This window comes from Corvus hawaiiensis, chromosome 1 (assembly GCF_020740725.1).
Source record: "Corvus hawaiiensis isolate bCorHaw1 chromosome 1, bCorHaw1.pri.cur, whole genome shotgun sequence".
Lineage (NCBI taxonomy): Eukaryota > Metazoa > Chordata > Aves > Passeriformes > Corvidae > Corvus > Corvus hawaiiensis.
In genome coordinates, this window is record NC_063213.1 from 69,368,071 (window position 1) to 69,439,837 (window position 71,767).

General features: G+C 43.4%; 1 protein-coding gene across 1 annotated transcript; it reads left to right on the forward strand.

Moving 5' to 3' along the window:
* The first annotated feature begins 15,649 nt into the window (after positions 1 to 15,649).
* PXDC1 (PX domain containing 1) lies at positions 15,650 to 41,181 on the forward strand. Its single transcript, XM_048310056.1, has 5 exons — positions 15,650 to 16,295; positions 29,074 to 29,165; positions 29,457 to 29,574; positions 33,307 to 33,418; positions 39,547 to 41,181. The coding sequence occupies exons 1-5, from the start codon at positions 16,040 to 16,042 to the stop codon at positions 39,662 to 39,664; spliced, it is 696 nt and encodes a 231-aa protein (XP_048166013.1). The 5' UTR covers positions 15,650 to 16,039; the 3' UTR covers positions 39,665 to 41,181.
* Positions 41,182 to 71,767: the final 30,586 nt, after the last annotated feature.

The window sequence follows — 71,767 nt, forward strand, 5'->3', positions numbered from 1 at the left end:
TTGCTCTGAAGTAAAAAGTTAAATTATCCTTCTGTTTTACAAGGAAAAGCTTTGTAAACCTCTTGTAATTACAGGCTGCTAAATATTATCTAGCATTGAAATTTATTCTACTTGAACACACAAAAAATTATTTTCTCTTTATTGAAAATTCCTGAATTATTTACTTAACTAAAGACTTGAATGCTTCTTTAAGTATGAGTGAAACAAAGGAAAAGAAGACTTTTTCACCCAGAGATTTTCCTTTTAAATGTGGGAATTGTGTATAATTGCACACCAACATTAAAACGAAGCCTACACTAGAATAAAGCCAGGTTCAAGCCCATGGAGTAGAATTTTAAGTGTGAAACCTTGTGGTAGAGCCCTTGACAAATTTAGCAAAGCTTAGATCTTATCCTAAGGCTTCACCATCTTCTTCATGGTCATGACCATTTCAACTTTAAAACTCATAGGAGCTTGAGCTTTTTATTCCCCCTTATTTTGAATGCTGGAGCATAATTACAGTCCCTGTGCTCCACATTCAATTTTTTCTATTTTGCAAAAGTGCTAAGACTTCAAAGCAGAGAAGACTCATGGGCAGGGCTTTCTACCACAGAACTGCTGAAGAAAATGCCATTTTTTGAATGGCTGGTTTCTGAGAAGGCATTATAATACTTTAATATTTTATTCTTTGTGTTGTAGTTAAAGCTCTAATCGTCCTACAAATTCCCCAAGGCATTTTTCTTGCAGGGTGGAGGGGGTTCATTTTGGAATGCTTTCTAAAATACAGATGTGTATGAAGGAGTATTTAAACTTGCATGACCCAAGCAGGAATGGGAGTTACTTTGAAAACAGAGTGTAGCATTTCAAAGCATGGAATGAGGTAAGTTTTCAGCACTGAGCTTGCTCATCAACCCTGTAAGTTGCCATATAGATGGTCTTTCCAAATCCAAAACCTTTCAGTACACCCAGGATCTAGCTAAAAACGCCTCTTATGTGGAAACTGATCCTGCACATCTTTCTTGAGTTGGTCATCAGCAATCTAGGCCATTATGAAGAATAAAGCCAGGCCCGTGGGTTTGGATGTTGAAGGAGCTAATGGAACAGCGTGAGCTGCAAGTGGTTTCTGACTCTGTTCGTTTAGGTGAGAAGGCAGTACCATATCTGGCTCTTTGAAGGGACATGCAATAAGCACTCCAGACATCTAATGCACATCCCCATACAGCTGAGAGGACTTCACAAGTCCTTGTGCAGATGGTGGAGAGCAGCCTTCCCTGCTCAGGTTTCAAAGCCCCCTTTGGTCACCTTATGGGACACATAAATTTAGGAGCTGAGAGTGTTACGAAGCTTCCTACCTATGCCAACAAAGAGTGATACGCACTACCTGTTTTCTTTTGATGCCTTTTCATTCTTTGTCAGCCATACCTAAGTTGATTGCTTGTTTTCCCCGTACAGTTGTTTACACTGCAATTCAGCTGGGCACGCATTTCTCAATCCTTACAGTGTAGATTCAGAGGAATTTCTTTCTTGGGGAGTTGTTCAAACTTGGGCCAGTGTAAACAAGGTTAAGAATCTCCCTGGATGACACTAGTGGATTTAGTCTGGTTTATGTTTGTAGAGCAGATATTTTCTTGGAAGAAACCGGCAGAAGTTCTATTTCAAAAGCTTCAACAGCAGTTAAGCTTTGATAATACACTCCCTTCTTTGTTTTGCTATGAATACTGGCTGGAAGAAAGGAAAGGGTTTCTTTCTTCTAAATCCCAAGTACATTAATCTCTGAAGTGACTGGTCAGGACAAAGTTGTAGTGTCAGATAATGACATCTGAAGTAGATTTTAGTGTAATTGCTCAATATTGCATGTCGTTGGGGAAGATGGGGGAGGGTTGGTTTTGTTTTTATACATTGCATATGAAAAATCCTGCTTCCTAAAACTTTTCAGTTCTTCTGTGGCAAGGGGTGGTCTGGGGTTTTTTAAATTTTTTGGGTACACGTCTTGCAAATTTTATTGCTTATTAATTCGTTGCAAAGCGATTTAGGTTAGAAGGGGCCTCAGAAGGTCTGTAGTTCAACCTCCTGCCCAAAGCAGGTTTAGCAATGAGATCAAACCAAGTTGCTCAGGGCTTTATGCAGCCAGGTCCTGAAATCCCCCAAGGGCTGAGATTGCACAACTTCTTGGCAACTGAGCCGCTGCCTGACTGTCCCAGTGGGGGATTTCCCCCTTCTATCCCTGTTTCAATTAGTGGCCATTGTCTCTTTGCTGTGTACCTCCCTTCTTATCTCTTCTCAAAAGTGCAGGATGTCTACTCTCAGATACCCAAAGCCACCCCTTCTCAAGCCTGAACAAGCCACAGTCCACCAATGTCTCCTCACAGACCTGTGTGACAACTCCTAGCCCTTCTGGACTTGTGTTCTCACCCTGGGGCCAGAACTGGGTGCCATGCTCTAGGTGCAGTCTCATGAATGCCAAGTAGAAGGAAAAAATTGCTGATCTGTTGCCCATGATGCTGCTGGCCACCTTGGCTACCAGGCAGGCTGTGGCTGGTGCCCAGGTCACTGTTCACCACCACCCTGAGGTCCTTCTCAGCAGCACTGCTCCTCAGCCAGCACTGAAATCAGAGATTTTTACTCAGACTATTCCTCCCTGGTGCAGAAGCAAGCCCTTGAGCTTTCTGAAGCCTATTTCTTTATGAGTCAAAAGCTCAGGGACCCTTTCTGAGCACAAGAAACCTGTGACCTAATAACTGTGATGAATTCCTTCCCGTGGTCTTTCCTCTCCTTGGGAGCAGAAAGTTGGTGATGATGCTTCTGTTAAACACATGCACTCCAGTATTGATCTCTGTGGGAGACCGATATGCACAACAAGGGTTTCTACTCCACACTATGTTTCTTGAATCCTGTTAGGGAAAGCAAAGCAAAGCACTACTTCTATTTCTAAAATTGTAATTAGTTGTTAAAGCCACTGTCACTTTTCAGAAATACCATGGTGCTATTAACAGGGCAAAATGTTCGGCAAAAAATGCCCTTTAATTAGTTATGCAGAGATGAACTCTTGATTCTGTAACTGCTGTCTGTGCTTTATTTTGAAGGAGCAGGAAGGCTGCCTGAGAAGGAATAAAGAAGAAAGAAAGTCTGAATTCTGAGCTCAGTTATGCCAGCTAGTATGCAGGGCAACTTGGAGCCAAATCTGTTTTAGGAAGGACTTTAAGATTTAGCTTGTTAAATCTGTACAAAATGAATTACTGCAACAAAGGAAGAAAGCAAGCCTTGTGGTGATAGGACAAAAAGGGTTTTATTCCTGTTTCTTCACAGAATTTCCTTGGTGATCTTGACATTTTTAGGCTGTGTGACTTGGTCAAGCTTGAGCGCCTGTGGGTAGGCACCAGACATGCATGTGCAGGGATGCTTCCAGTAAGCAGCCTGATTTTTTAGAGGGTTTGATCATCAAACCTTGCAGTTCTCAACAAGATAGAGGATGTGCTCTGCTTAGCTTCCCAATTTATCTGATGTGCTGTGGTCTGACTGGATGTCCCCAAATAAGCAGCTGATGCTTACACAACCACATCTGTTCTTCATGCTTTCTTGCAGGAAAGAAGGACTGATTCAATGCATGGTTCTGCCTTAAATCCAGGATTCGGGCCTCCAGTCCTGTTCGCTGTTTTCCGAATTGGTTTTTCCAGTTTCTGCATCAGTGGACACAGCTGATAATTTGGATTATCCAAGTCCTGAGTGGGAGAATCAACTGAGTGTCAGCAATCTGAGAGAAAAATAAAAGATGACACTTTATATTTTCAAAGAGGTCAGCCTCAAATCTACTGATTTTTTTTTATGTCCCTTGGCATCAGAGGAAATTGAGCATGATTTGAAGAGGAAGACATTTATAGGGAAGGTCTTATCACATGAATCGGAGCAATCTGGAAAGCATTACGTATTTTTAATAGTTTTATACTGACAATGGTGGGAAGTAAACTGGAGGCAACGGCATCTTTGTATGTTTTATGTATTCTGATATTTATTTCCCTCAGTCATGTGCCTTCAGTCTCTTGTCTGGTAGTGGCAATCATGTGCAGGGGTAGCTACTCAGGCTCAGTCTTTCATGCTGGACAACTTTTTCATTGCTCCAGTAGGCAAAGAGGGGATGCTTTTTCTGGGAAAATTAAGCCAACTCATTTGAGTACCGAATGGCTTTGGAAAACTACTGTGGGATAGGTAGCTTTTGGGCTTACACTGGAAGAAACTGCTTATCAGTTTTGAAGGTTGTGATATAGCATTGAGAGGGCTGTTAAGAATAATTACTCTAGGGCCAGCCAGTTTTGCCCTCTTGGGTGTTACGGCATCACCAATCCTTGGAACTAAAAGGAGGATGAAAAAATACATTGTTGGAGAAAAATGAGCTCTTCTATTTTAAAACACACTGTTCTTGAGCTGTACTGTGGTAAATTTCTTTGCAGACCTTCCACCCATCTGGTTTTCTTTTAAAGGGAGATAAATCTTGCTAGCAATTGTCAGAGAAGCTAGAAGATAAATTAGTGTGTGATTTTCGGCACTTAGCATTACGAATACTTCTCTGCTGTAACTGTTATGTGTGGCTGTTACATACTGGCACCTCTCAGCAGAAGACAGCAATGCAAACTCGTATTTTAACAAGTCTCTGCTGCAGCACCATTGATTGTAGCCAGCTATTGTCCTCCTGAATCCTGCCTCAGACAGGGAGAGAGAAGTTGCCTGGGATTTTAGGCCCAGACCTTTTTGACGGGAAGCCGGGGATAAATTAGGAGGCATTGAATCTCTTCCCCCCCACACATACACTTTTTTAAAATTGTAAACTGTGGAGATGGGGAAGTCAAAAGAGTTTCCCTTGTTTTACTCTGCTGCTGTGCAAGGGGCTGGCCATATATACCATAGTTATGTTCTGAAATGCTTTGTAGACAGGGGTTTTTTTGGCATGGGGTGGTATCAAGCCACTCTAAAGGGAGAAGTTGCTCAACTTCTCACTCAAAAGAAGGTGACATTTGTGAGCTGTGGCAAGGCAGGAACAAAAGCTTGCTGATGCCTCACCTGCCATGACAGGCTTGCATCCGTCTGTCACCTATCGGAAACCACAGGACTGGCAGCTCCCCACAAGCAGATGGCTGATACTTACGCTGTTTTGCCTTTGTGCTCTTTCCTTCCTGTCAGGACTGGTGCATACAAGGCCCTAATATTGATTTTTCTGTGCAGCTAAAAAGACATGAAAGCTGCTGTGCTTTTGAGGGCTTAGACTGTCAGTTTTCTTATTCCCTGTAGGTCTTCCCAAGGTCTCTCATCTCTTTTTCATCTCTGCAGATGCCTCTGTCTTCTCTAGATCCTTCCTGGTGACTCCTTTTAGGGAGGACTAGAAAGCTGAAATTCTGGTCCCATTAAAACATTTTGCTATAAAGCTCCAATTCTGCGCTTAATTCTGCATGGGCTTAATTGGCATCTGTGTTTAATTGTGCTGACACATAGTTATACATGGGAGTGATCACAGCTCCCCAGTGATTTGCACCAATGAATCTGTGCTTATGGAGCTACATCACTCCAAAATATTCAGAAAAACGTTCAAGTTCATGGGGAATATCTTTGGGGATGAGTGAGAAGGTGTCCCCCATTGTCTTTAGTCCTCACAAAGACTGTTACCCCTCTATTCCCATCCAGCCCCCCAAGCTGAATTGTAAGAAATTTCTTGGACCAACTAATGAATCTTGCTTTGCATTTGGGACCCTGTCAACAGCCAGTATCCTTATAATATTAATATTGCCTTTAATTCCAGATGTTTTTGTTCATTGCACAAGCAGCATTTTGAGGTTTTGATCACAAATGTTAAGAGAAAGCAACTTAAAAGCAAAAAAAAACCCAAAACAAATCCTCACAAAGCCACCACCTGTTTTATTTTTTAATAAACAGAACATGCACTGGCAATATACACTGGCAAATGAGTTTCCAAAAGTAAATATGATTCAAAGAAAACCTCACGTAATAGTGGTATTTAACTAACTGTATATACCTCTCATTTAATCTGAACTTATTTTTAGTGGCTCAAGCTGCAGTAGTTACTATGAGATGACATAGGACTGGGATTTAGGTCTGGACCTTTTTTGACAGGAAGCATAGGATCCCCATAACATAGGAAGTTCACCAAAGATTAGGCAAAAAAGAAAAAATAATACTAGTTTAGCAGCTACAAGTAACCATTCTAGGCAGTTTTTGTCACCTCAGCTTGAGTTAGAGTAATAGGAAATAAGAAAACTGAGAAACCTAAGTGGTAGGAGTGGAAAAACAAGCCTTAATATTTGGCAGGCAACAACAGAAGAGAAGCAGCTCGATCAACAAGCTAGCCCATAGATGCATTTTTTACCATACGTTTAAGATAAGATTGTATTATCCTATCTCTTTGACTTATATAATTAAATCATTTGATGTTAGTGATGGCACTGTTAGGTCTGGCATAAAAGAAGAATTTGGCACCAAGATGGTGTTCCCACAAAGAACTCGTTGTTCATGCAGAGGTTCCCATCTGCAGAATTTGTGAAAATGTCTGATAATTAGGCCCTGAATTGAAGTAAAGTAAGGTTTTCAACCCTCATTGGTAAATTCCCTACTGAAGTTCTTCAGAACCCTTTTTCTTTTATATTTAGATTCTTAAGATTTCTTCTTCTGGTAATTTTTTCTTCCAGTCAGACAATATGCATTTTCCATCAGAAGTCTGTATTTCATAATTTGTTGCTTACTCATTGTATTGAATCTATTTTATTTAAGTCAAATTGTTTTTAACTACTCCCATTAAAACCTAGTTCCTCTCTGGGAGGGCTCCTTGAACTCTCTTAATGGCCACTTGTTTTCTGGGGTCACTGATTGTATGTACAGCTGCCAACTTCTAATGCTATTAATTTCTATTTGTTGTAGTTCCACTGAAGCAGCAGAAGAGATGGCCTTGGACTAAGGACTGTGTTGGATCATATAGTGATGACAAGGGGTAAATCTTTGCTGGGCAGGCCTAAAGAAAACATGCATTGCATTTACAGTAATCCTGTGGTAGGATATTGCAGCAATTCCTTTTGCATAGCCTTCGCTTTCAGCAGAAATTGAGGATTTGTACTTCTGACATTGACTGTAAAGACCCTCCCTCTTTCACAAGATGAGTTGGATTGGTGCCCCATGTTGCAGTGTTTGTTGGCTCTGACCCATGGGATATGACAGCATTGTGTGCTGAAAACTGGAGTCCTCTGTAGATTTTTTTAGCTGGTCTAATTTGGACCTCACTGAACTTGAAAATTAAGGTGGTGTCCAGGGAGATTAGCACTGGAATACAATCAGCTTTCACCTGCATGGTATGGAAACAAGAACAGACACTGGCTTTGCATCCCATCTTCTCCCAAATAAAACAAACAATAAATCATTAATGCTGAACCTAATAGGTTTTTGTACTTGAAGCATCTGTGCAATGTCCAGAGGATTTTTAACATGGGTAGAGGTTGTTTTTCCAACAATTTACACTACAACCTCTGTATGTCTTTTGCTTCATTCTTCATGATTATCTGAGGCTTCACAGTGTTTTCAGTTGAGAGTCCTTGGTTGATGTTCCAGAAAAACCATCATGTTTGTCCTATGCAAACACAAAAATTTAGTAGGTTTTTTTATTAACCTCATTACATTGAAAGTGACAAGAGTTGTCCATCAGGACTTGTCTTTATAAGGAGAAGGTGCTGTGCTACCTTTTGTGACCTTTTTCAGTGCGTGTTAAGTGTACGTGAACCCAAACCACATGAATGTTTAAGGTCTCTGGCCTCTATAATGTGACAAATCATAATAAGGACTTTAGGGAAAATACTTATCATATGTCTGCTTGGAAGGGAAAAAACCCCATAAGGCCAACACAGTAATTGACTTAGAATGTTATAAAGGGAAGTATCTTTTCTCATAGAGAAAAAAGGCCTCGATTCACACATGAGCTGTGCCAAGTAGAACTGATGAATGTAGCACGATAATCTTAACAGATTCACTACAGACCTCGTCCTGAATAACGAGAAAAAGAAACAAAGATGAAGGAGGCAGGGAAATGGTTACCTTCTTGCTCTTGGGAAGAGTTAAAAAAATAGAATGCTAAGCAATATAGGGAAAAAAGGAAAAATAGTCACATATTATTCATGCTTCACTTGTGTTTGCTACATTCACACAGGCATATTAAGCATGAAAAGAACTCTGAAATGTAAATAGAGACATTCATTGTGTGGTTTTACTTTATTTTTTAAGGAGGAAGGGAATAGAACGAATGGACTCCCCACTCTGCTCTTTATCAAAAGAAATCTCTTCTGAAGCCATTCTGATGAAAGCATAATTAACCTTGTTTTCATTAATGGGTCTTTCCTTTGTGGAAAGAATGGGGGAGAGCATGGGCCACCCTTGGCGATCAAGGAAACATCATAAACATTTAGGATGAGGTTGTTGCACACAAACTGAACTATCAAAGGTATGATGGGCTTGAATTCAATTCCCGCAATTATACTAATGATGCAGAACGTAGCCAGGCCAAAATAACTCAGGTAATTACTTAGCATATTGCTCTAGTTTCTGCAGTGGCAGTCATTGTTTACATCTCTAATTATGCCGTGTAGACACATCAAATCACTCACGCTTGTTTTGACTTGAAGCATTTGAAGCAGCAAACACCGATGAGCTGTATCTCAGGGATGCTGCTATGTGAATGAATGCAGTTGTTATCAGGCTCAGGGTCCAACTCTGCGTGTCTGTCATACTCAGAATTCTTGTTGCTGTCACTCCCTTATGTATTTCATTGAGAACTTCTCCTTGCCTTAAGCAGATGTTGAAGGGCTCCTTATTCACATAGCTGAGCACTTTGTGTGCCCTTAATTTTAAGAGCATGAATAGACCTACTGCAGGTCAGCAGGACTGCTCAAATGTTTTATGGAAGAGTTACTGCTGGTTAGGATACTCTCAGAGTTTCAAGCATCTAAAATAAGAGCAATTTCTTCTCCTGGGGTAGTGGAGCAAGAGCAAAGGAAGAACTCATTTCAATTAACTAACAACAGCAGAAAAAAATACCCCGTTTGAGTTTGTTACCCACCACCTACCACTTTTAAACCGAGTGATTTTTCTCCACAGGAATGAGGGGGGGGCGGGGGGGAAATGGGAGAACATTAGAACAGTTTACCCTTAAAAAACAAAGGAAAAAGATTTGTTAGTGTGTGCACATGGCTCTGGTTGGGCATTTACACCTCTAGTGGTTATGCAATGTCACTGGTTTCTTTCCCCTGGAAAACAGTATGTTCTCTAAGGGTTGTATACAAGTTCTCATGCCAAATGCTACAAATACTTCTAACTTTAGGATGACCTGTTTCTGCACTCTTAAGCAAGCTGCCTTCTCTGCTCTGTGTCTCAGTCTCCCCTTCTGCAGACACGGAATAATAATGCTCATCTATTTTAACACTTTAGGACTTCCTATTTCAAAATGCAATGCAAATTTGCAGTCTTAGACCACTCAAAGGATCATTACACACCGTACTGAAGGCCAGCATTGTGGACATTTTTATTGCCCAGATGGCTGATTGCACTAGGCTAAGAGTCCAAAAACACAGTTAAATTTTGTCTTGCTTATTTTTATGCAAATGGTTTTCTTAGCAACCTGTAGGTATATTTACTTTATTTTGCTCTGCTGGAAACATAGTGAAGATATACCTTCTAAGTTGTCTCCGAGAAAAAGGCTCATAAAGGGTAAATTGTTCTACTAGAAATACTCTCCTATTAGATGAAGTTAGTTTACCCTTTGGCAGGAATATACCTAGCTTTCAACTGCAGTTACAGCTCCTTGAGCATTTATAATACACATTTTAATGGAAGGAATTTCAGGCTCTTCTATTAAATGCAATTTAATGTCAACTCTGAGGGAGAAGAAGGGGTCTTTCAAGCATTTTTTTACCCAGAAAGCATGTTACAGATTCTAAAAATAGTCTGTGCATACATTAATGGCTGTATTATGAGGTAGCCAAAACTGGAAAGATGTTGAGCACTTTTTAAACTCCCATTGGCTCCAGGAGGGCTCAGTACTTCACAGAATCTGCCTGAGGGAGAGGGAAGGAGAACAAAGTGAGAATACACAGTCCCAGCAGTGCTCTGGCTATGCATGCAAACCTTTTGCAGTCAAAATGCCCCACAGGAGCATGAAAGGATGTTTCAGTCTGTAGCTCATTTAATCAAGGACTCCCCCTAACCAGAGGTGTTCAGAAGGAATGGATCTTGTCATGTGAACTAAAGGCTAAAACAGGAGAGGCTGCTTTGACTTTGGATTGTACATTGAAAAAAACCTTTTAGCAGAATAGTGCATGTTGGGGGAGAACAGAAAAAACCCCCATGCCCACCCCATGTTGTTTGCAGGTATTACAGAGGAGAGGGCTGCTTTTAAAGCCCATTATTTCCTTCCACTTCTTGAGTAAGTGTACAAAGCTTCAATCCCTCTTGCTTTACAAATTATTTTGTTGAGCAACAGACGAAGATTTTAGTTACTCCAACACTGCACTGGTAACAGAGCCAAACGAGCTAACTGAGCTTCTTTGCAAAGACTCTGGTCTCCTGTGTTTCCAAATCTGGTAGCTGAGGATGGAAACGTTACCCTGTTCTTCAGCGGAGTGTCTGGGACATCCATGTTCTCATGGCAGGAAGATTTTAAAAAGCACCAGACAAGAGCTGATGGATGACTCCAGTTGTGGTGGCCTTTTGACTTAAGTGACTTTGGGTGTTGAATAGTAAGGACCAATTTTTAATGAAGCCAGGTACCTTGGACACAACTTTTTCTTCCTTGTGCAAAGGAAGCCTTGCACAACCAGAGAGCCTCTTAGCCCATGGCAGGCATTGTCACCCTCCTGCCCCTCCTGGACATTTTCCAGGGGGATGCACCAAAGCTATTCAGACTGATTTTTAAGATCAGTTTTTTCCAACTCTTGAGTTTTGGTGGCAGTATCAGGTAAGGGAAGTACTCCTCTGTCTGCTCCTGTCTGGTTATTCTTACTCTGTACCTCAGTACTGTGGTTTTAAGCCTGATCACATGGCAGGGGTAATCACTGTGGTGCAGAAAATATCACTCTGACAGTGCTGCCAAAGCCAGGCTGCCTGCAGATCATAGCCTGCCTCCATCCTTGAGTTTCAACTTGGCTCTTCCATGAGAAGCCTCACCTTTAGGTGTCCCTGCCCCAGAGACACTCACCATAGTTTCAGGTGGAAATGCATGTTGGCTGGCTAGTGGCTGCTACTGTTTCAACAATCTATTTCCTTTAAAGAGGTCAAAGACCTAAACTGAAGTAGTGAAACCTGCCAGCTTCACTGGTCATGCTCAAAAAATATACGTTTCATTTATTCCTTATGGTGAAAATTTCCTTTATCCCCTGTTTGCAGTGGTGGATACTCCTTATTACTCAGCATAAAGCCTACTGCCAAAAATGAGGACTTAAATTATGAAAATAGTAGAAAAGCCTCTTCCTCTCTTGAGAAGTAAATAGTTCCTGGATGTGGACAGAAAGTGGGTGAATCATCCTGCCTCTGTGCTAAGGGTGTTGAAGCCACAATGGTTAAAAGGAGCCCAAAATTACTTTGAAACCATGACAGGGAGAGATCTTCTTAGATATTTAGATGACATTCCTCCTAAATGTAGATACAGTCTGGGAGACAGTAATTCTTGGGGACTGTAACTGGTGACGGCAGAAGAAAATGCTGCAGTGGACTGTAGGCTGTAGGATGTGGAGAAAAATGTAGGTAGTACAGAAATAGCCTTTAGAATTCTTCATAGCCTACTTCTATATGACAGAATGCAAGTATCCCTATAACTTCCACTACACTGATGAAGAAACCTGAAAAAGCAGGGCTGACATGTCACAGCACAAGGTTAGAGCTACAAGCTCATTTGACTTCATTTGTGTTTCTAGCCATGGTTCATACCACAAATATAAGAGCCAAGAGTTACCTGCCCTTGAGCTTCTTAAGCACCGTGATTTGGCCCTGGCCTCTTTTCAAATCCAGGCAATTTTGCTGCATCACCTCGATTGTGTTTGCATCGGTTGAAGACCTGAGGATTTTCTTTGGCCAGAGCAACCTTTACAGGGCCTGAGTCCTTTCAGCAAGCTTATTAACAGTATGTGGTAGGTACCCTGCATGTATTTTAAATGAATGAAATAGTTTACAAGTTTGTGAAAGTAAAATGCAAGACCATAAAATTGATAGGTTAAAATCAATCTAATAAATGGCCAAGCAAATACATGCATTCCCATAACCTTTTATGACTCCAGTGAGACAGTAAGATGACAAAAATGCAAGTGGATAAAACATAGGCTGTTGGCATCTTTATTCTCTAAAGTGCAATTGCCAGTAATGACTCTCAAAACTTAAATATGGAAAATAGTAAAACTGCATGTCATGCAAGAAGGAATAAAATGTGTTTTAATAAAGCACATCTTTCTACTTTATTTAAAGTCAAATACATGTTCCTATTTTCTGCTGAAGAGCAATCGTGGCACAGTGCCTGCATACACGTAAAAAAACTTGTCAAGTGTAAAGGCCCAGCCTCTCAGTATTTTTAAAAGTGCACCAGAGATACAATTTATGCTCTGACAATAAAAAGAACTAATAATAAAAGATATTTTCACCTGGAAGATGTCTATGTCCTTTGGGACTATCTGGCCTTCCTGCACATCCATTTTACATTCCATGAAGCAGATAAGCTTGTGAATTCCACCATCCTCCTCAGCACACCACTAGTCTAATGTGAACTCTTTTTTCCTGTGTGTAAGCATTTTCCAGGAAAATTTTTCTGGAGCCACACAGTAACAGATGTTTATTACTAACCCAACTTTAATGAATAGCAATTGTGCCCAGATTTAATGTCTGGTCAACATTACACTGCTGTAATAGGGGCACTCCTGACCCAGGAGGGGAGAGGACATGTATATGCATGTCCTGCCACCTGAGCTGAGAATGAGATTAGATTGTGGGGGGCTACCAACTTGGCCCCAGGCAATGAGTGCCAGAAGTGCTCAGTGGCAGGATTTAGAGCTGTGTACAGTTCTACTTTTCGCTGCAAAAGGGGATGTTGTACTTTTGGACTTACTGGATTAAGGGTTTTCTGAAACAGGATCATACTCACAGGGGAATAACAAACTGACCCTGCATGTTCAGCATTACGCATAGGAGTACTTCTACCTTTCATACTCATAAAATTCAGCAGGATCTGGCATCAGGATGACATTTTCAAGCCCTTTAGGTATAGAATTTCCAGCTTGGGCTCAATTCCCATGAGCATGAAGTGACAAGCACACAGGGGTGTGCATGATTTGAATATTTTAAGTAAGTTGGAAGCATGGTACCTGTCAGACTAAAAGAGAAAAATAGGACTAAATATTTAATGCTTAAACCTACAGGATGGCACATGCCAACTTTGGCCTAAGTTGAGAACCCCCAGGCAAGGCCTTGCAGAGTCCAGCTGAGGCCAGTCCTACACAGTGCTGGGAGCCTCAGAGGTTTATTGAGTGACACACAGGTCGTGGGAAGGCCAACAACAACAACGATCATTCTATTGCAAAGGCAGAAAATACCAGTCAGAATGAGCAGAAGTCAAGTTCTTTCATTGCTTAAACAGAAGCAGTGCAAGGCTGACATCTTTGAAAAAGGGGGGGTTACTCTCGCGGTTCTCTTCCTAGAAGTTTCACTTCCTTAGGGTATGTGGTTATTTCGAGTCAGCACAGCAAGTGCCAGAAGAGAACGCATTTTGTTTTCTTGTTTTATTTTTATATTGAAGATCAGGCAAGACCACCATGTACTGGAACAAAAGGAGGGATTACAGAAGCCAACCCTGAGAAAAAGGAGCTGTGTGGGTATCTTCCAACAGTACAAAGTTTCACGGTAATTCCTTTCCTGTGAAGCCACACTGGGCTCTCTGAACAGCTAATATGTGGTACCTGGGACATGTCTAGCCCAGCAGTGATGTGAAAACTCTTTTTGTGGTAATCCAAGGGGAAGTGTGTGGGCCTCTGCCACATGCTTTGCTCTGTGAAGGGCTACACACCTCTGTATGGGAAGTGAGTACCTTCAGGTTGTTTGCCTTGTCTGTTTTGTATCACTATGTGCCTGGCACTGTTCTCTATGAAGTCGGTTTGGTAGGAATAGGATCTGCTCTGTCATCTTGAGTATCACCCACCTGTTTTCAAAACCACAGATTTCTCAAAAGAAATGTCTGCAGGTGTTATAGAACAAGGCTGCAGCACACAGGCACATGCCTTTCTGTTGGGAGAGATGGGGCTCAGTTGTTTGCATTCTTTATACATGGCTGTGCTTCAGAGAAAGCTAAACACAGTTTTGTTATGTAGAAGCAAAACAGAGAAAATATACAATTGGGACATCATTGCATTTGTTGGAGTTGCTTTAACATAGAGGCTGCTGGCACTGAATGATGTAGGCAGCTACTTGTAATGTTATCTATTGAAAAGAGCATGATTTAGTTATTTAATTACGCATTTTAGAGAAAAGTATTACATATCTTTCACCTTTGTGCCACCCCATCATGCTTATTTGTGCTACCCTAAGCTGATCCAGCTGTGATGCTCCCCAAGCACTGGTTTTTGGCTGATCCTTGTAACAGTGGTCTTGCCTGTGGGCTCTGCTGGTTTTTCTGAAAGGTTAAACAGCACCTGAATTGTTACCATGGGAATTCCTGGCCTCCTGAGCCACAGATGTCACTCTGGCAGAAACTAGCTTAAATTTTACAATACATAGTGTGAATGTAATGACGTCTGACCTCCCCAAATTATACAAACAGGAAGGGTCTCCTGCCCCGGGCCATGGCATGACCCAGGGAAGTCACTCACCACCTGCCTTGGCCCTGCTGAGCCACCCTGCCTTAGAAAGCCTGGTGCCGGAGGCCACTGCCTTCCAGCAGGATCTAGTCCTGGATGATGCATCCTACATCACAGCACTGTCATTTGCTTCACCTTCAGTGTCTACATCTTACCCCTGCAGCTTGAAGGCATTTGCAGGTATCCAGGCATCTCCCACACACTTCCTTGCTCTACAGTGCAGCTCCGGTTTTGCCAGATGCCTGCTGCGGCCCCCACCAGCTCTCCCCGTGCCCCGCTCTCTGGGCGTTCGGGCAGTGCATGGCGTGGGGTCCCGGTGGGAATGAGGGACTGTATTTGCAGCACAGACCTCTCCATCTCTCTCCGGTATGGGATGCTGCTGGAGGCTCCTTCAGGGATGCCATCCGGCCCGACTATTATCAAAATGCCGAAGGAGTTCCAGGCACCAGCTATGTACTCCCTTCCTCCTGTTTTTCCTCTCTGTGCTGGCCGCCCTCCCCGCCGGAGGTGCAGGCTCGGTTGCCGGGGGCTCCATCGAAGTTTCCCGGGGCACAACAGGGGCTCTGGTCCGCCCTGTGCACTGCTGGCTGCTGACAGCCTGGCAGTCTCCCTCTTCCTCCCTCAGCTGGCCGGGACGGAGGCTTAAAGAAAAAAAATAAAAACAGAAAAAAACCTTCGGGGTTACTGGGAGGGGAAAAAAATTCCTCGTCATGTCTGCGGTGTCTACGAAAACGTCCCGAGAAGGAAGAGGAGGATCCCGCCCCCCAGGCTTCGGCGGAGGGGGTGGGCGCTGGCTCCGGGGCCGGGACCGGGAGTATCCCCCCGCCTTGGACGGGAGGGACCCTGCCTTCCTTCTGCGAGGAAGAAGGGGCCGAGCCACCCTGCTCCCCGCCCCGGAGGGGGTGAGAGCCGTCCTGCTCGGCGCCGGGGGCTCGGCGGGGCAGGGTGCCCGGGCCGTTCCCTCGCTGCGGCCGCCGTCTATGGGGCACTAGTGAGCCGCCCTCCAGCGCCGGGAGACGACGCAGCCCCGGCGGGCAGGGCTGGGCCGGGGGGGCCGTGCGGCGGGTGGCACCCCCCTTCTCTCTTCCTCCTCCTCCTCCTCTTCTTCCTCCTCCTCCTCTTAACTTGGCCACGGCGGCGCGGGGCGGTGCGCTTCGCCCTGCGCCGGCGGCGGGGGATGTGCGGGCGGCGCCGGGATGGCTTCGGCCGTGTTTGAGGGCACCTCGCTGGTAAACATGTACGTGCGGGGCTGCTGGGTGAACGGCATCCGGCGGCTCATCATCAGCCGGCAGGGCGACGAGGAGGAGTTCTACGAGATCCGCACCGAGTGGTCGGACCGCAACATCCTCTACCTGCACCGCAGCTACTCCGACCTCGGCCGCCTCTTCAAGCGACTCCTCGACTCCTTCCCTGAGGACCGGCCCGAGCTGTCCCGCTCCCCCTTGCTCCAAGGTTTGAGCAGCCTCCGCGGGCCTGGCACTCGCTGCTCCGCGGGCGGGCGGGTTTCGGCCGCCGCCGCTTCCCCGGGGTGGCGATGGCAGGGGAGGACGGGCGGGCGAGCGGTCCCTCTCGGCAGAGGGAAGCGGGGTGAGGAGCTGGAGCCGCTGAGAACCGGACGGGGTGGGGGGGCCGAAAAACTGCGGGGGCGTTTTGCGGTCGGAAACTCCTCCCGGGATGTTGAGTTGTGTTTCTCCTTTTTTTTTTTTTTTTTTGACTGTACGGCTGGAGCCGAGGGCTCCCGCAGGAAGGAGACTTCAGTATCGCTGCTGCTGTCTCCGGCTGCGCGGCTCCGGGTTAGGTTGGGCTCGGGGAGCAGAGGGGTCCCCGTTCGCGCTGCTCCTCTGCGGTGCCTCTGGGCTCCCCGAGGAAGGGCTGGGGGGTGGTTGTCAGGAAAAAGGGTGTAGCTGAAAAATCTCCGCATGTTGGTATGTTGTTTGCCACAAGGAGAGGGCAAAAAAAAAAAAAAAAAGGGCTGCGGCGCTTGCCAGGGGAAGGAGCAACTCTGGGAGCTGGCATAATTCCTCGCATAACTTCTGTGAAACGGGAATTGCACCAGCGGTTGTAGAGACCGTTCTCTTTCAGTTTCTGAAGCGGATTAACCAACTCAAGGGATGTTGCCCATGCTCAGGCCTTGCTGTGCAGAAGCAGGATGTACCCAAGCTGTCTTGGGGGTTTGGTTTAATTTGTTTAATGTTTGGGATATTTTTTAGATAGAGTTACATGTTCTACTCTGAGGTATTTCAAGTATGTAGAGTGGTGAGGAGCATCCAGTCATCTGAAAATGGGTGTATGCCTGGCACTTCCAGTCTTCCCACTTGTTTGAGTTACCACGTAAATGGTTTGATTGAACAGGAGCGGGGGAAAGCCGATATTCTGTGCCTGGTTTTTTTCTGTGAGAGGATGGGGAAGTTTTCCCCAGCTCTCACTTAGCCTCTCACCTTGCTAGTGGGACCCCCCTGCAGAGGGTCTGCTTTTTGCTGTTCTCGGAACTGGGTCTGCACCGCTCATACTGGTGTAAACCCACCGAACTTCATTCCTGGGCCGTCCCTGGGTGACAGTGGGCTCTGTTCCCTGCCGGTGGCGATCTCTCCCGGGCTCACTCCCCAAGGATGTTTTCTGACAGGTGTTTATAGCGAGGCAGGTCTTTTTCCATGGTCCTGCCAGATCCCTAACCTCTGGTGATGGGCTAGGTCTGGGTTTTTTATATGCCTCACATGAAAAAGCTCGTACCTTTCCCTCTCCCACGCTTCCTTGTGTCGCGGGAGCCGCAGTCCGCTCCTGGCCTGTGTCGCCCGGCGCTGGGCTTTCCCGTCCCCGCCGCCGGGAGGTGGCAGCTCGGCCCCGCCGGCCCCGGGAGCTCCGCAGCCACTCGCAGGCCCCGAGTGCCCTCTGCAGACGGCGGGGATGGGCGCAAGGGAGCCGGGGCGGCCGCAGCCCCGCAGCCCCTGCTCGCCCCGGGGTGCGAGCGGGAGATGCTTGCAGGGCTGGGTGCCGGAGGGGGGCTGTCTCCTCCCGCTTGGGTGCAGGCTGGGAATGGGGCTGTTCCTGAGGATGCCGGACTCCACCTCTCAGCCCTGGTGTGTGCCGGCACAAACAGTGCCTCATGAATTTCTGTTGCTGACCAGGGATCTAAAGTACTGCAAAAGCTTGTTACCCACCGAGTGTGTCCAACCCAAAGTACTGCAAGTGTGACTTTTAGTAGTGCTGAGTGGCAGTAAATTCTAAGCAACATGGCCTTCAAGTGTATGTGGCACCTGGGCCACGGCTTTTGAGGGTATTTGGGTAGGTTTGGAGCGAGCCTGCCTGTAGTGTGCAGGGCACAGCACCTGCCAGAGTCACCGTGACTTAAAATTGACCTCCCAGGGTGCCGGTAGTCCTTCTTGTTGGCTTTATTGGGCTCTGAAGAGTAGCTTGGCAGCTGGTCTGGGGTGTGTGCTGTGTCTGGCTGCAAACAGACTCGATCCTTGGCCTCCTGCCCCTCCCAGTGCTCCTTCCCCACGTACAGGAGCCACTCCTTATCCTAAAGCCCATCTCATTCCTCAGCGCCTCTCTCAAACAAGCATGGTTCCTCTCCTGTCTCAAGGTCTGCCAGAGCTTTTGCGAAGTGTTAAACTCTTTTCACTTCTCTGCAAAGCATTATTTGTGCAGTTTGAGCCAGATGGGATTATAGTCCCTTGCACTGGCTTTACTTGACAGTCCCAGGTAGATACACCATTCATGCATGAACAACTGAAAAAGATTAACCATCCTCAGCCTGTGCAGCTCAATCCCTGCCTAAAACCTAGACCCAGCAACCTTGACTTACCTTTATCTCAGGAACAGGTGCACTGACTTCAGTAGAATTGGGAATGAGCAAAGCATCAGTCCAGGATTTGAAAAATCAAAAGCTAATATAAGCAGATTATGATCTGTTTAGCTTGTTGAGGGGGTGGGGGTTAACTTTGCAACAGAGACAGAATAAAAATCAGGAGTAGTTTCTAAGCAATTACAGCGTGCGTCACAATTTCAGCAATACACTATTTAAAATTATGCTGCTCCCGCTCTAAAGAAAATTACTTTGCAGAGTATGCTTCTCTGCCTAGAGAGCACTTCATCATATCAACGTTTTAAATTGGCTGGCCACAGCCTCTGATAACTTGACAAAGTCGAGTTTAACTAAGTGACACTGATGCAAAGCTTTGTATCACAGATTTGTATTTGCAAGAAAAGATTGCATGGGGCATGTCCAATCTTTACAAAATTCATGGGGTAAGCATGGTTAATGTCCTGTTTAAAGGCAGATGTCCTGCTGCTTACAGTGAAGCTCAATATATGGAACCCAACAAAAACAACTGACAAAAGCCCTTTTTTGTGTGTGTTAGCATTTAGTCATATACATTTGTGTGTATTTTTATGTATATACAAAGATATATGCATATGTATGTGAGTTTGTATATATGTGTGTGTTTCTTTTGGTCTTTATGAAAGAAGGTGAACATCAGCTGTGCCTTTTATCTGGAGGAAGTGATAAAGTGTTGCAAACCAAATTTGCATTGCATTGAAGGACTCCAAAGTCCCTACAGATTAGCCTAAGGAGCATTAAAAGGTCTAGCATTATCCTACAGCTCAGTCAAGCTGCAGTGTGTTACATTTAAGGGACACGGTGAGAGTGGAAGCTTGAGCTATTTGATGTTGTTAACTTTTTAAACGAAGGCTGGGTTTTTTTTATTTTAAAAAGTCAGCAATTTCAGAAAGAGTTGGTTGTTACCTTTATTGCTGGCTTCAGCACAGTTCATGCTGAGCAGGAGTGTGCTCCTTTTCTTGCTCAGCACGAGGAAACCATCCTCTACATTCCTTTCTTGACGCCTCATCCTCCCGGACTGGCTTCCACAATGCTCTCCCCTTCCTTATTTGTTGGAACTGCTGAGTGCTTTGAGATTGCAGAGGAGAGGATGGGACGTGTAGCTGTCTGCAGTGGCTGTTCATCTTAGACTTTCTTTGATGTGAGAGGAGGGGAGGTCCCAGGAGGGAGTATGGCATTCACATAGTCTGGTCTTGTCTTTGATAACTAATAAGAGCACGTGGTAGAGTGCACTCTCTGCATCTGGAGTGTACAATGATGCTAAAGGCCAAGGACATTCAGCAACACAAGGCATCTCACTAGGAAGCTGGTAAACAAAGTTAGATACGTGCATATCTGCAGGGTGACTAAGGATAATTCACTGTGATGTTACCAGTAACTTGCTAGTATTTTATTTGTCTTTGAAATGTGCCTGTCCCTTGCTCTAGGCAAATGTACAAAACAGGATCACAAGAAAACACAGGCTCATTCACTCCTGCAGTGAACACAGCCTAATGTTACTAAACTGTCTGTTTCTCTATGCAAAGTCTACCTTTGAATTTAAATCAGTTTTCATGAGAAAGGCAGAGTTATGGACTTAGAAGCTGACTTAAAATTGATGGAAATAGAAATAGTTGCAACAGACCAAATAGACAGCAAAAGTGAGGTATAAATCTGGAAAAGGACTCTTTCTCTTTTTTCCCCCTCCTATTTTCTCTAAATACTACTTGTGAGGAGATCTCATCTAAGATTTATCCTAGAACTTGAGCCAGCTTCTATGCAGTCAGCAGTCACACACCTCACTCACCTCTGACTTCAGTGTGGGCAGAATCAACCCCTTAAGGAAGCCAAAAGAGCAAATTAGCAGCCTTTCAAAGTTGGGATTTGTTTTGCCCTTGGAGTGGCAGGGTGGATTTTGACAATCCTCTGCACTTGTTTGTTGCCTGTTATCAGAACAGAGGCTCAGATGCTCTTCCAATGTAACTGTTCATATTGTACCTATGTGTAGTGCCTGGTCCTGCTCTGATACTCTGAGCTGCCAAATCAGAAACTCTCTGACAGATTTCTTTTATTACTAGATGGGTCTCTCTTCCCAAAGTTCTCATTTTCCTCCTTTCTGTGCCTCTTCTGACTCATTCTACTCTGTCATGGCCATTTTTCCCCTTGATGTTCTTTCTGTTATTTCCTCTCTGCTTCTCCACGTTGCTTTCCCTGAGCTGCTTGCTGTTCCTTTTCTTTGCCTCCAGGTTCCCCTCAGCGGTGTGCTACCATCCATGGTTATCTATGGCTCTGCAGGACTCCTCTGTTCCCTTCCACCTTGCTGTTGCTCAACCTCTGTCCATCCACAGAAGTTTTCCAGTAGTGGTGGAGATTTCCTATAGAAACCTTGCACCTACTCGTAGCATAGAGGCAGTCACTTCATCTGCAGCAGACCTGAGCAGCCCCTCACAGAGGATCATTTTCAGCTCTAGCTCCAAGCCTTGTGCCTGCCTCTGGGGTGGCTTCTTCCTGCGGGAAGCAGGTGATCATCTGTTTTTCATGTCCCAGTGGGAAGCTCCTCCAGGGTTGCCATTGGAAGGACATGCACAACACAGAAGGCAGTTCCCAAAGAGCCAGCCCAGGAACATTGTTTGCTTGCAAATGTTGCATTCATAACTTAGTTTTCTATATGCTGCATTACAGAGTTGTTGTTGTTTACAAGGCCATCTGGGAGTGTGATTTATGAGAAGAGGGAGCTCTGCAGAAGCAGCATCGTGGTTTCTACAGACAGCAGCTGTTTCTCGGTGCTGTGACAATACAGATAAATACACTGCATCTATTGTGCTCTTTTCATTGTTGACATTGTCAACAGTTCATTAGTGGAGCTTGCTCAGAGCTTCTGTCTGGCAGACAAAGGATGCAGCTCTTGGTTATCAGGCTCTAGCAGAACTGTATAACCAAAATTAAGTTTGTGGCTTCTGGGTTTGTTTTTTTATCAGCTGAATTTCATGGTTCATTTGTAATGATGGAGATAAATGAAGCTGGCTGTGTTGTTATAAAGCTAGACACAAGTTGCCTTTTTGTGGTGAACAAATGTGTCAGGGAAGTTTTTGGTGGAAAGGAATGGAAACAAGGTGTGTTTTTCATGACATTTCTCACCTGATAAGAAACCAGCACTAAAAATGGTTGTAGAAGCTTGCATTGTCCATCAGGTTTTGACTGCTTTGTTCACTCTTATCTCATGTGTCTTTGACATCTTTCTGGTGGCTCATCAGGCATCAAGACAGGGAAGTCTGTGGGGAAAGCCTGTCTGCTGAGCTCTGCCACCAAGATGTGCCATCCCTTCCAAAGGTCCTGGGAGATCCCATAACTAATAATAGTGTGGAAACCCCATCATCTTGAGGGTCCGGATTTCTCTGCTTTTACCTTGCCTCTTTTCTTTGCATGGGTGCCTAAGTGTGCCAGAGTCCTCAGGTGATCATGGTGACAACTTTCACTCTGGGGCATCTCAGTTGGACAGTTGTTTGGACAGGACTTTTCCCCATCCTGCATCTGCTTCATATGAACTGCAAAAGAAGAAAGGTGTGGGCAGGGTTTTGAAAGCTCTCCCTCTTTCCGCATCAAACAGATTTATCTCAGTATCTTCCTATTTTGTTCCTCATCATTAAGAAGGGCAGCACAATGTGATAAATGTCAAAAGTCCACCTCCCTACACCCACCCCTCTTTTCAGCTCTGCTGTATCCTTTTAGCTGCTCCCTCAGTAATGCCACCAAGATGGATCTTGTTAATGATATTGCATCAATAGCAAATCCTTTGTAAAACCTGTAGTGACTCCTGTCACGTGAAATGGATGAACTTCCCCACAAGGGGAAGGGGCAAGTGTGTTTTCCCCAAGAGAGGGGTGTTGTAGAATTAGGAAAGAGGCATCAAAGAGGAGTTGCTAGAGCTGCCAGACTTAAGCCAGGCCAGTGCTGTAGCTAGCTCTAGGGTTCTGTCCCTGGTGACGAGAACCAGATGCTGCAGAAAACAGCATAAATAACAGGCAGAGACCAAAAAAGTGACAGTCCTGGTCTCTAGTAATTGAAGATCTAACATCCCTGATTGCCCATAATTATCTGCCCTTCTCTGGATCTTATCAAGTCTTTGGACTTGAAGGGATTTCTGTGGTGTTACTTCTGCAGTTATTGAAGAAAAGTTGTGTGAAACAGGCTTTCTCATCTGCTGGTTTTTTTTTTTTAATTTCCTGCCTTCACATACCCCTGGGTATTTCTTTGCCCTTCTAGCAACCTTTTATCCTCATCTCCTCCATCAGAGAGGAGGCAGCTGTTAGTGGGAGCTGGTTTGGCCTTTTCAGAATCCAGTCTGAGGTAGCTAATGCCACAGTTATGCCAGGTGGCAAGGTTGAGGGAACACGTGTTTGCGGTGAGGAGGGATGCTACCTGGGCAGCTGCTAGGACGAGCAAGGTACGGTGGCCATGAAGCAGGGGAAAATGACAGCTGAAATGGTGTTGAGAAGAACCCAGTTCAGCAGAGGGAGGAAATAGGAGGCAGTGCAAAGGACCAAAACAGCAGAAAAAATGGGGCTGAGCTGTCTGTCACCTTTCAGCCCTGATCCATGTGCCAGATGAGTGGCCTCAGTTTCTGCATGTTTCTGTGGAGTATCTGTCTGTGGGTCTCTTTAGAAGTCAACTGGATATGGTCCCCAGCAGCCTGATCTAACTTAGGATCTGGCCCTTCTTTGGATGAATCAAATTAGACTCTCTTATTTAACATTATTCTGTGATTTTGTGTACCTTCTTTAATGACTAGGACCTTCCTTCTATTCCTCCATCTACCTCCTGGATTGTGTGTGTGCACAAGGGTTAGAACACATCTGAGGGGAAGGAGGAATGAGGGAAAAGGATAAAAAAGTTTTAACATTGCAGTGTTGATGAATACTGTAACTGGGGAAAAGGGGGCACATCTCCCGTTGAAGTCTGGTCAGGAGAGAGAGCAGAGTAGCAGTGTCCCATGCAAGGCAACTTGTATGTCTTCCCTAAAGATTTGAAATCCTTAACTGCTGCTTGGGGTCTTGTGCACAGAGAGAAGGATGGACTCATGATCTGAATCCATAAGCCTCAAAACTTTCTTGGAGTGTAGATTAGCAGAACACAGTAGGATTTCTCTCTCAATTTATTGGTTACTCCTTTTTTCCCCTTTGATACCTACTCTGCAGTATTCCTATAGGGAATGGAGAGAGGATTAGATGAGAGGGGCTCAATGCAACTTTAATCTTCATCTGCGTACTAAAACACACAGCATTTAGGACTATTGGCATTCCATCTTGTACATATCTTCGGAAAGTACACCTCAGCTTCTGCTCTTGCTCAGCTTTCTGTACATATAGAACTGATTTTGAGAAAGTAGGGTATTTCTTCGACATCCTTTGCTCCTGTCCCTGACCATAAACAAGAAGTGTAAACCTTCAGATTGGAGCGACAGGGTTTGCCCACAGTTTGAGATCATGTGTACATAGTGACTTGTACATAGCAACATATCTCCAGAAAAACAGACTTCTGTGTGTCATCGTTGACATGACATAGGAGACTTGACTTGGGCATGAACTTACCCTTCCTTGGAAGGCACTAGAGGATTTTTGAGACAATGCTCATCGTGGACGCTGGCTGTCGGGACTGCTCTGTGATTTCATGATGAGCCATGAAGCACATGCAGCAATTCCTGTGCTGCTTCCTGTGCTAGAAGGACGGGGTGGATTATCTGTGGTTTTTAGGATGTCATTAGTTGCAGATTTGGTGGCTCACGTGGCAGTAATAGGACAGCCCTACCAAGGCTTGTGTGTTTACATCAGGAGTTGGCTCTCAGTTCGTTCTTCTCTCTGCTGAGCTCGTTTCCTGCCTGTGTGCAGCTCTGGGCCCCTCTCCCACGCTGTGAGCCAGTGTGCCAGGTACACAGCTGCTGGCCTGCTCCCCCAGCCTCCTGCAGCTGCCCCGGCACCAGGGACCCAGGGCAGGAAGAATGTTACAGGCCTCTGGTGCTGCTCGTGCTGTACTTTTCCAGACAGGCTGCTCTGCGCAAAGTTGCTACCTACGCTTGGTCTCGAGCTGAAAGCAAATCCTTTTCAGTCTTAAGGACTCTGCCTGGGGCTCTTGATCTGGAAAGGGGCAGAGAAAATGTCGAAGGGATTGAATGAGGTCACTGACTATGTGGGCTGTGTACACAGCAGAACCCTGCTAAAGCAATGTTCCAGGCACAGGTGAGTGCCACCCTGGATTAGGCAGTGTCATCCCTCCTGTCACCCAGCCTGTTGGCTCCCCTGTGTGCAGGGTGAAGGAATCTCAGAAGTTTGTGGTATTTGGCAGCAGGGTTTGTGGTAAAAAAAGGAGCCAGTGGGACTCCAGTTTACCTCAAACTCTATAAACATAGGTGTATATAGCATTTAAATCACTTGAAATAATAGCTAATTGTCCGAGCACAGTATGGGTAACAAGGCAGAGAGCAAAGTTTTCCTGGGAGGAGTTTATGTGTGTTTTCCATTAGCAGTCAGACAAGGGCCAGAGCCGAGGAAAAGGCATGAGAACAGCTTTTCACCATGACCTCACTAACAAATTGCCCAGCTCTGAGCTCAGCTCTGTTGCATGACTGAACAAGTGAAGAAAAGACAACTGGTTCCAGGATACTGGTTATTTTACTGGTATTTTATTTTTATTTTACAGGAAACGGAGTAAGGGTTCTTGGGGAGTAAAAGCCCCAGATGGAAATACAGGCTAGACATGTTTTTATGGCCCATGGGCAGAGACAACAGCCTCGGCGCATGTTGTAGCTGCTGTATGGATGCTTCATATGTGGCCAGGGTGTCCCATGCACTCCAGATGCATCCACCTTTTGGTGTATTTGTGTCAGGGTTAATGAATGGAGGCAGTGCTGGGCTCTGTCTGTGGTGTCAGCTGGCATGTCTGTGTGTCTGTTTGTTCAGGCGTTTCCAGCGTCTGGAGAGCCCACATCAGTCTCTGGCTTTTTTTCCTCTTTCTTTCTGCCTCGACAAATATTCCAAACAGGAGAAAGAAGACAGGCAGGGGAGAAACCCCCACAAAGTGAAGAATAGGCCTGGAAACTTGGGTGCGGTTCTGTGACCGTTTTTTACACTAATTCAGATTCCTCTCAAACTTAGTATACTGCCTGGGTGAGAAAGGAGCCGGTATGGGGCATCCTAGCCTGCAGTCTCTTGCTTTTTCTGTGGAGTCTGCGGTTTCCTGAGGTGAAGCCTTTGACAGGAGTGGTTTGAGGTATTCCCTGCTGCTCACCTAACTGTGCTGGCAAAGCAGAAGCAGCTCTCTGTTGTGGTGTGGGAGAGGAAATGAGGTGCAGGGGAGGGTGGGAGCACCTTAAGCCAGTGTTGACACTAGAGACTTTACCTTGCGAAACCCCAGTGTTTCTCATGCACGTAGGTGCTGTGGTTGATGACAGCAGCCAGTTACAGAGTGCTGAAAGGGATGGAAAGGAGGGACCAGGACCTCCACTCCTCCTGGCTGCTTGGGCAGGCAGTGCCTCACTCTGGTTAGCGTGGCTGTGGGGTTGGGAGCAGTTCCTCGGGTTGTGGGATCATGGTCTATGACTAACTGAAAACCACAGGAGCATCTGTTAACTTTTAAAAACAGAGACTTGTAGAATTAAGATAAATGAGGGCCTTACAACTTTCATGGAATTGCAGAAGAAATTACAGGTTTAAAAAAATGTGTGTATATAGCCAGTCAAGTGGTTTCTGTGTGCTTGGGCTGTAGATGTACGAAAAGAAAGGCTTTAGCCTGGCCAAATTGAACTCCCTGTATGGAGAATTCATTTAAGGTCAGCAGCTTTACGCCCCAAAGCTGTGCATCTGTAATCATTAAGCACAGATATAGGAAGCTGTCCAGGCAGATGTATCACCCTCCTTCCTACGCTGTCTGCTTTTTGGTTTTGATATTACTGAAAGCTTCAGTAAGAAACATGTTTTATGGTGTCAGATGTTACAAGTCTTCTGTGCCAGTTTCCAAGTTGGAGTGTGGGTTTGCATTCTGGTGTCTTTCCAAGAGGTGGAAGGAGATAATATACCAGGGCTGGAAATTCCTTGTGAATGCAAGAAGCTGTAAAACCTCCCACAGGGTGATCTGTGACAGTGCAACAGGCTGACAGCCTTGTCTGACTTCTTGGTGAAGCATAAAAAGGCCGTGTGGAGCTGCAGATGCTTTCCCTGATTACTAATGAGAGAAATCCTGACCGCTTGGCTGGTTTTCCTCATGGAATGAATGCTCAGGGTTGTTGCTGAGGTGGTTTAGGGTTTTTTTTTTTTCTTTTTCTCCACCTCCCAGTCTGAATATCTTCATTTGTTTGAAAGTATCCCTCTTCCTAGTAAAATGAATTCCTGGTGGATTGGCAATGAGGTCTTCGTTTGCAAGGTGGGAGCCACAGCGGGGCAGTCTCTGCTCTGACTATATCAGTGTTTATGCAGAGTGGATCAAGACCAGCAGAAGTGGAGGCACCCTATGGCAGCTGGCATCAGGGTGGCTGGCTCTGTTTCCTCTGATGTGGGCTCCAGGAGGGCCAGCAGTGTGTTTCTAACATCATGGGTAGGTGTCTGAGCTGTGGGACCATTGGCAGCTTTTTTTTTTCTTTTAGGAAAGGTGAAAGCACTTTCATTGAAAATTTGAACTTGATTCAAATGTGGGATGGGAACATATTTGTGGAGGGGTGAAGCAGATCCACCTGAGCCTGCGCACACCCTGGAGTTAGGAGGATGAAGGGTGCTGGTCTGCAATTCATCTCTGTAGTGTCAAGCACAGCCCAGCTGATACCCAGTCTGTGGACCCATGCAGATGAGTTTATTCACATTTACAGCCTTTCAGAGAATTTCCAAGCAAAGCTACCTGACTGTAGTGTACACCAGCCAAAGAAGGACACACACCACCTTCTTTACATGCTGATATGCACTGCTCTGCTGTCAGCAGAGAGGCAGAGTTGTGCTGGGGTGAGGCAATAGCCATGCTGAAAATACAGGCAAAATGAAGGACTGCTGAGCAAGAGAAAGGCTTATACAAGCAGGCAACTTTTGTGGGACAGCTGTCAAGTAAACCCGGTTGCTTTGGAGACAATCTCTGTTTTATTTAGAGCTGTAACTGGAGGAGAGCTGACAGCTTACAAGTCACACTTTTGTCTGGGAAGTTTGTATGGGATTGTATCTCGCTGGTAGCAAACAGCAAGGACTGGTGCAGACTGAAACTGTTTGTGGATGTTGTTCCCACACTCTGCATGTTTGATGGCTCTGTGTTTGTCTTTTGAATAGGGAGATGAAGATACACTTACTTTAACACAATTGTAGTATATTGAAGTGCTTTCTCACAGACTGCTTTGCAGATTTTTAATTTTGATGGTTTTGATTTATTGTGTCTTTTCCTTTTCCAGCTTTTTGTTGGGTTGTTTGTTTGGCATGGCTTGTTATATATAATAATTTCTCTTGTAGGTATTTAATTTTCATGGGTATATCCTGCTCCTTGGAAAAGATACACAAATATAGAGGTTAAATGATAATTTGGTTAAGAAAAAGTAGATTGCAAATATCAGCAATAAAAGGCCCACTAGAGGGATGTGAGATTTTGAGGGTTTACTTCTCCTTACATGCCCTGTACATGTATATAACCTGTGCTGTATTTCCTTCAGTCTGCTAGAGGTGGGGGAAGTTACAGGTGCCCTGCAGGTTAGACATACAAAATATGGTGTTAGTGTTTAAGATCGCCATTCTGAGAAATTCAATATTGCATTGTAATGCATCATTCTGGATATTGGACAGTAAAATTTTCATCTTAATCCCTCCTGCAGCACTGATAATTCAGTGACTGATGATATGAAAAAAATCCTAACAGTGATCTTACACTTGAAGAACATGACACTGACCACTCTCCTTGGACCACTCATTGGGGCTTACAGTCAGAGAAATACAAAACTGCCTTTTGTTTAGCTTGTGTTTGTTTTTTCTCTCTTATCTGTAGGATGCGTCTTTCGGTTTTCTTGGGTTTTCTTTTGCTTTTTATTTACATACACAAAAAAAAAAGGACGGATAATGGTTCTTGCAATCAGAAATTGGGCTGTTTATTTATCACTGCTGGAAATGCTGTGTAGTGAAACTGTGGGTGAGGGAGTAGGTGGTTCTACTTCTGCTTGTCTTGCAATTCCTACATGTGGTCATAAACAGCTGAGTTTGTGTCAGGCTTGCAGCTCTGCTTGTAAACTACACCCACCTCAGTTTGGGGTGCACACTTTACCATCAGTTGCTTTAAAAGACGTTTCTGGGAGGCATATTTGAGGTTGTTCCACATCTTCCTGTGGGGCTGCTTCTGGCTGCTGAAGTGTGAGTAAGTGTGCCTTTGTTTATGCTTATGATCTGTTTACTTTGTTTCTAGGGCTCATCACAATAAAAGAAGCCCATGATATAGAAGCCAGACTTAATGAAGTGGAAAAGCTTCTGAAGACTATTATAAACATGCCCTGGAAGGTGAGTTAGCCGAGTTCCAATTTAGCCCAGCTTGACTCCTCCCTCATGGTGACATGCACAATCCCATGCAGATTAGAATGTGATGGGCAGGGTTGCCAAACTCTGAAGGAAGCAGCAATTTATTAACTTGGAAAATGCTGAGTGCCAGAACTGTGTAATGATTCCTCTAAGCTGTCACTTGTAGTAAGTTTTTCTGTCATACTATGAAGGGGTTGAAATGGAGAAGAGGGACAAAACAAACTACTGGTTAAAAATGGATGTCTTTTTTTTTTTTATTCCTCTCTTTTTAAGTATTCAAGGTCTGAAGTTGTCCTCACATTCTTTGAAAGATCTCCTTTGGACCAAGTTCTAAAAAATGACAATGTCCATAAAATTCAGCCAAGCTTTCAAAGTCCAGTTAAAATATCAGGTAAGAGTTGTTAACTTCCTGCAGTTGACACAAGAATTACAGAATGAAAATTAATTTGTTTGCTGTTCCCATTATTATTTCTCTATCAACAATACAAAATATAGTTCTCAATAGTCTGCTTTGTGATATAGAACATATAATTAGCCTTGATACACTATGCAACGTGCATTCAGGCACTAAAGTGGCAGGTGAAATGGGAGGCTGACAAATGCAAAGCAGTGAATGTGAGGAAAATGCAGTCCTTACTGCATATCATCACTTATGATAGTGCTGTTACCACTTAAAAAGGAGATTTTGAGGCTATTGATACAGTTCTGTGGAAATGTAAGCTTGGTGCCTAGCAATGGGCAAATACCAGCAGTGAGACTTAGATTCTATTACTAGAAAAGGAGGGGGGAACAGAGGAGAGGAGCACAACCCCATCTTGAATACAATATGCACAATTTTGGTTTCTCTACCTCAGGGTATAATAGAATTTAAAATTCTACAAATAAAAGGCGAGGATCTAAGTTGTAGAACAGCTTCTCCAAGAAAGAGGTTAAACAAAGAGGGACACTTCACCTGTGAGAAGAGATGACAGACAGGGGTATGATGGAAGTCTACAAAGCTGTGAATAGAAGGAGGTCAGTTACCCTGTACTTCTCATGAAAAAAGAGCTATAGTTATCCAATATCACTGACAGACAACAGGCTTTAAACAAACAAAAGCAAGGTTATAATATTGTTTTGTTTCCATACAAAGCATAGTTAAGGAGTGGAACTCATTGTCATAGGATATGGGGAAACTGAAAGCAGAAGTGACTTCAAAAGGGAGTTAGACAAGCAAGTGGAGGAAAAGTACATTGAAACCTGTCACAGGTGGAGACGTAGGAAGTTCCAGAACCACAGATTGCTAGTGGGCAAAGTGCAGAGCCTGTCCTTGCCTATTCTTTTAGCCTTTCCCCTCTTCATCTGCTACTGACCGTTGTCAAAAGGCCTGTGAACTTCTGGTGTGCCTGGTTTTGTATTTCTATATTGAAATATTTTGTTTGAGCCTAATGGCAACTGCAGGTTTTGTGTCACCAGAAGAGCTTATTCAGAGTTAATTAAAGTAAAATACTACACAGTCCTCCAAGGTTTAAAGTGTCTGGCAAGGAACTGGTATCAGTTTTCTTTGATACTAACAAAGTATCAGTTAATGGCCAGTCAGTGTGTCAACATGCCAAAGGTGTAAACAGTGGGGTTTAAGGCTTGTTGTCATACACAGGGTAAACAATTAGTAACTGATCCTTAGCTCTGCTTCTAAATGAATCTGTCTTCTGTTAAAAAAATATTCCTTTAATTGAATGGAAGATGGTTTATGAGTATTGTGTAGCACAGAGCCTCAGTGAGAAGTGTGGTCTTGCCAGCCTGTCTGGGCTGGTGCCTTCTTGTAGGGTGCCCCAAGCCCAGGCTGCAGTGCAAAAAACAGCCCCCAGGGCCACATTGCAGGTTTGATGCAGGTTTGACTTCCTGGGTACGAGAAACAGGAGCCAACATGCTTATCTCGTGTTCCACCTGTGGCTAGGGAGGTTTGGATGATGTCTTCAGTCAATGTGGAAACCTTGGGTAAAATTTCTCTTGTGTATGCTCTTGCCATTAGACATCTTCCAAAAGCTGCACATGGTCATACATTTTACTCCTGAACCAAGAAATGTTCTCAGGACAGCCACTTGAAAGCACATTCATGGGTTTTGTCTGAAGTATGTTGCTACTCTGTGAGACCAGAGCTGCAAAATGGATCCTAGATCCTGCCCATTATGAAATGAAGGAACTACAAACTAAATACTTTAAAAATGTTTCAAGGGGTGACTGCTGTTGGTGTTTCCTTGCTCTTGTTGGAAACACCAAATACCAAGAATAAATGTCTTTGGAATTGTGTAGGTTACATGCTGGAGCACTGCTCTGGTTTGGGGCTTTTTGCTGTGTGGAATGCTTTCATACACTTTTTGGGAGGGTGTGCACCCCATCAGGGGACATGTACTCTGTGTGTGCATGACTGAATATGACACATGGTGGGTACAACAGAGAGAAGACAGTCAAGATGAACCTCAATTCAGAGCAAGGGGGCCTGTCTGATGGACAGAAGTTAGCAGCAAAGGGAGCCCTCCTGACAGCCTGTATGTAGAGGAGCTGTGGAAACTATCTCAGCTGAATAATAGCATGTTTTAATTCTAAATTATTGTTGGTAGTGATGAGTAATACCTAATTAACTGGAGGAAGATTCTCCTACCTATGCAGCCATGCAAAAGCATCTTGTGGTAATTAATTTTGTCATTCAAGTGATTGCTGCCATTAATGCTAAGAACATAGGTGGAAATTTGATGTTAATTGGTATTTGCCTCATCTGGATGTTGCACACTGGAAATGGTTCAGTATCTGGCAGTGCTGTCAGTAGATGGCAGTAAATGATAATGGGTAAGGCAGTTCATGCAGCAGTGAAACGCTGTTCCTCTTAGGTCAAGTCAAGGACACTAGGAAAATACTGGCATTCCTGTTAGTGCAGCTTTCTACCTGGCTTGTAGTCTTGGAAAAGCAGGCAAAAATGTTTTTTATTCTCTGAAAAAACAAATCCCACATGGTCGTGCTCAGAGTGGAAGTGATGGAGAAGAGAGAAAGAACTGCCCTCTAAGATGAAAACTGAATTTGAATTTATGGTGTAAATCTTATTTTACATATATGCTGGCTCAAGATGAGTCATGTGAAGTGTGATTCTGCTGGGGTTCAGTGTTTTCACAACCCCCAAATGTATTCTGCTAAAGTGAGTTGCAGTAAAATACAGACTGAAAGTCAAAGATGGCTCTCAAGAAAAATATGGAAGTGAGTTCTGGCTTTACCTTAATGTAGAAACATGTAAATGTTAAAAAAAATTACCTCCTCTCTCCTGTCTCATCTCGTGTTCATTTTATGAACTGTATATGTAGCAGAAATTTGTTCGTGTGTTTTCTGCCTACCATATTTTCTGCCACAGACTAATTTTTTTGTTGTGCTGATAATGCAAGGCTGTAACAGAGGGTCATAGTGCCATGAGGCAGACCAAGAGTTATCCTACTTAAGTCAGTACTGATTTTTTTAAAAACGTGCATTTATTCTATTCTGGTGGTCCTAGCTTCATCTAAAATTGTGTGACTGAAAGAAATCCTTGTGACTTGCCTAGTTTGACTTTCCATAGCACAGATGTGGATTAACTTCTCATTTACATCAAATACTATTCTTTAATTATTAATTCTCCCCATGGTAGTAAGTGGAATTAGGTATAAATTTTAGATATTCTGTATTGGAGGCTTCTAACACTGTGAGAAACAAAATAAGCAGGGTCAATGGCAGTGCAAAACATGGTATTGCTTTACATGACTTAGAGTTGGTGATTGAATTATCTTGTAAGGTCACTTTTTATTTCCCTTTTTATGTCTTCTTTATTTTTGCTTAACTGGCTTAAGCCTGGGACTGTCTAAGAAAAATACAATTATGATTTGGTAGTGGTAGTTGCTTCAGATGCTTTGTGTCATGAATTGATTAGGTGAATAAAATTGCTTGAGCGCTGGCAGCTTGCAGATGTAAGAAGCTGTGAAACCAACCCTTCATTCCTGCTTTCATGTGCAGATTTTCAATGTCATGCACACATCTAAGTTCATAGCCATGTCAATTACATATGATACACAGTTGTTTTCCAGCTTTTTTTTTTTTCATCTTGTTTTCTTTCTTCTCCCGACAGAAATCATGCGATCAAATGGATTCTGTTTAGCCAACACTGAAACCATAGTCATTGACCACAGTATACCTAATGGAAAAGAGAAGCACCTGGATGTAGATTCAGCAGAACATTTGTAAGTGGAGTTTGAGCAAGAGCAATGCTGTCACCTTCAGATAAGCTGTAGCTTTCCCACCCCCCTAGCAAAATGTTATTGTCTGTCTAGGAGCAAGACTGGTACAGCTGTCATCCTGACTGGTTAAAGGTTACTGAGCCTGATTGCTTACACTTCACAGCAATTTCCTGTTAAAGTGGATAAAATGAGATAATGATTGATCCCAAAGTGCTCAAACCTCTCTGTATGAAAAAAGAACTGACGCTGCCATAGGGGTGCTGCCAAGGGAGAACAGAGTTATTTTGTCCTCTCATGACTGTGATGAGAGCTGGTTTGAGGCCAAACTTGGAAACTCAAACATCCTAACAAATGGCATATCCTGCTACAAAGGGTAGTGGGATGTTTGGGAAGCAAAACACTGTCCTCAGAGGGGAACACATCCCTGAAAGTAATTGAACAAAGGTCAGCAGCTGCTCACCTAGGACTTGGGGTAGCATGTGTATTTCCTTAGGGGAAAGGCAAGTTAGACTGTTCTTATTGGTAAGTTCTGCTTCCTAATATATGTAGGTATTCTGGGGTCAGAAACCTGTAACCAGGAGGGCTTTTATGGCTATAAACTAAAGCACAAGAAGTTTTACCTCAACATGAGGAAGAACTTCTTTATGTTGAGGATGGCAGAGCACTGGAACAGGCTGCCCAGGGAGGTCATGGAGTCTCCCTCTCTGGAGACATTCCAAACCCTCCTTGATGTGTTCCTGTGTCACCTGCTCTGGGTGACCCTGCCTTGTCAGAGGGTTGTAGTGGATGCTGTCCAGAGATCCATTCCAACCCCAACCATTCTGTGATTCCTTGATTCATGTAGGTCTTAAGTCAGTGACCGTATTCAAACATAGGTATTGATGGAAATCTGCTCCTACAGATTTCTGTCATACCAGGTGATACTTCAATGAGCTTCAGGTAGTGAAGCATTTAAATATTTTTGGTGAGGAACATTAACCTACTTTTTCATTAGACCAGTAAAATTAAGGAAACAGAATACTATAAGCCTTGATCTTTGAATGCAGTGATCTGTCTTGCTATATTTGAAATGTGGTCATTGCCAGTCTGTAACAAGGTTTAGAGCTTGGCAAGACTTTGTCAGGGGCTGGAGAGTATCTCTGGCTCTGATATAATTTCTTGAAGTCTTTTTATTAACTTATCACTTAGTGTTTTGAACCTTGACCTTGCTAACACCATTTAAGCTTATAAGCTTGTAATAATGAGGCTGAAATGGCACACTAGAGGTAATTCTGTAAGGCCAATACCTGGAAATTATTATATGTTATAGTTCACAGTGGATCAGTTTTTGTACTGAGAGACAAATCATAGGAGAAAATTACCAAAGAAAGCCTTTTCCTGCCTTAATTGACTATTAAAAAAAATTGATTAAAAAAGTATTTATAACTAGCTTTGATTTTAAAAATGTGCTCCAGCCCAAGCAAAACTTACCTGGCATCAGAAACTGCAATCATCTAACTGTCATCCCATTAAAGTCAGAGACTTTTAAGGCCAGAAAATACTAATGTGATGAAAACTGAATGGTAGGCATAGCTTCCCAGAAAATGGTGGAAGAAATTATTCTAGGGTAACAGCGTGACTTTGTGCATTTGTGGTTTAACTTTCCAAAGGATGTGAAGTCAAGAGTCAAGAAGCTAATAAATTGCATGTGTGTGTTTTATATGGTGCCCTAAATTTTCCCATCCTGCAGCTGTATTTTATAGCCAAGCGGTAATAGCCAGGAGATAATGGAACCAGTGTAGCACAGCTGTTTTGTAAAAATTGAACCTTTTTCAAAAGCAGAAATTTTCTATACTGTTGGTTTAAATGTATGTTATTAGCCCAGAAAGGAAACTTTCAAATCTGTCAAATCCTATGCTATTCCTTTTTGGTCTCAGTAAAATTGGATTTATGGTGTGTTCTACCCTGAAATCAGAGTTAATTCCTTGTGGACTTGATATCTTCAGACGGGAAATTTTTCCTTTCAGCTGCATTAAACTCTTTATGACTTCAGGGTTTTGGCTGCTGCTGAACTTGAATGAGACATTTTGCAGAGCAAACCTGTATTTTTCGGGAAAAAGTGCTTGAAGCTTCAGCAGGAAGTGCTCATTCCCTATACTGGTTAGCTGTGGTAGCCTGCAGTGCTACCTGCCCAGTGATCCATCAGCTGAAATGTCTCATATTTGTTGCAAAAGAAACCACAGCGCTTTTCCAAGTTGCAGTTGCTTACTCTATTGTTCTGAAGTAGGTATTTTCTGCTTCCTTCATTTTCTCTCTGATTTTAGTTGGCAGTATACCATACTGTTGCAAAATGTGGTGAAGCCAGTGTGCTCAGCATGCATGTGGCATAAATAGTCCTTCTCTGTGTGGCTCTTGGAGAGTAGTCTGAAGTTCTTTTGAAAGAAAAAGGTGGTAAATAAATGCATTTGAACTTCTGCTTTGGTTTTGTTACAGAGGTACCTTTCTCTGCCAAGACTGTTTGCAATTCCATCTTCTAGGCCAGCAGCAGAGTCTGTGGCATTGGATAAGCTTCCTTTTAGGCAAATTTGCTCCAGTACCTGAAGGAGGCCCGCAAGAGAGATGGAGAGGGAATTTTCATGGGGGCATGTGATAGGATAAGGGGGGAGCTGAAGGAGAGTAGGTTTAGATTAGATATTAGGAAGAAAATCTTTAGATGAGAGTTGTGAGACACTGGAACAAGTTCCCCAGGTTGTGGATTCCCCATCCCTGGAGGCGTTCCAGAACCAGGCTGGATGGGGCTCTGCACAACCTGGTCTAGTGGAAGGTGTCCCTGCCCATGGCAGGAGGGTTGGAACTGGGTCATCTTTAAGGTCCCTTCCAAACCAAACCATTCTATGATTCTATGATATGTATATCTTTTAAATACTTCCAGTGATGCTGACTCAACCACTTCCCTGGGCAGCTTGTTCCAATGCTCGATAACCATTTCAGTCAAGAAATTTTTCCTAATGTCTAGTCTAAACTTTCCCTAGTAGGACTTGAGGCCCTTATTTCTTGCCCTGTCCCAGGTTACCTGGAGAAGAGTCCAACCCCCCACCTGGCTACACCCTCCTTTCAGGCAGCTGTAGAGAGTTATAAGGCCTCCCCTGAGCCTCCTCTTCTCCTGCCTAAAAAACCTCAGCTCCCTCAGCTGCTCCTCATCAGACTTGTGCTCCAGACCCTTCACCAGCTCTGTTGCCCTTTTCTAGACATGCTCCACCACCTCAATATCCTTCTTGGCTGTGAGGGTCCCAGAACTGGACACAGGATTTGAAGCGTGGCCTCACCAGTTCCAAGTACAGGGGGACAATCACTGCCCTGGTCCTGCTGGTCACTATTTCTGATACAGGCCAGGATGCCATTGGCCTTCTTGGCCACCTGAGCACACGGTGGCTCCTGTTCAGCTGCCGTTAACCAGCACCCCCAGGTCCTTTTTTGCCTGGCAGATTTACAGCCGCTCTGCCCCAAGCCTGTAGCTCTGCATGGGGTCACTTGTGATGCAAGTGCAGGACCCAGCACCTGATCTTGTTGAAGCTCATGCAATTGGCTTCAGTCCATCAATCCAGCCTGTCCAGATCCCTCTGGGAAAACCTTCCTACCCTCCAGCACATTGGCACTCCCACTCAGCATGGTGTCATCTGCAAACTGACAGGAGGTGCACTTGATCCTTTCGTCCAGACCATCAATAAAGATATTCAACAGGACTGGACCCAAAACTGAGCCCAGGAAAATGCTACCTGTGAATGGCTACCAAATGGATTTAACTCCATTCACCATCACTCACTCTTGAAGCCCAGCCACCAGTTTTTTATCTAGCTAGCCTGTTCAAGCCATTAGCTTCTATGGTTGTTCCCTTTTCTTCCTGGTGAATCTGAGTAGCAAATCTCATGCATTATCAGAGGCTAAAATGATGAAGAATTTTGTCTCACAACAGAAGAAATAGGCTCTTGCAAAAGATGGTGTGTCTGTCAAGGTACTTTGAGGAAAAAATATTAAGGGCAGCAGTTTGGACATTTAGGAATCTGCAGGTCCATAATAGAGCTGCAGAGTTTGAGAAAAAGACCTGTTGGTAACAGCACAAAAACATCTTGACTGTTGGTATTGTATACAGCTGCTGACTGTAGTAAACAGTCCTGGTTTATTGAGTTTGGTTTTGTGTGAGCACTCTAGAGCAGTGCTTTGCAGACTGCTGTGCACACACTTCGTTTTTGGTGGCAAGAAAAGCTTCCTCCTGAACCACAGCATCTGACTTCCACTCCTTTGGGCCTCACATTCTGCTTGTAGTAACCTATCAGTGAGGCTGGAGAACCACAAAATCTGTAGGTTATTTCAGTCATGATAATGTAGCTTTATGCTGACAGGAGAAAGAGCAAAATCTGAATAGCCTTCTTGACTCCTCTTCCGCTTTCTTCACTGTCTGCCCCACTGGTATTTCATAATCTGTTGTTTCTGGATCACTTGAAGTCCATAAGACAGCACAACGTGATCTGGGAAGTGTTTGCAAGATACCAAGTCAACTCCCTGGTGCACACGTTCCCACACACGCAGGCAAGCAAACAGCCTGGAGGGACTGGAGGAATGAGGGTAATAAACGTTCAAAGTTCAGTCTCATTGCTGTTTCATTTAAAGTGAAGAGCAAAGCATCAGCACCACAGGAGAAAATCCATGAGTTTCTACTCAAAAAAAATGTTCTCTATTTTGGTTCTCATAGTTAAAAAAAAAAGAGATGAGAAGGACCAGGAAGGAGTATGGAAAAGGTAGAACTGTGGCCATACATTGCAGGATGTATAGCTTAGGCTATCCAATAACCCATGATGCTTCTAAATAAAGTTTTGGGAAGAGATGGGAGTGGGAGACTTACCTGTTTACCCTACCATTCTTCTTCAGGTCCTCTGAAATACTTCACTCAGGAAACCCTCAGGGTGAGGTTAGAGGGATGTCTGCAGTTTTTTCACTTATCTAAAGAGTCTGACTAGTTTATGTGTAAGTGAGATGCAGTTTTAAATATTAATTCTTTTAAAGCTCATCTGTTTATCTGCCATTCAGAGAGCCGAAGTAGGCCAGCTAGGTTGATAAAGGTGTTAGAGACAGATGCTAAAAGTCACACTAGGTTATAATTTCTATTTCTATCTTGTGCAATTTTTCAGTTTCTATTTCTTTTTATTTCTCACTCTATCATAGTGAATGAAAGTTCTTTTAAAGTCTTAAAGAGAAAGTTTGAGAAAAAGAAACTTTACAATTCTTTAACCCCCTTTTAGAACTGAGCTGAAATTTAGTTTTTTGCCTGCAGTGACTGCCTTTAAGTATTAGGCTATCTAGGAAGAAGATGATGTTTCTTACTGCAGAAATTCAAGCCTTCTTGGAATGGGAATGTGTGTAACTGAGAAAAGTGTAGATTTTAACAGCTTGATGCCTTCTGGCTGAGAGTAGGTAAGAGACAGTGGGTAATCCTTGCAAGAGTTCAGGTTATAAAACAGGTGTTGGGAAGTGGGGAGGAAAATACCAAAACAAGTGAAACTAAATTTGAGAATCTCTTTATATTTCGAGATCCTTTGCTTGTCAAAACCTAAGTCTTGTACCATGGGAAGGATAGCAAGACCTGGAGGAAGGACGCTATAGCCATTTTTCCTACCTGTGTTAGACACTTGGCCTCTTACAAAAGCCAAACCCAGAGAAGGTGCCTGTGAAGTGAAAGGCTGAGGGTCCAAATTCAGATGGGAAACAAAGGCAGTTTCCTTTTCACTTTTTAAGTGAGAACTGAGGCGTTTTGTGTTGTTGCCACATGCTGTAGGAACAAAATAGAAGGATGTGGACTTCAACTGCATGATTCACTCTTCCAAGACTCACTTGCTCGCTCCTTCCTTCCTTCCTTCCTTCCTTCCTTCCTCACTAGGAGCTTTGAAAGTCAGGGGTGACAAGATTACTTGCTTGCGTGCACCATGGTTCTCACTGGCCCATGGTTTAGTCATAGCCACATGATTCTAGGAGGAGAAGGAGGTGTGGATGGGATCAGCTCCAAGTACTTCTCCTACTCCCTTAGTACTTTTTTTCCAATTCCATTGATTTTCTAAATGACTTAATGCCTTTTGGTGGTTTTTTTCATCTCTCCTTAGGTTTGAAAGTGTTAGTGACTTTACCTCAGAGCTGGAAGACAGTGATGATCCAACAGCTTATGTCACCAATTTGACATACTACCACCTGGTCCCATTTGAGACTGACATTCTGGACTGAGGCTGCTCAGTGGTGCAGTCAGCCAGCGTCCAGCCAACCTCATCGTCCATAGGCTCTGCTATCTCGGCGTTGCATCTCTGTGTATAAGGCTGTGCAGACAAGACCAACAGCAGGGAAGCTGCAGCAAGAGCACCACAAAGCTGGTTTTGTAGTGTGGTCCTCTGTTGTGTGTTATGGAGACATCTAGTAAGGAGTTATCTGCTTTGCTGCTGACAACAAACTCACTTTCTGTGAAAGCAAGGCAGTAGAGGCTTCCTGGGGATCAAGGAAATCTCTGCTATGTCCATGGGAATTGCCACCCTGATGCAGCTGTAGCACACTGTCACCCGTGCTCCCTGTGGTGCAAGTTGAGACCTCCCCTTTTAGGATACCACCAGGAACTTCCTCAGATGGCGTGACCACACTTTTTATGCTTTGTAAACAGGAAGACAAGCAAACCAGCTGAACTTTGCCAGTTCCCTCTGCAGTTGCTTAATGGAGGTCTCGTGGGTCGCTTTTTGCTCAGCTACCGGATGACTGGTGCCTTACACGAGATGTCAGAAATACCACTGAGTGCCTCCAGGAAACAAAACACACGAGCTGACAGCTTTACTTCTTTTAATCATGGGCTTTTGTATAATCACTGAAAGGGCGACTGCTCCTTCCTGGAATAGTAAAGCAGACAGCAGCTGGCGTTGCAATGAACTGTGCATGATGTTTGGGTACCCGGATGATTTCAGAAGTCTGAAAGCTAATGGGAAAGCTGAGCTGCTCTGCTAAGAAGGGTCAAGGCTATGGCAGGCACTTCGATAATTTTTTTTTTCATGTGGACCAGCGTATGTGAATGGTGCTTACAGATGTTTACATCAGAGAGATAATTCCCTATGCATATTTCTTCCCAGAGGATGGGAAGGAAGACACTGAGATTTATGTTGTGTTTGGACTGAAAAGGAATGATAAGCTGCAGTGTGCCTGCAGTGGTAGGAAAAACAGTCTCTCCATTGCCACCCTGTCTCAAGGAGTCTGTCCAGCTTTCTGAGATCTTCCTGGAGGGGTCAGCTGCAGGCCTCGTTGTTGTGTAATGCCACAGATTTCAGCACAGACAGGACAGTGGGAGCAAGAGTGGGATTGGACCCTGCAGCCTCTTGACTGTTGAGTAGTGCAATGTTAAAGTCTCCTCGGGGTCTCTCCCTGGCAGAGCACCCCAAATTCCCGGCTCTCATTGTGAGTGCTCAATACTCACCAACACGACCTTTCATCGAGCTTTTTGCCATCCTTTTGCAAATATTATTTTGAAGGGATTGAAATGGGAAGAAATGCATTTTTGGACATGTTTCTTGGAAAACAGGCTTGCTTGGTCCTGAAGAAGCTGATATAACTCCCTTCTGCAGACTTTTTGTTTCTATCTATAGAATAACAGTCAAATGGAATTTGTTAATGTAAATAATAAATTATTGAGAATCCTAATTCTTTTACACAGTATGTTTTTAAAATATATTTTAATGAAATGAAATAAAATATAACTCACCTTCAGTACATTTCTGCAGCTTAAAACAGTGCCTTCTTTTTGGTTTTTTTTTTTGGTCTTGTTTTGAGTACAATTTCCCAGACATGTCAAATCCTCTTTCTTTTCCTCCTAGTTTTTGAAACATGCTGAGTAATAGCAATTTCTATGCTCCGCATGTTACTCATACTGGTGTGTATCTATGTGAAACTTCTCTGCCTAGCTGTTGATCTTGGGTCTAGGTGTATGTGGTTTAATGCCACTAAGTTTAGTGGAGGATTTCTGTATTTTCAAGATCATCAGTGAAATCAAATCTGGCCATTATTCTGTTTGAAAATAAAGCAAATTCTTATAAGGTAAATTTCTGGAATAGAAGGGAATATATTATCACTCACTCAAAGACTTTCTGAGCAGCCTCTTGTATTAGAACTGGGAAGGTTTTTTTATTTGTTTTACTCCCATTAGTTTTAATTCTTCTGCCAGTGCTCTTAGTTAACTGTGATGAAGTAGAAATAGCATCTGGTAGATGTGTATTGGACTGGATATTGGAATATTTTATTTCAATTCATAACCTTGCTGTCAGCCTACCATGTTGCTTTGGGTAATTCTACTTCATCTCCCTGTCACTGAGTTTTCCTTGACTAATACTTTGGAGAACAGCATCACTGGCTTTTGATGGAATGTTGTCCCCATCATTCATTTGAATTTTCCTGTGAATTATTGACCACATGGTAAATACTTCTCTTTTAAAGCACTTTAAATTGCATGAGTTAAAAAATAAATAGGTAAATACTGCTAATTTTAAAAATGTACAGCCACATTCCTCAAATGAAAGCCAGCCAGGCTGTGTGCATTTCCAGTTTCTCAAGCTGAATATCAGGGCCCCATGAGGGTCAGTGGAGCAGGGGCTCCCATGGGGCTGTCAGGGCAGAGCTGGGCAGCTGCAGCCTGTCCCAGCACCCTGCCAGGAGCAGGGCACCGGGCACTGGGGCAGCATCAGGCACCTCGCTGAGGATGGGAGTGGGCCAAGGACAGGCCAGGACATGGGTCTGCTCTGGGGAACGGGAGAGCAGCCCTGCTATGGTATTTCTGGGGCAAAGCCTGATGGGCTGGGAGGGCTGACATGGAGTTCTGGGCCATGAGTAAGTGGGGGAAACCCAGGGGCCATTAGGGACCTGGAACCCACAGGCCCAGATGCTGGATGGCCAGGATTTTTGTTCTGCATGTTTTGGAAGTACATTTATTTTTGCCAGGTACCCTGATATTCTGGGGACATAAACCAGTGCAGAATTCAGTTCTTGCTGCATTATGCACGCAAAAATTGAACAAACACACACCAGTCTTTCATAATTTAAGAGAAATGTAGCTGAAATAAGATTCCATGTCTTAGATTTCTAAACAGGACCTCTCCCCTGTGCACCCTCTGTAGCTGGTAAAATCCCCTGTGCCCAGATCTGCAGAGCCCTGTGAGAAGTGTCTCAGGGGATGCAAAGTGCTGCCATCCAGATCTGTGCTCTGTGTGGTCCTCCAGAAGTGTGTAAAATTAGCATCGTTACTCATTAGTTAACCTATTGATGATTCTAAAGGAAGTGAGTGGCACAAGGATTTTATCCCCAAACCCCTCTCCACTGAATGCAAAGACACTTCCTATGTAAGGCTTGTTGAAAAGCTAGTGTTTTCTCTGCAGCTTTGGCTCCTGCCCTTGGCACAGATCGTGGGCATCATGTGTACCAGTCCTTGCTATGAGCTGCCTGAGCAGAACAGAGCTGAAGTGTGCTGGTATCTAGGGAAGGAGCAGGAGGTGTGTGTCTCTTGGCAGGAGCAGTGATGACAAAATCATTTGGTTTTTATTTCTCGAGTAATGAAATATGCTGACTTTATAATGTTGCCAAATCTTAGGAGAGTTAGGGAAGACAAAGAGTATTTTTACATTATGCTATGTTTTGTCCACCAGTCTCTTATTTTTTTGTTACATCCACTACTTTTTGAAAGCTCAGTCTTGGATTCCAAGGCCATCCTTCATAGCAGCAATAATGTGTAGCTCAGTATCAAACTCTAAAATAAAAGAGGAGAAAAAAAAGAACATTTTTTAATTGCTTCCTCTAATATCCAGTCCTGCTCTAGTCAGCTATCTCTGAGCTCCCTTCCCCACACATACACAAATTATTCAGGCTATTTTACCGATCAGCTTTCATCAACGTAATTGCTTTCTTGTGGAAATATTCACACCCTGAAGTGCAGTTCTCAAGTTTTATAGCACACAGAGCATTCCCATTTTCAGTGCTGTCAGATAATTTCGTCTTGCTCTAAACCCATTCTCATTCTAATTAACTTTGTTAGTAATACATACATTGGGGGATTTAAGTAAGGCAAAATACCAAGGTAATAAACATAATATATCTAGATCTAAGAAATGGAGAATTTCTATTTACCTAAAAGCAGCAGTGAAGATTGGTGGGATGCATTTACAATTGAACTGTATGAATTCAAACTTTCCTGGGCTTTCTCAAACCCTGTTATCATGCCTCTGTTTCTTACAACTAATGCTTCTAACCCTGCTGGGCTCTGTTGAGAGAAAGAACAGCTTGAACTTCGGTATCACAGAAGGGAAGATGGAACACCAAGATCTGGCTGAGACAGAATTTTGGAGCACTTAGTTTTTGTCCTAGCAGGACATCTAGCATGCAGATGCCTTGCACTGCAGGATAGGAGTTGCTGCAGAGGTTTGGGTTGTCATTCTTCACATGCTGCTATTAAGGGAACCTACTCAGGTAAGGATTTAGAGAAAATCTCTTTATTCTCTAAAGATGCCTCTCCTAACTTTTCAGAGTAGTAAAGTTAATTTTCTGTTGTCCTGTGAGGCTACCTGCATGACTGAACTGAAGAACTGGCTGGTAAGAGAAAATTTCTCAGCATCACAAGTGTCCACTTCTGCCAGAAAGTACTGGATTAGAGCCCAGCCCTGACCTGGACTGTGGAGATGCCTTTAACCATCCATCTTTTAGTCCTCAAATTCTGCTAAACAATTTTCAGAAACTTTTGGATAGAAATGACAGCTGATATAGTGGCAAGAAGAAAACCCAAATGTGAACAGTGAATCTTGATTAAAAGCACCCCAGCATCAGCTCTGTGTATGTATTTTGAAGTCAACTTCAAAAACTGGAAGATTGGAAGATTCTTCGCTAAAATCTTTTATCACATCTGTTGGCACTCCGTGTAAGACCTTGCACATCCCTCTGATACAGCTGTTTCTAACACAACCTGGCAAAAGTCAATGCTTGGCCACAGTTGCAGATGTGTGTTTACAAGGTCTGTGAGCCACTGAGCTTCCTTTGGCTCCCCTGGCAACTTGTAGGAGGCTCTCAATTTCTTGGAGGCACTGGTCCTCTCTACAAATCTTGGTGCTGTCACATTAAAATTCCTCCAGCATTCTGAGGGGCTCCAAACAGCTTTAATAATTTCCATTAGTAAGTTAGCTCCATTTAACATTGCTGTTTAGTTTGGAAACCGTCTGCAAGTAATCTTGTTTAGCTGTATCACCTTGTACTGGGCAGGCTGGAAATAGAAATAATTACATGTACCAGAAGCCAACTTTGTTATGTAAAATGGAAAAAAAAAAAACATCAGCACCACCAACAGCAAAACAACCATTGTCCATTATTTTCCCCTGTAGCCATTAAAATTAAGTTGAACAGATTCCATGACTTCTGAATGAACATGCACTCATTTCAGAAGAGAAATGTCCCAAGTTTTGCCAAGTTTCCCTTTGTCTTATGAGAGCTGGCTTCAGTGGTTGAGTACAGTGATACCACATGGTTCATCTAGCCATCTCAAAGTGATCTTCAGATAGGAAAAAAAGCATTGGGAGTATGTGAAAAGGAGGGCAGGAGGCACAGGGATGGCTTGGAAGGAAAGGGACTGAGAAATACATGAAAGATTGTAATGCAAACAGAGGAGATCTCCCAGGATATTTCAGCCTTGAAGCTGAAATAATTCATCTTTGTCAGAGTGCTCTGGCCTGGCAGTGTCCAGGTGCTGAATCACAATGTTCCTCACCTGTTATCCTGCAAGGGATGTTACTAGCCCTGGCTGTTTTTGTTGAAAGGAGGAAATGTCTGTGTCTGATCAGGTGCCTGTGTATAAAGCAAATATGCTGAGCTTTTTGGAAACAGATATTTTGCAGCAACAAAATTTATTGTGGTTGCCAGTTTAAAGCACCACACAGCTCATGTAGAGGGTTTAGGAATTCAGCTTCTGTTTCAGTTAATCCCCCATGCACCTCTCTCTGCATGCTTCATGCCCATATGGGTAGGATTAAAAATGCAGATGGCTGCAGACAAGAGCCACGAGGGCCCTCACAGGCTTGGATTGCCCCGACCATCCACCTCACCTGGGACCTCACCCACACCCTCCATCCAGGACCTTTAGCATTTTTAAGGTGGACTACAAGAGTGGCTGCCTCTAGTCCTGCTCTGGAGTTGTGGGGATTTCCTGGGTTGCCTTCTGACATGTGTCATTAACGCAGCCGGGGGCTTGTCAGCACAAGCCCCGGCGCGCCCTCGGGCAGAGGGGACGCAGCGTTGGCCTCCACAGCATCCTCGCTGCACGGCTCAGTGGAATCGGCGTGGGATGGGTGCGTGGGATGGGTGCGTGGGATGGGTGCGTGGGATGGCTCCTCCTCGGAGGAAGCACGTCGGGCAGCCGATGATCAGGCTCGCGTCAGCCCGGAGGCAAAGAAGGCGGGAGGGGCTTCTGGTGTGAGTTCCAACAGGTTTATTTGCAGGAGGGACCAGGCACCAGCAAAAGCCCCGAGGAGACGCGGGCTAGCCCCCTTTATGGGGGGGTGGAGTAAGGCAGGGAAAGGGAAAACAACCAATGGGGTACAAGCAGAGGGGAGGATACGATTTTTCAGAACAGATGGGGAAAACAGGGAGGCAGGAGTCATAACAGGGAACCAATTAATAACTAAAAAAGGGAGAACTTTCTGGAACAGGGGGAGGTAGTTTAGGATTGGGAGCCACCCAGGGGGAGGTAACCTAAACCGCAGTGATCTCTTCTGGTGACTGACATTTGATGGTTTCAGCCCGAGAGCAGGCTGAGCCACCTCAACATGTCATGCCTCATGCTGCATAGGTGACTGATGGTGTCACCACCCTGCTTCATTCACAGTGAGTTCCTCTGTTGTGCTTATTATGACAAGCCTCATCTTTACAAGCATTTCCTGACATGAGCAGGATTTTTCCTGTTCCAGGGAAATACTTCCCAGAGATGTCTACAGAGTGTACATGCCTGGGGACACATTCTTTGTACAACACGTGAGTTGAGAGTATGGTTAGCTTGTTCTGGAAAGTATAATTGCTTGATGACTCAGCTGCTAGAAAACACTGGTGTGACACCGTTATTTATGATAAATTAATGTTGCCCTGGGTTTTAGAATAAAATTATATCTATTCACATGTAGCTTCCAAAAATAATCAAGTTATTTAATGGCTGGGGGATTTGCTTGTGTTTCTTCTCTAATTCCAACCATTTGTAGAAATCAATGGACAATTCACTTGAAATTACTTATTGGCATTCTCTCTCTGTTGAGTTAGTAAATATCTAATCCAACACACAAGCTGACATTATAACAATCACAAATTAGAACCTATATTAACCATATAACCTGTGGTTCCAGGTGGTAAATATGATCATTGCCAGAAGAAGAGTGGAGGTGTTCCCTAGCAGGAGATACGCAGAGGTCAGGGGTTTGATAGGTGTGACATCACCATGGAGCCTGCACAATCACCGGTGCTGGGCATGTTGAATGTGCAAGCAATACGTTTCTCAGAAAGAACAATTTTTATCTCTTTTCTACTTAATTTCATAATATCCTGGGGTTTAGTTGTGGACAGGTTAAGAGGGCTGGCAGTCCCATTCCTCAAGTTGAAGAGGCAACAGGGACATTTACCCAATCAGCACTGAAACGTGCAGAATGGCAGCTTCTGAGCTGTGAGAAGACTCGTGATTCGATTTGTCTCCTTCATGCTTAACAACCTGAGAAATGATGAAGGTGACAGGCCAGCTGTGGAGGATGGGTGATTAGATGCATGACTGAGGGGAGAAAAGGCTGGCTGCTAATGGGTATAAGCAGATACCAGCAGAGGAGCAAGAATGCCAGTCAAGGGATTCAGTAACAGGTACTATAGCAATATGTAGTGAGCCTACAGGGCTTTGGCTTAAGACATCTGAGGCATTTAAGTGGAAAACAGGCATTATTTTCCATAGGGCTACTGTGCCAGACAGGATTTTTATGAAGCAAGCAACAGGACAGAGAATTATATATCTCAGTGAGTCAGAGGAGAGGTGCAGAGGTGGACATGATAAACAGAAAAGATGGAATTCCCACTTTAGGCGGCTCTGAGATTGCAGATCCAGATTTAGGGTTTTAGCCTGATCAGGGAGTATCAGGCACTGTAGTGCCTAGTAGAAGAATAGGTTTTTTTCACCAATAGAGTTCTTCAGGTTAATGAAGGAAGCAGGATGCTGTTAGAATTTAATGTGCAAGTTTATTAGGCATCTAAATGGCGATTCATTAATAGCTGCGAAGGAAGATGAATATATTTCATTTTATATGCAGTTAGATGCTCTTATAGGAAACCTCCCCTAACACACTTAATTAGTCTGAAGAGGGACATGATGCTCTCTGTGTATGGTCCTGTTATCATTCCAGTCGCTGAAGCAGCCTCCAACCTAACAAACATCCAATGGGACTGCTGTGATAAAAATAGCTGCCCACTGCTTACAACTGCAGCAGAGGGCACGGCTGCAGATCAGACACACAGACACCTGCAGCATCGTGGGTGTTGAATTCTTGGTTAAAGCACATGTATGTGGCACACATCTGGAAGCAGTGTTACTCTGAGCAATTAAAGCCTGTAGTGAGCTTTCTAGAGCATGGAAGTGATTTCCCCAGGTGGGAAAAGCAGCTTCCCACCTGGTGGTTGCCACACGTCAAAAAGTGGTGAAGTTGAATTTCTGCTTGGATCAGGACTCAAGAAGCCTCTGCTCTGCACAATCCTGCATGGTATTTATATACCAAGCCATTCCCAAGTAACTCACCTCTAAATTAGTGTCAGCACAAGTCCTGTGACAGGATCTGCTACTCACCCAGTGTAAATGCATTACCTTTCATGCACCAGCCTGTAGATTTAAGGTAAGGATATTGTATCTCTCTCTTTAGATCCAGCACAACAATTTAAACCTTTTGAATGGCAAGGCCCTGGGAGAAAGGATATGACACGCAAGGAAAAATACTGACTCCTTAGGCCATCTTCCTTTGACTGTGGCCTGTGCCCTAGGTTGATGTAGTGAATATTAAGCCCTTTCTGGGAACCTTTTAGACCAGGATTCCAAGTCCTTATTCCATTTAATATTCAGAGCTGAGGAGTGTCTTGTGATCCATTGTAGTTATTATTATCAATAACCTCTCCCATTCTCTGGGTAGATGCTGTATGAAATTCCCTGTTCAGAAGCCAAGTCAGGACATTTAAATGCAGGACTAACATTAAAAGTGGAATGTGAGAAAATCACCATGTTTGTTTTCATTTTACCCTGTTAATACCAGTGCTGCTTGATCTTATAGATGGCACTGGAATCTGATTTAAGATAAATATTTTAAGCAGCTGAGTTAAATATTAGTAGACATGAATGTAGGCGTGACAACTTCTTTTAAGAGCCAAAAGTTGTAGAGAGTTAGGTTATATTAATAGGAACTAATATGAATGGGAAGAAGAAAAGTTGAAACTTTTAGATACCTTCCTTTGTAAGATTTACTATGTTCCTAAAATCATTACCAACATAATTGTTTTAAAACAAAACAAGCCACAAATATTGTTTTAGCCTCCAGGCCTGGTTTTCCGTATATTTCTATACATGCCATTATGGCAAGACTTTTCTTAGGGCAATTTTTACCCTGAACAGTTTCATTATAAGAAGACATATTCTGATTTTTCTTTTTTTTCCCCCTGGTGTTTGTATCACTGTTTTTCTCCCTGCTCCTCTCTTGTTACTTCACCACCAAGAAGGCTGCAACAAAAGAGAGAGGAAGGAGAGAAGGGGGAAAAACATGATTTAAAATGCAGAGCACCGTAAAACTGCATTAGTTTTCTTAAACAGAATCAGGAGAAATGATACTTTAATATCACAGGTGGGTTTTATGCCAATAAAACCTGATGTTTTGACAACCTCTCTTTCCAAGGTGCTCCCCCTGCTTCTGCTCCCCTTGCAGAAGTTCACTTACAGCTTGCTGAGACATGATTATAGATCTTAGATTGACTTTTATTTTTAATTTTTTGTGCCTCCGTATGTATTTCAACACAGAGTTATCAACACTGCATTAGCATTCTTTTTGAAGGCTATCTAATAATTGGAATTGTAGAAGAGAATTTTCTAAAGCGTAGTCAGTGGAAGACTACAGGACATCTCCTTTGTAGATTGGCATAGTAAAATTGTTGCCAAAAACCAGATTTTTTAAAAGGAAGACATTGCTAGCTGAGGCTACAAGCTGGCTACATTGACACAATATAATGTATTATATTCACTGGTAAATTTTAGGTGCTTCAGCAGGAGAAGCTGTTTTCTTCAAGTTTATGAGTGTATCTTGACAAGGCCTAGGGATGATATCTGATGCCCAACCACATGCTAGTTTCCTTATACGTTGAACACAGAGGAGGACCATTATCTTTCCTGTAGATTTTCTACAGAAAAACTCATCTTGTCCTTGCTCTGTAAATGAAGCCTCTTTCCTGACTTGCTAAAGTTAATGGTGATCTTCCAAGTTTTTCCAGCTCTAGTCAAGGCTGTTGCTGTTAACATTTGTTAGAGGGAGGGAAGGAGGAAGGGAGGAAGGGAGGAAGGAGCATTTTTTGTTCTCAGGAGAAAAGTTTAATCCCTTTTAAGAGCAAGAGGAACTAACAGGGAGCAGTTAAGCAACCCCAGATCAAGGTCACGCACAGGGAATGTGTGTGGTGTACGCAGTGGCTGAGCCTCCTCTGCTAACACCAGAATAAAAAAGGGACCTCCCTTTTTTTCCTCCTCTCCACATCTCTTTCCAAAACCATTCCTCAGGTTGGGTCATCATGGGTTTGAAATTTATTATGATAATATAATACAAATATGAGAATCAGATAGCGAAAGGAATTGGTAGTCCTTCCAGCCTGTCTGCCAAGCAGTAATGGGGCTGAGGCTGCTCCACAGGGGACAGGGAGCCAGGAGTGAAAGTGAAGCAAAGTAAGTAGGACAGTGCCCTCACGATGGGTCCCCGGCAGAGAGAGCAGAGTGGTCTGGGTGATGGTGACCAGGGGCAGCCAGGAGTCCAGCTGGACACATGAGTCTGTTGTGACAAGGAGGTGCAGGGCTGGGAAGTTAAATTATTGGGTCAGGTTTGGGTTTGTGATGGGCAAGGGTGGGCTCAGGGCCACCTACAGCATAGTTTGGGCAGGGACCAAGAGCAAGGGCTTGAGCTTAATACACTGGAAGGTGCAGAGACCCCCAGCAAGGCTTCTCCCAGCTCTGCTCCCAGGAGTCAGGTCCAAGGTCACACAGCTGAACGACTCAGAGTTGGCCTTTAGCAGTGGCCCTCGGAGGGGGAGGAGAGGCTGCAGGGCCTAACACTAAGAACAAAATGTTCACCAGAAGGTTGGCAGGGCCATCTGTTAGCCATGTGGATAAGACTGCTGCAGGGATAATTATTTGTGTCTGCTTACTGTAGAAGAAGCTGGGGAGATTCCCTCTGCCATTCTTTTTAGCAGTGATTCAGCAAATGCTCAGCCTAAAATCTGAAGTAATTCTGGAACAGGTTGAGGTACAAATAAACAACATGAAAATTAACTGATTGCCAGGGCTCGTACTAATCACCCAAGTGCTCTGGAGGAGCTCAAGTATAGACTGAGAAATGATCTCCTGAATTTGAGAAATGGATAGTAAAATAGCAGATGAAATTCAATGCATGTAAATGTAAGTCCTGGGTAAAAGTAATCCTAACTTCACATATAATATTTTGAGCTAACACTTTGTTGTTCTTATGTAAGAGTGAAACTGTGGGTTTGTAATAGTTCCATGAAACCATCAGCTAGTACTCAGTAGCAATGGAACAAAAGATTAAATACTCTTACTTTGTGGAAAGAGAACAGTGATAAAAAAAGCTGACTCCAAGGGTCACCCCCCCCCCCCCCCCCCCCCCAGTTCTGGTCCTCTCATCTCAAAAGTATCATAGCAGGAGAAAGTCTGAAGAAAGGTAATTTGTGTGAACAAAGGTATGAGATGGTCTCTTTGAAGGCTGAAATTTACACTGTCCCTTTCCAAGGATGGATGGATGGTGTGATAGAGATCTACAAAATCATGAGTAGCACAGAAGAGGGGAATAGAGATTGACTTCTTGTTATTTCTTCTTGCATGAGAACTGTGGCCCATCAAGTGACACTAGTAGGAGGCAGGCTCAAAGCAAACAGGAGGTGGCTGTTCCTGTGGAGTGAATGAGGCTTGTTGTACTGCCTGCCAAAGGATGGTTTGGAAAAGAGCCTGGAAAAGTGTTTGGAATAGAGCTTCTTTGAGTTTTACTATCTAGATAAACCATAACAGGCTCAGGGAGTCCCTTAAGGCTATTATATGGGGAGAGTATTAGGGTGAAAGTGCCTTCCAAGTGGCACTTGCTTTTTACCTCATTTACAGGCACTGTTGGAGATGGAAAACAGAACTAGGTGGACCAAGGTCTGCTCAGATATGACTCTACCTTTTCTGTGATTTTACTCACACCTTTATTTTTTATTTTTGAAGACAAAAATCTGAGTTACTATTTTGAATTCAAAGTGCATCTGTCCTAGGCATGATGCAAGGTTGTCATATACTGCCATGAAAACTCACTGTTGTGTCCTTTGATCTGCCAGATCTTCAGAAAAGCTTTGACACTGTGCAAATCTTCACAGAGTACAACAGCAATGCTAAAGATGAAACAGAGGACTTTGTCTAACGCCAGCTGTCCAGTGAGGAAGGTCACCAGTCCCATGGCAAGCCCTCCAGCACGAGGATACTGTGGTTTTATCCTGTCTTGCATCTATGAAGACAGGATGCTGTCTTCCTCTTTGTGTGCAACCTTCTTAAAATATTTGTTCCTTTCCATCCTTCTGCTTTTGCATTTTGAGGGAATTTGCCATGAGTTGTTTCCATGGTTACAAGGATAAGGCTGCTCTTGGAGTGGGAAATCTGTGGAGAGCAAATAGAAAAACCAGTGCATCTGGGACAGGGTAAATGTGCTTTGTATCCATAATGGTCATTCTGTCCCAGTTAGAAGCCGGTATGAAATTGGAAAAATACATGTTATCCTTAACCCCCTTGTCTTACCTTGAAATGCAGCACTCTCATTTACCATTAGGTCTTCTCAGATTGCTGAAAGCACTCTGATTTCTGTGGTCTCTTGGGTATTAAAGGGCAGGAAACAGGCTGTGTTGCAAAATATGCTACTAAACCAAGTTGTGCAATTTTTTTGTGTAAGAAAGAAAAAGGCTTTTTCTTTCTTATTCAGAGTTGTACACTTCCATTTTGTTCTTTTTTCCAAACAAAATGGAGGAAAAGACCATCGTTTTGGAAGAGATGCAAATGGTTCTTTCCTTCCCTTTGCACTCTTTGGTAGCATTGTCAAACACTTGTGCCTCTGACCAGCACTGCAGAGCACTTGGTTGAACCCAGGAATAATGCTGGGCACATCTACAGGGGTGCAGGGCATGCACGAAAATCTTCCTATGAAGAAGCTGTATCAAAACAGAGTTTGTTGTAAACCTGAAGCCAGCCTCACTCCCATGACTAGCACTGAAGAACCCACTGCCTCTGCTACAAAATTTGAGGAAGACTTCACCAAAAATGCAGAGGGTGAATTAGCATGTGTTTCTGAAAAGGCCAGTACAGAGTCTCTGCACACACTTGTAGCCTGGAGGGAGGACTTAGGAGATAACTAAGCCACCCTTTGCAAAACCTTTTTATTCTGGAGCGGTAATTGCCAATCAGGTAACTTTGGTTAAGGCTCTCCTGCAAGTCCTGACTGTAGTGAAGAAAAAGAAAAAGCAATAAAGGAAGCAAAACCCTACATTAGAAGTTAAACTTGGAGGTTTCTCTTGCTCTCTTCCTCCACAGATTTTAACTGTAGTTCTTTGCCACTTTAATGCATAACTGCTTATCTGAGCAAGCATCAACACAATTTTCAAGGTGAGTGCAGCTGCATTTTATAGATGCTGATAAAAATGCTCAGGGGACTAACTGATGTTCCAGGCAAGACTATCAAAGGATTTATTCTAATTTGTCTTATTTTCATCAATTGTTATAAATCCTTCACTTAACTTCGGTAAAAAATGAGTCTTTTGGCTAAATACACACAAAAATCCACCCCATTTTTAAAATGTATTTTTCTTATAAAGCCCAAGTTGCAGATGTCTTTTTGTTTGCAACTTCTACAGTAGAATTCTGTAGTACTTGAGAAAAGTTAAATGAGTTTTTGATAGAAGAAGCAGCTAAACATTTAGGGGAGCTTACCATGCAGTAGAACATTGCAAATGGCAATAAGTATTCAAATCTCAAAGCAAGATATTTCGAGGCTTCCATATTCCAATAAAATGATTAAAATGAAAGCCTTGCTATTTATAGAGGGTGGCAGCTTAACACCACAAGATATTCATATTTAATAGTGTGCTCTTGTAATGCTGCCAGTGCTGAGGAGTTAAGGGACTGCTTGCCATGATGGATGGGTTTCAGCCAGGCAGAGCCTATTGCTGATGCTCGGCCACCACAACAGCCACCTGCAAGACACGAGGTTCTCCTGACAAGGCAGAAGCCTCTTGATGGGGAGAATTTGTGGCTGATATTTATTAGTTTTCTTAACCACCTGACAGATATGCCTATGGTATCGCTTTTTAATGCTGCTGGCAGTCACAGGGCACAGCTGTAGCCACACTGAATTTAGAGACAATTGGGACAGCTCTGAGGTAAGCAATAGTAATTGTGTGTGTGCCTCTGTCAACTAGCATTTGCCTGGCTCTGTGGTGTTCTATCCCTTTTACTTCACAAAAATGCAGCTTTGCCTTCTTCTTTGATAGTCATGCAGCCATCCTGGAAAAGTGTGGGGCTCTCCTAGTTGCACAAAAATTAAGCTGGACCTTTAGGAATTGGTGGTGGAGAGTACAAAAAGCCCCAAACCACATCAACAAGCAAGCCAAAAACACTTCTGCAAAGCACAATTTAGGTCCAAGCAGAATCTCTAGCTGGTTTTTTTTTCCACCATAATACTCTGTGTGAAGAAGTTCTGCCAGCTGCGTGTTAAATGAGATGAGTAACATCTGCCACATGCTCATTAAACATCACACATATATGATACCAGGCCCTCTGCCGAATCTAGTACTAATTAGGATCTGTAATGAGAGTTATTCTCCTTTTAATTAATATGAGCAGGGTAGGTTTTCAGTAATATCTAAGTGAGTGAGGAGCTTACATCTGCTTTTCCAAAAGCAGCTTAGAGAAGCATTTCACTGGGCTGAAATGTCATTCAAACAGCAGCAGCAGTGGCTACTTTTTAAACTGGGACACAGGCCTGGCTGCACTGGAACTGTTGACAAACTTAAGTCTGTTAATTCTGCTACAACGAGTTTGGTTGTCAGTGGGGTGATGTGATGGAATTCCTTTCAATTTCTTTCCTTTCTTCTGACTTGCTTTCTCCCCTGAAAGACAGGTGACTATTCTGGACAAGTGCTGCGCTTGAAAACTGAGTTTTGGACAAAAGCCAAGGTCTTGATCCAGCTCTTAGTGCAGCAAGCAGAAAGATGCCCATTTATGTGAGAAAAGCTTCAGATGGCCCATGACATTGGAGCCTTTTTTAGTAGTTAGGTTTGATCTGATTTCTTTGTCTGTGTAATAACTTTGTCTTACAACATGTGCAGTTCACAGTCTGACAGCAATGGCCTTTTGCAGGGGACAGGGAATAGGTGTTTTTAAAATAAATCCAAATATGTGGAGATTAAGAGTTCTGTACAACACATAAAAAACAGTCCTTAGGAGAAGTAGTAGAGACAGGGCTTTCTAAAGGCAGGTCAAACACAGGCTCAAGGAGCAGTTATTAAATAATGAGAAAAGCTGCTCTGTTAAAGCCACTAAGGATCTATACCATACATGTACCAACATATGGTCAAGGATGCAGCTCAGCACTGGGAGATATGAAGGTCTGACTTTTCCAGACAGAAACTTGCCCCTACTCCCCTGCCAAAACCCATCCCAGACCTCCATTTCTAATGCACAGCCTCCCTGTCACGGGAGCTCGGGAGAATGCATGTGGTCTGGAAGTTGGGAATACCCATGAAGTCTGGCTTAGAGCCAGTGAAGTGAAGACAAGCTCTAAGGCATAGCTGAGAGGTAAGATTGCATTTCTGGGGAGAAGCTGGCTTCAGCAGGAGGAAAGATCCCAGCTCCTGCTGAACCCCTGCAAGCAGACATCCTGTTGCCTTGCCCTGCTGCAAGCTCCTTCCAAGGATCCTGCTGCTGCTGTGGATCAGGCTGCGCCCTCTGAACATCACTGCTCCAGGCAGCAGCACCTTGTCCCTGTGCAGGAAGGTTGGAACCAGCTCCTGCAGCTCCCATGAGAGTGTTCAGCAGCTCTCCTGCAGTGAGGGGGACACAGCATATGCGCCTCACCTCAGAGTGCTCTGCTGGTGTTGCCTGATGGTCATCCCAGGACTCACACAGGTGAATCCATTTTGTGTAGGCTAAGGGCTGCTGCTGGGCAAGGAGGGTAAATAATCTTTAGCAATATGCTAAAGGGTCAAAAGACTTTGAACTGCAACCAGGTGCTGAAGCAGAGTTGAGCATGTCTGGTGCTGAGCTGATTGGAAAAACCACATAGGCATTTCCTCCCTCTGGCTTCAGCTTTATCATTTAAGTTACTGCATTTGGTGAGGCTTCAGAAGCAGCAAGCAAACCCACAGAGGTAGAGCAGAGGGACAAATGTGTCAAAAATCAGATCAGCAGAGCTATTCCCATCTGATTTTTATTGAGTATTGTGGAACACATGGCTATTGTGTAAGAGATAGCAGCTGAATTACTAGTAGAGGTATTCCAGCCTGTTTGGAGGAACATAATGAGCTTTTGATGCTATTATAAAGATAACTGATTTTTGGTTTAAGGTAGGCTTAAACTAGCCTAGCTAAACTGATCTAGCATTTTCATTTAGAAATAAATGCTGTGTTTCAAATGAAAAGGATGTAGCTCTGTTCAAAGGAATCATAGCTACAGTTTTGATTTGATCTACCAGCATTAGCTGAGTGCATGTTCTCTAGAAAATAGGTCACAGCAAGAAAGGCAGTTAAATTTAAAGAAAAGAAATATGAGCAGTAGTGACTAGGGAGATTAAGGTGTTCAGTAGAGGAATGGCACTCCATGACAAACAGCCCTCTTTCAGTTGGGCATAAATATTAATGCCTTCCACATTCATGGTAGACAGAGCCTTTTATTAAAACCTACTAAATAAGAAAATTGCAATCTGCATTTCTTAGGTTGGAGGCTTTGAGCCTACTGTGACTGCCTAGTAGGAAAAATGTAAAGCTACTCCTGTAAATGGTCACTCTTTGATCACTTGTGAGAGTGGGGAATTCCAAATCTGATTTGACACATCACTTTTCAGGACAGTGGCATATTAAATAAATATAAAGTAAACACTGCCATCACTTCCTTGCTGCAGGTATCATTTGTTCAGTTGTTCTATTCCCCATTCTAGCTTGCCCTCCAGCTTTGTTTCTGTGCCCATGCTGCAAGAATAGCCAGGGCTCTTGCTTCAGTGTTCCCCTTTCCTAGCTAATACATTGTCTCAGCTGTTTCAGAACTACAGTTTCGAACATTTTAGGTGATATACTCAATATTGTGATTACATGTTGCTCTTGTTTGCAGTTATACCATCACGATTACAATATGGCAGTCTGGAAAGGGTCCACCATGTAATTCTTATTGGGGCAGTGCTGTTACTAGGGAAAATTTGTGTTTAGGATTGCCCTTTTCTAGCATGACTAAAGGAATTAAATTCTTCATAAAGTCAGATATAAATATTTGAGTTAAATATATGTATACAGGCATACATGTATATTTGTGTACATATATATATGTATATATACGTGTATATTTGAATATTCACCAACATTTCCATATGCTGAGGAAGCTTTACGGTTTAAACAAAGATTTTGAGAATTTGGATACAATTTCTAGGCCAGGACTAAAATCAGTTCATTTCATTAACTCTGTCCCTAGCATTGTGTTTCATGGCTGCTTCTTGCTTTGCATTCTTCCCTGTGGAAGGGAGCATAAGACTCAACACTTAATGTGTTATTTCAAACATGAGGTATATCAAGGCATGGGCTTGATGGAATTTCTCAAAGGTATTGCTTTTGCCGTGTGTTTGTGCTCTTACATGAAGCGTCAACAGTGTGCACTAGGAGCTAGCCTGGAGTTTAACAGATAAATTTAGAGAAAAATTGTAACCTTTCATCAAGAAACCAGCCTGTTTCTATAGTTTTCTGCTGGCTGATGGACCTTTATTAGTTTAAGCTGGTAATGTTGTTATTATGAAAGGAATTGGTCTTTGTGATAGCTTTAGGAGGCTGTGAATGTAGTGGGAGTTGTAGGAGGAAAAGCAATCATCTCATTGATTGAAGTAATCAATGAAATCATCCTATTCATTCCAGCTGTTTCAGTCATAAGTGTGACATTATTCTCTCCATGATCTACCAGAAAAAGGTATTTTTGTGAGCATTATTCAGTCAGAGACTTTGCAGTAGGTCATGCTTGTATGTTGATTACTGGTGCACTCCAAATTCTGGTGTGCCCATGCAATAGCTGATTTGGGGTGGGAGGTTACAGCTATGAGAAAATGCTTGCAGAAAAAGCATTTTTACTCTGAGCAGGCCTAGAGCTTTGGTGCTAAAAGTAATTTGAATAACAATGAAGATCAGTGTCAAACTGAGTGGTGACAAGAGGTTTACAGCCTCCAATAAGCAAGGTGGCCTCAGGATGATGCAAAAGTGAGCAAAAAAGGAGACATGTCCTGGAAGGTCTGCTTCCAGCTCTCCAGGCAGAGAATTCAGTGGCAATCTCTGTGTAATGGGATCTGTGACCAGTTGCTTCTCCCCAAAGAACCTGGCCTGAAGGTGGGGAAAACAGGCCTAGGAATGGTGATCTTGTATTCTGGTTTGCATCCAGTGGACAAGCCCTTTATAGGGAAGGCATAGGAGTGCTACAAGAAAGAGTGCCACCTTCTTTCCCCTGAAATGCAAAGAAATCCCACTAGATTCCAGAGATAACCCACCCTCCTATAGTCATTGGACCAAGCCAGAACAGTTCTTCAGAAACAGTTTCTTCTTTTAATCTTGCCAGAAATTTTAATTCATGCAGGCAAAAGAGTTGGCATTCGCTACTAATGTTGACTAGATAGTTCTCATTTATTACACTGATTCTCAAAAGCAAAACCAAATAAGTCCCTTTCCCTGTGGTTTGGGTTTTTTGTTGTTGTGGGGTTTATTGTGGTTTTCTTGGTAGCCTGTCTGTTCAATAATTTAATGACTCATTAAGCATCTTGGAGGTAGAAACCATCATATTGTACTAAAGCTAATGCAACTCAGTCCTTCCTCTTGGCCAGGACATCATAGTAACTGCAAAATACTGATGTATCATTTGGAATACGAGTTTCCAAAGAATAAGTCAGACATTTTCTATATCCTCAGAATGACTCTTTTGTGCTAAGCAAAATGTTACAAACACTGAAACTGTCATTTCCTGATACCCACTTCTGAATTTTCTAAATTCTCTCTCATCTGTCCCTTCCACTCAGCTGTTCTTGTTTGCTGTTCCCTACTGACTGGCAGGTTAACAATAGAAGAAAGGATAGATAAATTGTCATAGGCTGTTGTCCGGACAGTGTTTTTGAACAAAGCTCTGCTCAGAATTAAAATCCTTGTATATCATGTCCACAGCTACAGAGACTGTGTCCAGCAGCTGGCCTCCATGAGGTCTTCCGCTGCTGCTGCTGCTGCTGTAATCTCTGAAGTCACTTGGATCTTTTGGACACAGGTAAAGTTAAAAATCCCCTTTCAATACACAGATACCTTCTCTTAATATGAGGAAGCTGGATTCTTGATGGACACATTAAACTGCCTATTTTGGATGCCTTACAAGGCAGAGGAGAGGACCAAATTTAGATACTTCAAAATCCTAGTGGGTGTTTTCAGTGGGGTGATCTTCATGGAGAAAGTTAAATGCCTGCAGTATCTTCTTATTTTTCAAAACTAAGATATATTTACTCTGTGTGGGTTATGTTGCACTGCTTTGTTGCCTTAAAAGAGATTTCATCAATGTATTTAACAATGTTGTCTATAGCTCTCATTCAAAGATCAGTGCATAGAGTTAGAGATGGAGCTGAGCCATACACTGATGTATTGGAGCAGTCTTCTGCCATTTCAAACATGTTTCTAGATCATGAGCAAGAAAAATCTTGAAAATAGAAACTTCTAACTTCTTATGGCTATAAACAAATGATCATATACCTAGGGTCTGAGTAAGAGGAAAAGGTGACTAATTTTTTAGATAAAAGAGGGTAGTTGTAAAGAAAAAGCTCCTAAAATGAGCTTGACCTTCATCTATAGTTTCATTGCAATGTGGTTGACACAGAACAAAAATAAAGATGTAGTAGTGCTCTACAGCTGAACTTTCTGCTTGACAGCATTCTGGGGAGAGCTGTAATTGCTTGAGACTTGAAGTAGCTTTATTTGAACTAACTTCTAGCTGTTGTAGAAAATCATTTTGGGAACCTCACTCTCCTTCTGATCATTAACTGGTATTTTTTGGTTTGGAATGGCTGTGTTTGGAGTACCCTCAGCAAGCACCAGGATAAGGAGCTCATCAGGATCCAGGTGTGAATGGGAAGGTAGACTGAGGGGTTGGGAGGGTTCCTAAGACCCGTTCTTCTTGCTGTATGGAGCAGATCGGACCTGCAGGTCTGAAAGGAATGCCCTCAAAGCGGGTTCTGATAACAGAGCCCCGTGCCCTGGCCAGAGGATAGAGAGGTAGTTTTCTTGAGGTGTCCTGATCCCTCAGTTCTGGTTTGGGAATAAACATTTATAACAACAACTCCACCAGCTGCTGCAGCAACTCTTTCTGATATACCAAGCTGAACAGGAGGTATCCCCTCATACTGAAGAGGCTTGTTTGCATGGATTTCTTGGGCCAGGTGAAACACATTCTCCTGCAGAGAAGTGTACAAGTGCAGGGAGGCCCTGCTTTGCTGAGGAAGGCTGGCTGACTCTGACCTCACCTCCCCTCTGCACCCCTTTTTTTTATGCATTGACAGTCAGTGGGATAGTACTTTGTGAAACAAGTAGTTGGGATAACTAGGGATATCACTCTGACACTTCCAAGACCAGCAAGTGAGCTTTTCTTTCTTTCTTCTTTTTACCAAAGAATGAGGAGGTCAACTGTGCCAGTATTGATTTTAATGTGTGAAGATCAAAACATACATGTCAACGTATCAATGCACCTTGGACACAGATGTGTATAAAGGTCATTTCACAGGCTCGAGCAGGAATCGCAGATGGAAGTGCAATTGGATACCCAAAGATGCACATTCCCCAGGGAGAGACAGATGGCACTACATACATGCAATCTGCTGTCTACATGTCCAACTGTCTAGTCAGAACATGATGGCATCTCACCTGTCAAGGCCTGTTTAGAGAGAGGATAAGCCCCTCGGCCCAGCTGTGTGTCTTATATGAAGGCTGGTGGCAATTTAGCAGCTTGTGTGCCTGGATGTGTTGTCCAGCATTACATGGTTGGCTGGAAGAGTACATTCTCTGGAATTAATTTACAGTGAATCTAGAGTAACAGATTAAATAACAAAGATACTTGGGTAAATAAGGTTTCTATTTACACAGATTTCCTTTTCTCCCTCAAAGTTGTTTCCCCCCACACTGAACCTTGGTGCTTTCATGGAGTCGCTCTGCTTGGACTTGTCTGTACCTAGATCTGACTGCATGAGGCTGCCTGTGTCACAGACCACAACTCATTCCCTTCATCTTCCTCATCAACATTGTTTGGCCTCTGATCAGTGAAGTCAGTCAGCCACTGATTTGCACCAGTTTTGGTTTTCATGCAGTGGTGCATGAGGTTAAGTAGGTAATACCAAGGGAGGTTTGTTGCTGCTGCACATTCCTTTCACGGATTTACTTTTTTATGGAAACTGTTTTAAAATTCTCTCACACAGCACTAGAAAGTGTCTTTTCTTCCAGAGGTATGATGAAAAGTTAAGTAGGTCATTTTTTATCTTGAAGATATAAAGCTTGAAAGTGAAAGCTTCTGAAATAGTATCCACTTGGTAAATCTAGCAAGGGGTATTTTTGTCATGGCTTGATGATGCCATCAAATAGAGATAATGCTGCTGCAATATGAGATTACTCTGTGGCACTGGGTCGCTGTTGGTTCTTGGTTTGAAGTAGGCTTTCAGTGATGTGAACTTTCGGTAGCAAAGTGAAAATATTGTCAAACTAAAGTTGGTCTTCAGTGACTTTGACGAACAGCTGAACATGTGTGTTCACCTCCTGCTCAGTGTTTGCTGCACCTTTCCCTGTAAGAGGGGTAAAGGCGGAGAAAATTGGAAAGTGGTTCAAAGGCAAGCCTCGCATTTGAGTGGGAATAGCCTGAATTGTTGGCTGCTGAGCAGTCTCCCCTGAATCCCATCAATCCCAATGGTCACTTCTTTGTATTATGTGCTACCCAAATCTGGAGGCTTGGGAGATGTGCTTTTCAAATCCAGCTATTTAAGGAGCAAGATATAAGCTTATAGAAAAGTTCTGTTTTTCTTACTGACAATTATCTTCTGCTGAGTGCTCTTCAGGAGCATAGCAGAAGGCATGAAGCATTCCTCTTCTGAAAAACAACTTGTTTATATGTTTATCCTGACATTGCAAATTTAGGTCAGAGAAGGTTGGGCTTTACGAGCTTTTTCAAAATCTCTCTCTCCTGTAAATATGAAATAAATATTGTTCGTAATCTTTCAAGCAGCATACATACATACATATATACATATGCACAAGTGTATGCATGAATACACACTGTCTTTAGAAATAAATACATCCTTTTTCTACCACTACCTAGTTCTAGGAGTGTTCCATCCATCCCAGGGCGTGGCATTTACCAGCTCTTGTCCCTGCTATGACACAAGTGCAGCTCAGAGCTGTGTGCCTGCCTAGGATGGAGAAGAAACATTCCAGCTATTCCTAATTTTCTTTCACTGAAATAACTCAGAGAGGCTTAAAGCTTATGTTAAGTGTGGGTGGACAGATGAGGGATTGTTGGACACCAGGGCTCCCATAACACCTGATAGGTATGTCATGTTCCCCTTGTACATAAGGTGGTCACAGCCTAACACAAGGACAATTTCTGTCTGCAATTTTGTTAGGGCTGTGCCTGCCTCTGTGTAGCATTTTGTCTTCATTCACAGCACCTCTGGCTTTCTGGCTGATGATTTATTTCAAGGAGCTGCACCTCTAGCTGTACAGACAGCTCTTTCACCTCTACATCCCACCATATGCCAAGGTTTTTGTTGCAGTAACCAGAGCACACTCTCCTAGAGTGAAAGATAACTCATGACAGCTTGTAAAATCCCTGCAGACATCTCTTAAACCAGACTGCTTGCTCATTTTAGTTGTAAGCAAACACAGAAGACCACAAAGAGAAGGGAACTGGCTGCCCTGGTTAAAATGACAGGATTAATCCCACCTCCAGCCTCCACCGTGTTTTGTCTCTTCCCCCTGCTTGGCACTGTTGCCTCTGCTTCAGATCATGAACCCATAGGATCTTCTTTGGATCAGCAGCCAGCCATGTTTAGGACATCATTATGAAAGGCATGGTCTATCCCCAAATCTGTTTCTGGCTTGCAGTGTGACCAGGAAGATCGCTTGGCTCTTGTGCCTCAGTTTCTCTTGTGAGAAATGGAAATGGTGATATTTCTCTGAAGGGCAACATGAATCTATAGGCAGGAAACACTGCAGATAAATCAAATCTTATTGTTGGTCACTAAAATCTTGTAGACAAGAGTGATGGGGCAGCACTAGGAGCCACTGGTATAATGCAGAGATTTCTAGTTCCACTGGGTGGCAGCTGAGACTGAGCTTAGGTGAGGAATAATTCTTTCTCCTTTGGGTTAAATGTAGTGACTCCTTTACTAGAAGAAAACAGATCCAGAACCAAGCCTACTGCAAGGTCCCGATGCTGTAACCATCTAAGATGGCAATTTTTTTTTTTTTTTTGCTTACATTATTTGAATCCCTTGTTTAATACAGACAATAAAACAAGATCTTTTGAACCAAAAACTCCATCAAACCTCCTGGTTTTGCATTGCCACTTATTTACAATACTTTTAAAGGCTTATGAACAAAAGCCATATCAGCAGAAGTCCACCCATTTTTCATTTGATGTATTTCCTATCGCAATCTGTTTGAAAACCAGGCCATGAGAAATCATGTCTCAAAACTGTGTTTGTTAAGGAGGCAGATAACTAAACAAACACCTTCTGTTGTGCAGAGTGGATGTTATTGCCTACAGCCACCTTCTCCCAGCTGTGTCAGGCTCTGGCAGAAACCAACCATTGTATAAAGAGCCACTGGGCTGAAATGGCATTCTGGCAGGGTGCTGTGGTGGGCACTATCCTGAAGGCACAATTCAGAGCACTGTGCTGTAAGGGAAGGCACTACACTTTATCCTCTACCCCGTCTGGAATTATCTACATCCTCCACCACTCTGGCCCAGTGTGAAACAATATTACAGTGGTCTCTACCACTGTCCATCTTTGTTCTGCTCCCTTGGGAAGTAGCTCTCCGGTGTCTGTTTGTCCCTTGGTGCTTTGTACTGTTTGGACCTAACAAATGGATACCAAGCAATGGAGGGTACTGAATCATTTAGTAGTTGGTTTTTGCTTTTCTGTTCAAGAGGTAAAGAAAAGCCTCCTATGAATGATGGCAGTCTTATGAATTAGGCTACAAAGCTGTGGCAAGAATTGTTCAGAGCTGGTTAATGCTGGATTGGTGCTTCAGGAAGAACTGCTGTCTATGTCTCCAATGGAAAATAAGTCTAATTAACCTTGCTTGGTGGCTTTCCTACTGTTTCTTGAGCACCTTGTCCTTTCAAGGAATTCTTTCACAAGCCCAAGATTTCTTTCCATTTGGGCTTCTGGAGGAAAAATCACCTTTTCTCCCTCTCCCTCTCTCTCTCTCTCTCTTTATGCTGCCTCGAAGTGAGTCATACCAAGGACTTTGACATAGAACTTCTCATTTTCTACTGCACGCTTACCTGCAAGTGCCTCACGTAAAGGTTTCTTATTTTCTCTTCTGTTCTTACCTCGCCAGTTCATTCAGGGAATGCTGTTCATGTGGATGCAGTAGGTAGAAAGGGGCTGCAGAAGCTCTCTAGGAAGAATCCCTATTTCAGAAGAGCTAGCACAGCTATGCAAGGCAGGCAAAGGCAGCTTTCATAGGAATTGTCTTCAGGGTGGGCAGAGGGCATGACAGGAACAGCAAGGCTGTGATTCACCTGCCCCTGATGTATTTCTCCTGCCATAAAAGAGCCATTCTTAGCTCTGAGAGATCTAACACCTGGGTTCTTCTTTGCCCTGCAGATTTGGGCTGCAGACGAGAAGCAGGCGGCTCTCAGCATGGGTGCAGGAAGCCTCTGCAGAGCTGTATAAATCTGGCCTGGGTGTCAGTGTATTTGCTTAACAACATGGGAGGGTTTGGATGTGAGATGGAATGCCATGTATAATTAGAGAGTTAGAGAGCATGGAGGCTCATTCTTGGGGGTTGAGTGTTAATAAGCTTTGACAAGAGTCGCAGATGAAAGAAGAAATGGTTGCAAAGCTAAAAAAAGTCTGGCTTCAACCCTGAGACATCTTGCATGTTCCTGCTGAATACATGCCAAATGAGCATGCAAAATGATGGGGCCCCTTTTTGTTGTGTCTGAATCGATTTTTGAAAGGCATTTGATGGCCGGTATGGATGGGCATGGGCCCATCCCTCAGGCCTTCAGCGTTACAGCAACAAGAGTGCGGAGATGTGCAGTGCAGTGCAGGAGCAGGTGCCCTGAGAAAAGAGTGAGTTTAGCTTTAGCATCTCTTTCTCTACTGCCCTGTGACACTGCCTTACATCAGGTGAGTAAGAAGTAGCACAGGCTTCAGCAGTGCAGGCTGACATTGTGCAGGTAGACAATGAGGATGGTTTTACACTTAAACTTTATAGACCACTTATTGCTGCTAAGTGGCACACTAAAGCTAAAGAACAACAGAAGCAAGGTAGTTGGATTCACATCTGTTGCACTCATGAAATCGTCATGTCAAGCAGTACTAATAATACAGTGAAAAGTGAACAGTAGCAATGAAACTGAATTCTCTGCCTGGACAGCATAGACTGTCCAAAGGGAACCCCAGAAAAAGAAATTAATCCAGGAAAAACTGAAGCTAACTTCAACTCTGTAAAGAAATCTAGCTGAAACAAAATAATAATTCAACATAACTTGGCATATAGCTGTGAGACCTGGTGTCCTCCCAAAATAGTAGAGGACTTTAAAAACTTTCATCCATGAAATGGAAAAAAATCCTCCACTGATGATGAAATTGAGAAAGAACTGACTACATGTTCACTGAGCTGAAATACAACAGAAGTGCAGCATACAAACTCCCTCTGAGAAGCTGTCAAATCCAGCCCAGTGCCCTATGAGGCACAGAAAAAGCCTAAAAACCTTTATAGGGAGAAGCAGAGCCAGTGGCAGTGGACAGCAGGAGGAGACTTCACCCTGCACAGCAGTGCTGGCCTGGGGCAGGTGCAACTTAAGTGTGATAGAAAAAGTGTGAGCAGAGCTATTCACCTCTTGAGAAGTTATTCTGTTTTCTTGTGAACATCAGCCCCTCCTGACACTGCAGACTGTCATGGTGCAGAACAATGCCCTCACTCAGCCTACTTCAACCCCCTCCTTGCTTTCTCCCTCTGCTAGCAAAGAACAGAGCAGTAAAGGAAAGCAGCTCCAAAGGCTCTTTGGCTCCCTGCCCCGACCCTGGCAAGCAGCTGTGCGGTGTCAGGAGCCTGAGGTGTGCCAGCAGCAAGCTCTGCTCTGCCACCCTGGCAGCACAAGCTTGCCTGTGCCACACACCCCAGCCTAACCTGAGGGCACCCTCCTCCCCAAACAGGTTTGCCAGTGAGTCCCAGCTGCTTCCTGCTGAGTCTGCAGCAGGTATTGGTCTGATTAAATAAGCCAAGATAGATAAGCAAAGGGGTTTGATACCACTTGCTTTTGCACTATCAGAACTATCAGGTAAGAGCATAGGGACTGTCTTCCCTAGTGGTCCGCTTCTACCCTAGGAATCCTAGAGGAAATATTTTTTCATTAATGTTATTTAATTTCATTAAAATTAATTCTATGGACTTATTTAACTAGGTTTTATAGCTAATTAATCTGAAGTTGGTGGTTAGAAATAAAACTAGTTTTACTAACGGGATGATCACCCTACCAGGAGCACTTGCATTTAGGTGAACTGCTTCTTTTGTTTCAACTTGTTTTCAGCAATGCTAGCTCCAAGCTTCTGGAAACATGAACCTATTCCCTTGTGTTTCATAAGAGTAGCCACACTGCACAGACAAGGCCATAATTAGTGTCTGGGACAACCACAGGAGAGAAATATGTACATGAAACCCAACACTTGGTAAATCCTCTGGACTTAAGCCTGGGGGTCTTTGAGGAGCTGTGGGATGATGGATTGCAAGGTATATCTGTGCATCAAATTCTTCACTGCTGTCATTTCTCTCTGATTCCCCAACACATTTTCTGCACGTTGAGCTGCTTTTAAAAACGGAGTCGAGTACTGCCTGCCTCACCCTTTTTATTACCACAGGGACAGATGGATCATTCACTTGTGCATTGCTCAACATCTGAAACCAAAACCCATGTAATTGGAGAAGGGGATGTTGGGCTGATCTGTACAAATAGTTGAACTGACTTAACTGTAATTAGTTAAGGAAAACATCACTTAGAAACACAGTGTTTTGGCTGATAGCAATTATGTCTTAACTTGGTAGTTTATGAACCTGAAACAAAGTTTTAAATTGATACAACATCTTACCAACTGAAAGGTAAATTGCTCCAAGTCATAACTGATATAAATGATTGCACCTGTGTTTCCAAAGGAGTTTCTGAAGGATTAACTGAATCAGTTTAATTGTAGATTGTAGTTAAACTGGTGGGATCTGTTTTGTGTAAAACCCGGCCTTGGGTCTGGGAGGTTTCATGGTGGATCAGGTGAAGATTTGCACAGCAGCACATGGGGAGAAACATCAGCGACTGGAGCTTCACACATAGATCTGCTTTGCAAGGAGATCAGTGTGTGTCAGCAGAGCACCACTTCTCTTGCAGTTGTTGGAAAGACACAAAGATCTTCCTAAAACCAGATGAAAAATGCTCACAACCATGCGACACAAACTGCTAGTACATTATAGTTAAATTCTGTTGCTTCCAGTTTCCTAAAAACATACCAGTGTAGTACCTAATTTTCATCAGGCTCTGGCAGAGCAATTACTGCTTATCTTTGCCATCTGGAAAGATGCTTCTGGATCCAGTTATCCTGTGAAGTGTATGAATTCCGCACTGTGTGCACCAGCTCCTTCTGACAGATGTCTTTCTGTGAGCATGTCTAGTCTCTATCAGACTTGCTCTGAGCGTGGATCAGTATTAATGATTTTTAGATCCTAGCTTAAGAAAAAGCAGCCAGGGAATGCATTATACTACTCCACTGTCCCCTGACTGAGGCTGTATAGGTTGTGCCATACACATTCTGTGGTGTGGTATAGTTTCCTTGGAAAGATAACAGTATTTCAAAGAAAGCTTTGAGTCAGTGATGTGGAAAAGAAAAACGTCCTCAATGCTCCTGACGTGTATGGGCAGAAACAGTAAGCAAATATTTTAAGGCAGTGGCAGTGAGAGCACAGATCACACAATTTGTAGCATATTTGGAGAGTATAGGTCAGATAACATTCCCTTAGGCATCCAGATGGATGGGGTTCAGAACTTCATCTTGAATATTGATGGTAATGGGAACAGCTGTTCACTACCATGTTCAAGTGTAAACAAGGTGTGGTTTAATGGGCACAAAATCATCTGTTTGTAAAGAGCAACCCACCCTTCCCCACCAGATGCACCAGATGCAAGGTCCTAGGGCAGGCTCCAGCTGAACCTGGCCTGTGTACCAGACCTAGACTCACTCTGACCCTGCACCCAGCTCTGTATATGGGAGGACCCAAAATGTGACTCTGTGGGCCTGACTTTCACACCTCAGGCTTGGGCTCTACAGCACTGTCTGTGCACCCAAAGCTGAGTTTGCCATCATCTCAGCTAGCACAAAAAGCAATAATCTCTTTTAGATCATGATGCACAGATCATACACTGATGAGTGCTATCTGGTACCTTTGACAGTCCTCTTGGCAGAGAGCTTAGTGATGGATTCAGCATAAAGATTAACTTCTGTTGAGTCAGGGAAGGAGTAAGTGAGAATCTGGACAGCTCACACTCATTCTGTCTATGGTGCAAGGGTTATGGGGCTTCTGGCCTTTTTTGGTTCCGTTGTTTTGGTGGTTGGTTGGGGTTTTTTTACAGTTAAACAATTTCAATGAGCAGGATTAATTTCACTACAGTAAGTAAAAGACACCATACCCTTATTAGCAGTCTATTGGCCTGGACTTTCTTCCTAAATTACCATATGACAGGATGAGTGTCAGTTTCTGAGGAGTCAGTAATCGAGGGTGGGAAGCAGTGTGAGGTACTCCCAGTTCACCCTCAGTAAATTCACTGAGCTATGCACACATTGCACAGAGAGAGACTGTTTGTTCAAGAAAGGCATCAGGCTCCAGTAGCTCTCACCACAGAACCAAACTCATTAGGAGCTTGGAAGCCTCAAAGGATAGTCCTTTATCTTCTTCTTACTTTAGCTATGAAACCCACAAGAAGTACAAAACAATCCCTTGCTACAGAACATTGTCAGCATCTGGTGTTTTTAGGGGAAACGTCCTGTGTTTTTCTCCTGTACCTCTGGTGGTACTGCAAAGTTGATAATCTGAAGTATGTTTACCATTGCATGTAACAAGAATTTTAATGACATCCTATTTATATCATAAAAGGCTCTGTGCATGTCTCACCCTTGTGTTTTGACATAGCTGTCTCTCAAATATCTTCTGATAGACATCTCTGCTAGTCATTGTGAGGCAGTAGGAGTAAAATCTGCTAGGACATTTAACACAATACTGAATATTTTTATTTAACTTGTATTCCTGGCTGTGTAGTACTCCAAACTACACTTCACTAGTCAGGTTTGGAAGGGTTTTTCTTCACCAAGAAAGGGCTGTGCTACTGTGAGATTCTTATAGTTGTCTATTATCACATGATGTGCTTCAACCCAGAGACCCACACTCACATGTGGAATACCAGCATTTGCAGTCTGCATGGACCAGACAAGATAAAGAATTACTAAAAATATGAGGGAGAATTGGGACAGACGGACATGGGTAAGAGCAGTAAGAAAAAGGGATGCATGGCTGTAAACTCATTCATTCGTCATCTCATGCAGTCCTTTGGCTAATCTCAGTGCTCCCACCATGATTCAGGGTTTAGGAATGAGGATGCAAATGCAGGCAGCCAGTACAGGCCCCTTGTGGCTACGGAGCAGTTGTGTTTTCAAATCATCAAAACAGAGAGGAAAGACCCAGCCCTGCCATTAGTGCTTTGTTCCAGCTTCTGACCCAAGGAGCATGAATGAGACAGGAGATGATTGTTCTCAGCAGATCGCCCCAAAGTGGGAAAGCAGCAGATGAAACAGCTGCACAGATATCCAGGATCCAAAAGATAGTTCCCATCCTAGCAATTTTTAGGAAGGCCACTCTTCTTTCACATTTCAATATTTCGTTCAGTGACATCTCTCAGAGAATGAAATTAATTCTGGTGGATGCAGACAATAGTTTAGTTTGCAGGTGCTGTAAATAACTTTCTTTCAGAATAGTGATATATTATGTTTATGCTGAAACTTCCAGGATGAAAGGGATCTCGCTGTGACACAGAGAATGTACTTACAATAGCCATCACACAGAGGAGGAAAGGACAGCTAACCCAATATCACACAAAATCTCTCCATCACAGCTGGGAAGAAAATAGCAGTCTGTTGGTCCTTGGTTCCCAAAACAACAAGAAATATTTTTATAACTGGACATGGCTACCAAGTTTTGTATATCTTTGTGCATTAGTAGCTGGTTTGTATGTAGTCTTTTTTTTAGATGAGTTTGCCTCAATTGATGGAGAAGTTATTACTCTGTATCAGGTGCACTGTACTGTGACGTAGTTTCCATTACTTTCATTACTGCCCTTTCCCAGCCTTCCTTTTCACTGCAGTTTGGGGGTTTTTAGGTTTTATAAGAATAAATGTGATCTGCCCTAGGAAGAAAAGACAAAAATTAAACCAAATCTTCACAGTGCAATTAATCTGAATTATCCTATCCAGTATCCAAGAATGATGGACACTTTAAAGAAAGGTATCTGTCTTTTCCCAACCCTCTTTTTTTTTAGTTTTCAACTGCAGTTAAGGCTAATGCTCTTTATTTTACATCTCTGTGTAGCCATTTAAAGCTGTGCCAAGTGAGTATATTAAAAAAAATCCTTCTGTTTCACCCTGACAAAAATGACCGTACACAGTGTGGAGTGATACAGAATTTTTTTCTCCGAGCTGACTGGGTCTATCAGTGTGGAAGATCGAACACGCTGGCATTCAGCTCTGTCAAAAGCGAAACTCCATAATGTGCTCTGTTTCAGCAAATACTGATCTCCTTTGTTGCAAGGCTTTCTGTATGCATCATCAGTCACTTGACATTCTGTGTACCCTAGAAACCCAGAAACAGCGGCATCAATGCTTACTTGTTTATATATTTTAGGAAACATAATTTATGGTTTGACTTCAGTCCCATAACTTCACAAATTAACTTTCAAGTGCCTGTTTCATCAGAGAATAACTGGAGACCGGCCAACATGCCCATGGCCTTACAATTTTTATTCCTTAGTCTAGTGACTCAACTCACCCACACCACTAGGACCTCCATGGTACTCATGACCTCCCCAAGGGCTGCTAAAACTATTCATAGCTACCATTCACAGACTGACTGACACAGAGGACCACATTCACGAGACATGGCTAGAGCTAAACCACTTCAGCTGTAGGCTTAATCCAGCAGATGGAGCAGCTGCCTGACACTGTGGAAATAGCCTGTATCTTTGTCCAGGGCAGCATGATCTGGTGGCCTGGTGCACCTGGTAATTATTAACTAAAATGTGGTCATTATTATTTGCTAGCATCCACAGGCAGGAGAGAGAGCTCTGCCCCACTGGATTTTGAAAAACTTTTACTGCTTCCTGTGCTTGTGTGCTCCCATTAAAATAGTTTCCAACTTTAGAGTTTGTCATTAGGCTCTTAGAGCTGGCAAGGCAAATGGTGATCTCTGCTGTAA

What these genes read in the sequence shown, in the direction of transcription:
- PXDC1 (XM_048310056.1), top strand. Translation starts at nt 16,040, where the DNA reads ATGGCTTCGGCCGTGTTTGAGGGCACCTCGCTGGTAAACATGTACGTG. An exon ending in CCGCTCCCCCTTGCTCCAAG is followed by an intron (nt 16,296 to 29,073) that starts GTTTGAGCAGCC and finishes CTTTGTTTCTAG; the next exon opens with GGCTCATCACAATAAAAGAA. An exon ending in TTATAAACATGCCCTGGAAG is followed by an intron (nt 29,166 to 29,456) that starts GTGAGTTAGCCG and finishes TCTCTTTTTAAG; the next exon opens with TATTCAAGGTCTGAAGTTGT.